The 72,089-nt window shown below is 46.7% G+C and overlaps 1 protein-coding gene and 1 long non-coding RNA gene across 2 annotated transcripts; both read right to left on the bottom strand.

Annotated features, from left to right (window-relative positions):
* Window positions 1–52,154: 52,154 nt before the first annotated feature.
* Window positions 52,155–53,482, bottom strand: LOC123161101 (uncharacterized). The gene is made up of 2 exons (XR_006480543.1): window positions 53,183–53,482; window positions 52,155–52,227 (listed from the first exon to the last, which is right to left on the bottom strand). It is a non-coding gene; the product is annotated as an uncharacterized lncRNA (long non-coding RNA).
* Window positions 53,483–67,958: 14,476 nt separating this feature from the next.
* Window positions 67,959–71,133, bottom strand: LOC123157585 (uncharacterized). The gene is made up of 5 exons (XM_044575860.1): window positions 70,111–71,133; window positions 69,106–69,163; window positions 68,911–68,994; window positions 68,688–68,829; window positions 67,959–68,559 (listed from the first exon to the last, which is right to left on the bottom strand). Exons 1-5 carry the CDS (start codon window positions 70,664–70,666, stop codon window positions 68,164–68,166), a joined length of 1,236 nt encoding a protein of 411 aa, XP_044431795.1. The 5' UTR covers window positions 70,667–71,133; the 3' UTR covers window positions 67,959–68,163.
* Window positions 71,134–72,089: the final 956 nt, after the last annotated feature.

Raw genomic sequence — 72,089 nt, 5'->3', positions numbered from 1 at the left:
TTAATCACCTCCATGCCGGAGGGAAGGCGGCCGCAGATCCATTGCCACAGGAAGATCCTAATCTTCAACGGGAGTCGGATATCCCAGATTGCCTTGAGAGGCTCAGGACTCGGAGATATCGCGATATCTTCGTAGATGGATTTAGTGAAAAAAATGTCTGAGGGCGCCGCCACAAGGTGCGATCATTCTCGTGCTCAAAAGCAGGTTCGTGCAACGCAATGCAGTCGAGTAGGTCATGCCATGCGCCAGCCTCCAATGGGCCGAACGGCCATCGAAACGCAAGGTACCCTAAGTCAATAAGGGCCACCTCAACAGAGATCCTAGTTTCGACCGCGACGGCAAATAGGTTTGGGAATCGTGCCGCGAAGGGGATCCAGGGCCGCTTCTTCTGGGCAGGTGAGGGCGATAAGCAGAATGATCTGCGTGTTCCTGCCGTAGTAATGTTTTTATTCTTGTTTCTGTGTTTTGTTCATAGGGGAATCATATATGTATGTGCATCTCCCTCCAGGGGTAACTAATCGGCTGCAGCACACGCCGGAAAAGGCCAGGATTTTCCTGGTAAAAAAGTTCAGCTGCAACCCATAAAAGCTGGCATTCAGTGTCGTTGAAAGCCCTTATATGATGCAGTTCACACGGTTTATCACAACTATTCCCCAATGTGCCTTCAAGTGTGACTCCCGGCTTCATTAGTCGATACCTGAGCTTTTTAGATTACAAATATGTACCTCTTTTTTCTGACATATTTTTGTGTTTTGCCTGCTTTAGAGGTGATTGACATGGTCGTTGTAGTCTCGGATGTGGTTCTTGTCTAGTCATATCATCAGGAGCAGCTCTCTAACACCTGGACGGTTCTTGTGATTGATTTGTGGTGTGTTTTGGCCTATCTTTATTATGCTATCTGGTTTCTTCTTCTCTTGATAGAGTTATGTGATATGTTCTGGCTTGCAGGGGCTAAAGATTGTCCTTTAGGCAGTGGCGGCGCCAACATCCAGACGTTGTGATGTCACGTGATCTATGTAGTCAATTTTCTTAACCTTTTTATCAGCAGTGGTGTAGGCTTACATGAGGTTCTCCCATTTGCTAAATTCATGTGTAGTCACTAGACTACACAGCTAGAGTGAATTGCAAAAATCATCGACATTGAAGCCTAGGGCAGCAGAAACCACACTTCTATGGAATTCTAAGGTGTGTCCCTAGCCATGAATGTTGATTGTTTTTGAAGAAAAAAAAATAGCCTCAGAATTATGTAGAAGTGTGGTTTCTATAACCCTAGCCTTCAATGTCGATGGTTTTTTTACAATTTTGTGCATTCCCGTGTTTTGAGGTTTGCTCCAATATTGCTAGCTCAAGCTTATGCAAACACTAGTTGGCCACGTACAGGCCATGATACATGTGCTCGTTCATCATAGCTTCGTCGTCATGTGGGCGTTGAGTCAATACCAAGTATGGCGGCAGTACAAGAGCTAACCAAACTTATAAACAGTACTTGCAGAAGGAAGAGCTGCTCAGCTAGCTAGCCTGCCTAGCCAGATTGGTGCGTAGGATGCATATTGCATGCACTTCACCAAATTAAGTGGATGCAGTACATTGGATGACCGGTCATGCACGCATGCATCCTTGTCGCACTCCTGTGTCACAAGTCTCTCGTAACGGAAATGATCAATGTAAGGCTGGCTGGCTGGCCCGCATGTATATACAAGACAATGTGTGGATTCCTGTGAACAAGTTAAATAATGCTCTTTTTCAAAAAAGAAAAAGAAAAATAATTCTCTGATGCACAATTGGCATCTTTCTTGGGTATGACGGATCGATGCCGAGATTGACAGCAGCCACCCCGCGGGATGCTGCAACAGATCTGTCTGCTTCGAATCCGTGCACCTCTTGGCGCTCCTCGACGGCACAAGGTTAGGAAGACATCCTGCTTGACGGCCCTGTTCTGGTCGGCCAACAATATGAGATGTGACTGTAGTTTGGTTTGCTCCAATCTCCCACGCTCAAGTTCAGTTGGAAACTTGTTAGCCTTGGGCCATATCACACAAGCTAGTTCGTGCCAACTTCATCTTCACGGGCCGGCTAACTAGGTTGGTTCTCTCCTGTAGATGGTTAATACAATCTTTACCTAATAATAAAGAGATTTGGGTTTCCGTCGTACGTCGTCGAGCGTGATTTTGCATAAAAGTCCCTCGGTTTACATGAAATTAACCCGTCTTCGTCATAAGTCAGCCCGAACCGGTACGGGAGAGAAAAGAAAAAAAAATCAGCCCAGCGACCCGCACACCCGGCCTCCTCGATCCCATCTCGAGCTCCAGTCCGCCGCCACCTCCCGCGTCGCCCCGCCTCACCGCGCGCCGCGCGCCGCCCGCCGCCGCCGCCTCCTCCTCCAGCCCGCCGCCACGTCCTGCCCCGCCCCGCCTCAACGTCGGCCACCCGCCCCCGACGCCCCCGCGGGCCGCACGCCCCCGACGCCACCGTGGGCCACCTGCCCCCAACACCGCCGCGCGCCGGCCGCCGCACTCGCTAAGGACCTAGAAGCCCGCCGCCCCGCTCGGTGCACCCACTTCGCTCGAGGTTGGGCGAGCGCGGAAGCAGAGTTTGGGACGGCCGATCGGAATCCATCGACCGGTTCTCTCTTTCTCTCCTCTCTCTTGGATTCCTGGATGTGGTGGGTCAATCTTGGCTTCGTGGTGGCTGCGGAAGTTGCGCCGTGAGAGCAGGTGGGCTTGCTCCTGGTAATCTCAGTTTTGTTAATAGCAAGTGGGCAATTTAGTGTTCATTGGCAACAAAAATAAGTGAATAATATTATGCCATACTTCTCCAAGATTGGAACATACCATCTTTGCTGATCGATTTTATTACTAACTAGCAGATTCCTGCTGGTGCTTGGGACGTTTTCGGCTGGGATTGATTTACCAGCTACGTCCAAGCAGGCCACTGGATTGATTTCACGAGGCTTATTAGCTATGCCCCAATCCAAGCTAGCTGACTTACTAGCTACGTCCCAAGCAGGCCAATCCAATATGTTGATCGATTTGATTGTTCCTGCTGCAAAGTAATATATCTGGAGGTCAGGAGGTGCGTCGTTCACACTAGATCGTACCCAGAGTTCTACAATTAGGTATAATTACAACTAGGAAGCTACCCTTCCTTGATAACTATTTTAGTATCTGTTTTTATTTATACTAATATAAAGGCAGGTTACAATTGTGTGCAGGTAGAAAATTTATCATATTAGTGTCCATCTGAAGAATCACATCATGATAGGAACAAGGACTATGGATGACATGTTGATAGGAATCTGAGATGATATAAAATAGTACTCATCCAACTGCTAACTGAATATTCTGGAAATTAGCTCATAGTGACACATATATTATTACTAGAGCAGTACTGTCCTAGACTTGCATATTCAGAATTAATGCATCTCATGCAGTAGTGCCATTTTGTCGACACACCATATGATATATGAATAAAACCATAAAAGTGTATATGAAACTGTATAATCTGGCACTTGGTTTCATGCCTCCAGCAATGTGATGTCCTTTTTATGTTATCATGGCATACATAGATAATTAAATGATGATTCTTTTATAATGTCTCCATCTCTTGAGCTAAGCACATGTTGTTAACATCACAGAACGACATGGAGCTACAGACATGCACTAGGAGCACATGTTGACTTGCAGCTGTGTCTGCAATCTCCCAAACAAATGAGTAGCACCGTGTAGTTGTAGGCTTGCAATAGGTTGGCGGGTAAATGGTCATAGAGAGAATACAACAGGCATGTTGACTGCTCACTGCTGCGAGTATTCCATTCAAGTCGACAACTACATTTGCAAGAGGTGTGTTGTTTACTTGGAGAAATTTTTCAGAAAATCATCAGTTTATTTAGCATTAGTTAAATCAGTTTGTCGAGCTGAGCTTTTGATCTTGGTGGTAGTGAGAATTCTGATGGTAGAAGAATTCTGCTATTGAGATGGTTCTTCTATTTTTTTTTCTGTACTCCTACTATTCTAATGCAACATTACTTTTTAGTGCTAAAGTACAAGCTTACATCCTTCTACCTTTTTCCCTTGAAAAGCCAGGTAGAAGTTTTGTTTAAACACTTACATATAGAAGACTAAGAATTTCTTTTTGTTCTTCTTGCTGTTGGCTGGTAGCTTTTAGTAGCAATTTGGATAATTCTGTGCATAATATTATGTAAGGTCAGGGATTCTGCTGTGGGTGGATCATGGCCCCCAGAACAATGCACAGTATACAGTAGCCTGAGCAAGTTGTGGGTCATGCCTTCATATGGTTGTTAAATTGCTGCTCTTTTTCTATATGGATTAATGCGAAGCACCTCAAATTTCTCTTTGAACAATATATGTCTCTTTTTATTTGATTTGAGTTCCTCGCAATAGTTGTTTTTGATGATATTGTAGTTTTATGCCACCGTATGATCGATGAATTCGAGGTTTGAGGCCCGTCCGGGGGCTGGACCAGAAGCTTCAGACGATGGAGTTGAGTGACCCACTCATCGATCCCAGATGTGCTCAAGTGAAGCCAGGGATCTGATCCATCCATCTCAGAGCGGATGAATCAACAGAGGATCCATCCTGTCAAACAAGTGAATTTAGGCTTGATTAATTAGGAGGAGCATACAAGTGTCTTGTGCACATGTAGTTTAGGTGTGTACAGGTTCAGGTAGTCAATTGTTAAGCATGGTAGGATTCGCAAGCTGGTCAGTAGGTGGCGTCATGGTATGATCTAGCAAGACGGCGGAGGAGGTGGCCGGTGGTGACTGGGGAGGATACTAAGGGAGATGGAGAGGTTGAGGGAAATTTATGGGTCTGAACTGGAGCAAAGGGAGATATAGGATGGGTGAGAAAGATGGAGATGTTGATAGATAACACCTGTAGGAAAGAGATGTTGATAGTTTACTTTTCTTCATCTCCAACGCAACTATCAACTGATGTGTTGACTGTATCATCACAGTTCTCATGTAAGCAAAGGACCTTGCTTCTTCCGAAATTAGATTTTGAAATATTTCACTTCTATTGTTTCTTCAGGCATACTGCATTTGATCATGGTTCTCATGTGATCGGCTACCTGCAGATCTACATAATAGGGCGATGATGTGCAATATAGGAGACTTGACCATTCAATGATTTTTTTGCGTTTGGTTTTGCTGCATCGTTCTGAGGGTGCTTTCAGGTACCACCAGCAGTGCTTACACTTTAGTTAGTTCAATGTGTTCATTACCTCATACCACCAGCAGTGCCAGTTTTGCTTACTTCCATTAATAGCCATGTAGGGATTAATCCTGCCCTGTTATATCATGTCCAGTTACATATTTATGCCTTCTCTTTGGAGTAAGATTAATTAGTTATTGTATTATGAGACTAGAGACATGTTATTGGTAATTTGAGCATTTGATTAGTATGTGGAATGCATATTTGTTTTAATTAAATATACGTCAATTTTTATACCCGTTGCAACGCACGGGCATTTGTGCTAGTATATATAAACAGGAAACCATAGAGATATATATGGCAGGTGGAAGTGATTGTTGGCTTGATAGCCTTCCTAGCCAGTTGTTTGCATAAGTAAGGTATATGGTTAGCATGCATTTTACCTGAATTAACCTAGTGCAGCACATTTGGGGACAGTCATGTTGAAATGTGAGATGGGCCTAGAGCTCATATGACAATTTGAGATTTAATCTCTAAGGGCCCATGGAGGATGGCATGATAAGGTGGTGGGAAGTTTAGTCCCACCATGCTAGTGGAAGGAGAGTTGGAGTGGTTTATAAGGGATTCTCTCCCTCATGCTATTGGAGCTTGAGAAGAAAAGAAGCCCTCGCGCACTCCTCCTCCTCCGCTCGCCTCCTCCTCCTCTCGCCTCGTCGCAACGCGACGCGGGTTGCGGGATTGAGCCGAGCTCACTCCTATGCGCTTCTTTTTGCCGGTCAGGAACGGAGAGTCTTTGACAGGTAGGGCCACGATCTGAGACGGTGGATCATGGGCTACCGACTTGGACATGGGTCCAGCCCACGTCTCTCCACGCGCGGCCGCACATATATATGTTGGGCGCTGCCAACCCTAGCCGAAGCGCAAAACAGAACGCATCTCCGCCTCCGCCTGCACGCCCATGTTGTTCCTTTGCTGCTGTTGCCGCCGGTGACTCCATCCCATCCGCCGCGTACACGGTCCACGGGAGAGCAGGTCTCCGAAACCCCGTCTCTCTGGTTCCTGTACGGGAGAGAGACAAATAGGTTTTTGGGAAGCGACTACGCGACTGCTCGCGTCCGATCCACTACTTTCTCTATGTCCGCGTCGTCTCCGTCATCACCATGTCCAGCGACGCCGAACGTACTGCCGCCGAGAAGACCGACGCCGACAAGAAGGCCGCCGAGGACGCTGCTGCTGCTGCCACCGCCGCGGCGGCTTCTGCATGGCCTACTGGAGGGTATAACGCATTTATCCCTCTCCTGATAATTTCTGTATTAGCAGTGCTACCTTCATGTGTAGATTTGTCTACTATTTGCGTAGTACGTACTTGTTTAGATCAGTACCAGTATGTTGTTAGTTCTGTCAATACCATGCTAGTTATCTACTTATGGATTAAATTAGTCAGAAAATTGTCTATTTACTTAGCAATCCAAAAATCTAATATGTGTAGGAATTTTTCGGCCAGTGGCTTTGCCGCAGCACTGAAACCGGATAAGTTTACTGGTACATATTTTATGCGTTGGCAGACAAATACCACTTTATGGCTCACGGCTATGAACGTGTTCTGGGTCACCGGTGTGTCCACGGGAACGATTGCTCCTGAACAGGAGAAGGCGTTCAGGGAGGCAACCACTGTGTTTCTCGGAGCAGTTCTGAGCATGATTGGAGATAAACTGGTCGACGCATATTTACATGTGCATGTCGCCAAGGACTTGTGGGAGGCGCTCGAATCTAAGTTTGGGGCCGCCGATGCAGGGAGCAAGATGTATATAATAGAGCAGTTCAACGATTACAAGATGGTTGAGAACCGTCCTGTACTAGAGCTGGCTCATGAGATAATATGCATTGTTAAGGAGCTTGAGCTTCTAAAGTGCGAGTTACCTGGCAAGTTTGTCGCGGGTTGCATAATCGCTAAGCTCCCCAATTCCTGGAGGAACTTTGCCACCACTCTGAAACATCAGAGGTGTGAATTCTCTGTGGAGGATGTCATTGGCTATCTGAGTGTTGAGCAAAATTCAAGGGCAAAGGACTCGCACGGAGAAGGGGCCAAAGGGACTTCTGTTGCCAACATGGTGAACCAGAGGTACTTCAACTCCCACAAGTTCAAGGGACAGAACGGTGTCCAACAGAATACCGACTTCAAGAAGAAGGGTAAGAAGACCTTCAAGAAGAACAAGAAGGATGAGGGCTGCTTTACTTGTGGTTCGGCTGAACATTGGGCCAACAAGTGTCCAAACAAGTTTAAGAAGTCAGGACAGGACTCCAAGTCTGTCAACATGATTGTGGGTAACAATGAGAATGGTGCATCTGGGTACGGTAATTTATTTACTATTTTTTCAGTGTTTCAGCCTACCGATTGGTGGGTTGATACAGGTGCAGGTGTTCATGTGTGTGATGACATTTCATTGTTCTCTTCTTACCATATCACAGGCCACGGGTCCGTATTGATGGGGAATGTCGCGAGTGCTTCTGTTCATGGTGTTGGCACAGTCGATCTGAAGTTTACTTCGGGAAGGATCGTGCAGCTGAAGAACGTGCAGCATGTCCCCGCCATCAAGAAGAACCTCGTTAGTGGCTCCCTTCTTTGTAGAGAAGGGTTTAAGTTGGTATTCGAGTCTAATAAATTAGTTGTTACTAAGTATGGACTATTTGTTGGAAAAGGTTATGAGAGCGGAGGGATGTTCCGCCTTTCCCTCTCAGATTTCTGTAATAAAGTCGTGAACCATATTCATTCGACTGTTAATGAATCTGAGGTTTGGCATTCACGTCTTTATCACATAAGTTTCAGTGTTATGACGCGGCTAGCTAAGTTGGATTTAATCTCAAGTTTCACTTTAGCCAAATGTTCTAAGTGCCTGTCATGTGTGCAAGCTAAGCAACCTCGCCAGCCTCACAAGGCTGCGGAGGAGAGACACTTGGCACCATTAGAACTCATACATTCTGATCTTTGTAGATGAATGGTGTATTGGCTAAAGGTGGAAAGAAATACTTCATGACATTGATAGATGATTCCACTAAATATTGCTATGTTTATCTGTTAAATACTAAAGATGAGGCTCTACACTACTTTAAAATCTATAAGGCAGACGTTGAGAATCAACTTGAAAAGAAAATTAAACGAGTCCGGTCAGATCATGGTGGAGAGTACTTCTCGAGTGAGTTTGATTTCTTCTATGCGGAACACGACATTATTCATGAGAGGACGCCTCCCTATTCTCCCCAATCAAACGAGGTAGCCGAGCGGAAAAACCATACTCTAACTGATCTGATTAATGCCATGTTAGATACATCGGGTTTATCCAAGGCATGGTGGGGGAGGCTATATTGACGGCATGTCATGTCCGGAATAAAGTTCCGATAAAGGATAATGATATCACTCCCTATGAGAAATGGGCAAAGAGAAGGACAACACTCTCGTACTTGTGCACTTGGGGCTGTTTGGCGAAAGTCAACGTGCCGATCCCCAAAAAGCGTAAGCTTGGACCCAAGACTGTGGACTGCGTTAATTTGGTCTACGCTAAGAACAGCGTTGGCTATAGATTTCTAGTAGTGAGATCTGAGGTACTTGACCAGAAGGTCAGTACAATTATGGAGTCTAAGGATGCTACATTCTTTGAGGATATTTTTCCTATGAGAGATATGCAAAGCACTTCTAGACAGGAATTTGAGGAGACTCCTGAGCCTGCCATTCCTATGGAATATTATGAACGAACAAATGATGAAAATCCTGAAGAGGATGATGAGGAAACCCTTGGTAGGGGCAAGAGACAAAGGACTGCAAAGACCTTTGGTGATGATTTCTTCGTGTACCTCGTGGATGATACTCCTACTTCTATTTCAGAAGCGTATGCCTCTCTAGAAGCTGACTACTTGAAGGATGCGGTCCGTAGCGAGATGGATTCCATCATGGCTAACGGGACATGGGAGATCACTGAGTGTCCCTATGGTTGCATACCATTGGGATGTAAGTGGGTGTTCAAGAAAAATCTTAGGCCCGATGATACGATTGAAAAGTACAAGGCTAGGCTTGTGGCCAAGGGCTATGACCAGAAAGAAGAGAAAGATTTCTTCGATACTTATTCACTTGTGGCTAGACTGACCACCATTCGAGTATTACTCTCGTTGGAGGCCTTGCATGGTCTTCTCGTCCATCAAATGGATGTTAAGATGGCTTTTCTGAATGGAGAACTAAATGAGGAAATCTACATGCAACAGCCAGATGGCTTTGTGATAGATGGTCAGGAAAGGAGGTGTGTAAGTTGCTGAAATGTTTATATGGCCTGAAGCAAGCACCTAAGCAATGTCATGATAAGTTCAATACAACTCTGACATTTGTTGGTTTCGTTGTTAATGAGGCTGACAAATGTGTATACTATCGCCATGGTGGGGCCGAAGGAGTTATATTGTGCTTGTATGTTGATGACATACTGATATTCGGAACAAACCTCAAATTCATTGAGGAGGTCAAATCGTTTCTATCTCAGAACTTTGAGATGAAAGACCTTTGTGTGGCTGATGTTATCTTGAACATCAAGCTACTGAGAGATAATGAGGGTGGGATCACACTTCTGCAATCTCACTATGTTGAGAAGGTGTTGATTGTTTTGGATATTCGGACTGCACACCATCTCAAACACCATATGATCCTAGCGTGTTGATTCGAAAGTACAAAGGCATGGCTAAAGATCAATTGAGATACTCTCAAATCATTGGTTCACTGATGTACCTAGCGAGCGCAACGAGGCCTGACATCGCGTTTGCTGTGAGCAAACTGAGCCGGTTTGTTTCCAAACCAGGTGATGTACATTGGCATGCTGTTGAAAGAGTTATGCGATATCTGAAAGGTACTATGAACTATGGACTTCACTATACCGGAGACCCATCGGTACTTGAAGGGTATAGTGATGCGAATTGTATCTCTGATTCTTATGAGATGAAGGCCACAACTGGGTATATGCTTACTCTTGGAGGTGGCGCTGTTTCCTGGAACTCTTGCAAGCAAACGATCTTAACGAGATCGACAATGGAAGCAGAATTAACAGCATTAGACACTTCTGGTGTTGAAGCAGGATGGCTTCAAGATCTTTTGAGGGACTTGCCATTGGTTGATAAACCGGTTCCGGCTATCCTTATGAACTGTGATAATCATACTGTCATCACCAAGGTGAAGAGTTCAAAGGACAACATGAAGTCCAACAAACACATAAGAATGAGATTAAAGGCTGACCGAAAATTAAGAAACTCCGGAGTGGTAGCATTGGACTATGTCCATACGGCTAAGAATCTGGCAGATCCCTTTACAAAAGGGCTATCGCGTGTTGTGATAGATAGTGCATCGAGGGAGATGGGTATGAGACCCACATGAGTTGCCATGGTGGTAACCCAACCTATGTGATCGGAGATCCCGTGAAGTAGGTCCTGAGAAAACAAGCCAGTGGTGAACTGAGGAGAGTAACTTTACTAACCCACTCCGTTGGAGATACAATACTCTCGGAAACTGTATGGAAGGATGACTACTGTCTTAATGTGTTCCAAGGCTTATATGTATAAGAAAGATGCTATCCTACAGAGCGATCTTTGGAGGAACACACGTATGTGAGCCCGACTGCTAGTCACAGTCTATGAGATTGGGGTGATCTCTAGTAAGCTCATGAATAGGCCAGGAGTGTGACTTATATGCTCCACCCGAGGGGTCAGCCTTCGGCAGCACAGTACTAGTAAGACATGTGGTGAAACTTCTTTACGCCAAACTGACAATTCAAGGCATAGTCCATGAGGGAAGCTTAGCTACCAAACTTCTTTACGCCAATACATGAGGAAGTTTAATTATTAAATAATTCCATGAGGGAAGCTTAGCTACCAAAGCCAAGCACCTATGCATTGTGGAGACTAGTTGCTAAGATTTTAAATGCACTTAGCACCTCATCTAAGCACCCATGCATTGGAGGAGTCCTAATTGATATACAATAAGGTGGCATGAATTCCGTTCGGAATTTATATATAAAGAGCGCGCGCGCGCACACACACACACACACATATATATATATAAGCATGAGCAGCTAGGAACAGAAGGTGGATGGAGCATGATAAAGTCATGTGTGCATCACAAAGGTGGCATGACATCCGTCTGGAATTTATATAGTAACCCTCCGTCCATGCAACATTGAAGGGTAACTCACAGACACACACACATATAAGCATGAGCAGCTAGGAACCCAATTAGGTGGATAGAGCATGATAAAGTCCAAACTGCATGTGTACATCACAGAACTGTTCACTGCTAAAACCAGCATGATCAGTCACCATGGAGTTAGTCGTCATAACTTTTTAGCATGTTTATCGCCCTTAACCCTTTCTACTTCTTCTTTGCTACCATCCAATCCATGTTCCAACTTCCAACACAAGAGAAAAGGCACCCAATAAGCATGCCTAGACATATGCACAAAGAATGAGAGAACAAAATAATTGATCTGGTTCTACACTAGCCTAAACAATTGAAATATTTAGCATGAATATTGTATCTTATGTGGTACAGTCTCTACAATAGTTGTGATGAGCCGGTATAAATCGAATGGAGAAACTTACTATGGTTGGAAGTTCGTGTAGTTCCATATAAGATACCCACATGCAAGAGCAACGACTAGTCTGTTCTCTTGCTGTGCAAAGCAGTTAGACCCATGGAGCACGGAGATTGGTTCCTTTTATGGTACATCAAACCATTCTAGGTTGTTTATTTGTGTGATTGAAAGGCCGCGGCTATGCTACACCAGAATTGGTGTAGTATATTAAGGCGTCAGTGGTATTTTGGGTAGTTCATTTACTTAGACTAAATTTAAGTTTGTCGGTAGAGTTTTTCCCATACGGAAGTGTCCATCCTTATTGGCACAATTTGTTTGATGCCAAAAGTTGACATGCTAAATTTTGGCAACTTCCAAATATTGGCTAGAGATTGGTTGCTTTTGCCAAAGATTGGCAATGCCAAATGTTAGTAGCAGACCAATTATGCTTTAATATCCTGGTTGGCTACGAAATAGTTTTTCAGGAAGCTCCTCCACTCCGGTTTACAAAGATGCCAACCTTGGTGATGCTGGGCTGCAGGGTGAGCTCGTCCTGCGGTTATCCTTTCCTGCCGGCATTGTCATTGGAACCACTCCTAACCGACGTCCCTATAGATGTCGGTGAGGTCCAGTGCATCCCTCAGTCATGCCCTGGAACAGCCGCCCGTCAACATAAGGGAAGGCCTTCTACAAAGGCGTAGGCCAAAGCCACGTTGAGCAAGTCTTAGGGCAGGTCGATGAAGACGGCTTTGAGCCGCCGTGTACGCAGCGTTTGATCGACCACATCGTCTGTTCTCCAACACCAGGCTACAGAGACCTCCTCATGTCCTGTTGCATGCATCCATCGTCAGCAGATGCGACGGACCTGCATGTACCTTCAAAACGCATGCATGTCCAGATAATTAATGTACTTACACAGTGGGTTTCAATGCGGCCTGAGGGCGTCTCCGACCTCTAAAACAAACACACTATTCGTCCGCGGACAACATTCGGACGTGTCCGCAAACACGATATGAGAGTCAAACATTCAACTATTTACTTCATATGTCAACCTTATCGCTACAGCTTTTTGTTAAACAGCAACAACCTTCCGCCCTAGCAACGGTCAGATTCTACAAGGATATAAAAGGACTTGCAATTTTTTTTTGAAACAACATGCATGCAAAATCACCTTCCGCCAAACAAATCAACATGCATTGCATGCATTCAAAATCACTTTCCACCAAAGCAAAGCATAACCACCTTCCTCCAAGTCAAATGCCAGCTCGAAGGAGAGGAGATGAGACGTGGTGGCATTTGATGGGCCACAGGGGTGTCCGGACACCCGAAAAAGTCCCGCAGGTTTGTTTTCGGTTTGCGCAATTTTGGACAAGTGGACGCGTTCACGGACATATGCAGGTCCACCTTGGATGACAAGATGTGTTCGTACGGCTTGGTCCAGAAGTTTGCCGGCGGTTTGAGGGTTCACATTGGAGATGCTTTGAGATCATCTAATATTGAACAGGGACTCCCGTTTTGATTGCAGGTCATGAACTTCAAGCAACCACCTTGCTTTATGCCATACGATTATGATAATCATCTCTGCTCACATTAAGCTTCATCGCCATCAAACTCCCATGCGATGAACAGGCTCTTGTACATTGCGAGCCTCACCAACACCTTGCCTATAGGTTCATGACACCTTGTGACTAGTCGGTCATAGAAGAAAACACAGCGGCACACTGTGCACTGGTTGTATCGAACTGGGAGAACCCTGCTCACTAACATGTTGGTTTCCTTCAATCTCTCACACCTAAACGTTGCAAATATACTAGTGCTAATGAATAGCACCATTCTGAGAAATTAAGCACGGAGATTGATTTGCTAGATAGCTAATTGACATACGATCAGGTGGCCAATGCAATCCATCCGGAATATATATAGTACCCCTCCGTCCCTGCAACAATGAATGGTAAGTCAGTACACACGTATAAGCATGAGCGGATAGGAACTCAAGGTGCATAGAGCATGATAAAGCCTCAACTGCATTTGTACATCACAAAAGTATTCTGTGTATAAACAAGCTTTGCAAAGTTAACTAGAAGCTTTCAACCCATTCTGGTTGATGCTGACGACACATGACCTGCGAGTACTCTGTTTATCTGATGTGTTTAAATCATGATGGGATGTCTGGTTTGATAGAGATGGTCCCTCCCCTCAAGGCATGCAACGCGTGAAAGCATGCACATCTAGCTCGAGGAGCCCAGCATGCCCGGTATTTTTCATCATTTATTTTTCCATATTTTCTCGATTTTGTTTCTTATATGCAGTTCGTCGACTGAAATCAAAAGGGATGTATATCTAGAGGCTTTCGTCCAGGCAACAATCAATGGGAAACTCACATATAAGCATGAGCGCACAGGAACGTGAGGCGCATATATAGAGCATGACAAATTTTAAATTGCATGAATAGAAAGATCACGAGAGATTAGCCATCATAACAAACTTTGCAGAGCATGTGTACATATATTACATCTTCTTTTCTTTCATCCGGTTCATGTTTCAATCCGAGCAAAAAGACATTGAAGAAGCATGGGTAGACATAGGCACCGATAATACTAGACACACAGCAACAAACGGCGAACTATGGACAGCAGTGCGTGCCCTCCTATAATCCCCCCCTCCCCAACCCGAATTTCATTGGTGGGCCCGCCTTACTTCACAAAATCTCAGCCAATCATTTTTAACCAGCCCGTAATCCCCAAACTCCCCGTGTGTCTAACATTACTCCATATGCACAATGCAAGAGAGAACAAAATAATTGATCCCGTTCTACCTTAGTCTAAAAAACTGGCATATCTCACATGAATATTGTATGATGTGGTCCGCAAATTCAATGTGGCAGGTCACTGCGCCTGGCAACGTCGACTAGAACCTATGGAAGGAGAGGCACCAGCGAATAGTCAAAGGGAAGAGGGCCCCACCTAAGACGGTACGCTAGCGAGAGGCGGGATAAAACAAATTGGGGAGGCAGGAACCTAGTGTTTATTCTTTTTTTTAGTAGCTGTGTTTTTTAGGACTTTTGTATCTGCACTTATTAAATTGTAACTTGTTCTTCACTCCACTTTAATGAAAAAGCAGAGCCTCTATTATTGGAGCATCTCCAACAGGCACGCCAAAAGACGCACGTGCGGTAAACTGATTTTTTAGCGCGCGGCCCGTTTTCGCGCGCTTCAGTGGTGGCGGTAAACTAGCGCACGCGGAAGAAAGCGGCAGCTCGCGCGGTAGATTTGGCGCCCCGCTTCGCGCGCACCTATAAAATGTGGCGCTCTCCACGCGCTCCACCACACTGCCACGCGCCCTTTCCCTCGCCACCTCGCCGCTCCGAAGCTTTCTTGCCGCTTCCAGCGCCCCGCCACCACCGCGCCACCATGCCGCCGCGCCGCCAGGGATCTTCGGCCTACCGCGGCGTCCGCGAGCGCCCCAACGTCCGGTACTCCACCGAGATCCGGTCCGGCGACGTCCGGCTCGGCCTCGGCTCATTTCGGACCGCGCACGAGGCAGCCCGCGCATACGACGCGGTGGCGTGGCGCTTGGAGAGGCCCCCGTCACAAATGAACTTCCGGGACCTCTACACGTGCGAGCAGGCGCAGCGCGTCGCCCCTCTGCCTCGTCTGATCACGGATCAGGACCGTCCGGACCACGTTCGGCTGCAGCGCTGCCTCCTCGTCGTCGAGAAGGACGAGCGAGCCATGGCGGAGTGGCGCCGTGCCACCCGGAGGACATCGTCGCCGAGAACGCCTTCTGGGCGGAGAGGACGGCAAGGCGCCGCGCGGAGCGTGCCGACAAGCGTCGGCGCAAGGCACTGGCCATATCGCAGTGCGATATTGTCGAGGCAGGCGGGACGTCGATCTTCTCCCCTAACGATGATCGTTGGGATGACATGTGGCTCGATACCTCGGACAACAGCACTGATGATGATGATGATGATGATGATGATGATGATGATGATGATGACGGCTGGGAGTAGGTTTTAGTTGCACCGTAGTTTTTCTATCTAGTTGCACCGTAGTTCTATCTATCTGTGCTTCAGGAACTATGTAAAATAGTTTTGTATCCTTTTTTATCTATGCTATGAATTATGTATCTTTTTTATCTATGAACAAAATTATCGGAAAAAATGTTTGTGCGAGAGCGCGCCTTCTGGAGCTACGCGCGCGCGCTGCAGTTTAGCGCGGTTACTGAAGCCAACGCTGCGCGTCGCGCCAAACTTGGCGATGGGCGCGCCGTAAACCAGATTTTAGCGTGCCGCGCGTTCGGCGCCTGTTGGAGATGCTCTTACTTGTCTATATTTTATGATACACAGTGTAAGCGAGAAAAAAGATGTGACGATCGGAATGCAAAATTTGTTGTGGTTGGAAGTTTTTGTTTTTCGCAGATACGCAAAACGTGTGTATCTTTTCATTGATAAAACAAACAGAACACAAACGCATGCAGGTGTAAACATGGTACCCGGAGCAGAGAGATAAGGGATGCTCGGCCCAAAATTTGTTGTGGTTGGAAGTTGTTGTAGTTACATATAAGATATGTTCATATGTACATGCAGGAGGGAAAACTAGTTAGCTCTCTTGCATGTCAACCAGGTAAGCTGATGGGGTATATATGTATGGTTACTAGAAAGTAAACAAGGACGAACCAGATTTGGAAAGGGTTGGACACGAGGCTGTCCAGTAATGGGCCTGGGGCTCTAACCAAACCACAGACATACGAGCTCAGGAACTACGTCAAATACTCAGGGCTCCTTTGATTCAAAGGAATTTTATAGGATTTCTGGAGGATTAAAATCCTTAGGATTTTTTCCTATGTTGGTCCTTCAATTTATAGGATTGGATTTCATAGGAATATTTTTTATGAAATCTTTTGTACTACATTTCATAGGAAATCTACATCCACTTCAACCTATTTTTATAATTCTTTTATTTTTCCTCTGGCATCAAACATTCATTGCTAATCTTATAAGATTCAAATGGACATGCCACTCCAACCCTATATTTTTCCTATTCCTACGTTTTTAAACCAAAGAGGCCCTCAGATAGTTGAGCAAACATTGTACTAGTATATTTGGGGGCTGGGTCAGGGCATGTCTGCTACTTGTTCTGGCTGTCACGTCATGTATATACATTGCACCGGTCTCTTGGAAGCAAACTGGGGCCGGCTCACTTACCTGCATCATGTACGTACCAACACGCATGCATGTCCACATAATGTATTTACACAGTGATTTCACCAATCTAACAAAGTAATATGATCATAAAATCTTTGGAACTACACGTGCAAAAACATAAATGGGCTGGCACTCCAAATCGACTGAGTCCAACAGCCTTAGCTAAACACACTCTAGACATGGTGGTTGTACAAACATCAACTTTCTTCAGCGCTGCCACACGTTTTTATGTCCAAGCTAAAGAATCGCATGGCTATGACGTGTCACAGCAGGTGCTTGTCATTCGCAGCCACCTCTTGTTCTGTCCCATAAGGATCGGGTTGGAGTACTCCTGTCGATCGACACTGATGCACCAGTGACTTAGTTCGCCTAATACTAAACGGGGACGCCCGTCCTGATCGCTGTTCTGGTTATAGGGCGTCGACTTCATAGAGAGGCCACATTGCTTTATGCCTTACCACGTCAATAATCAGATCTACTCAGAAGAAGCACCGCGTCCATCGAACTGCCACGCGATGAACGGGCTTTTGTATCAGGAGCCTTTCCAACACCTTGCTCCTATAGGATGAAGTCTCATCGTCACTACACCGTCATAGAAGAAAACACAGCGGCACAACATGCGTTTGTAGTGCAAGAAGCCTGCCACCTAACATGTTGGTTTCCTCCAATCTCTCACCTAAACGATACCAATATACAAGCACTAATGAATGGCACCATTATGAGAAATTACGCACAATGATTGATTTGCTAGCTAGCTAGCTAGGTAACTGACATACAATCAGGTGCCAATGAAACAGTCTAGAATATATATAGTGACCCTCCATCCCTGCAACAATGAATCATAACTCATACTCGCACGTATAAGCATGAGTAGACTGGAACACAAGGTGTATAAAGCATGATAAAACCGAAACTGCATGTGTACATCACAAAAGTGTTCTCTGCAGAATCGCTGGTCTGTTTCAACCCATGTTCCTACAAATAAAGTATTTCTACTGTATGGAGGGGTTGGCATTAAACCTTAATGCATTACGTAAAAGGGTTTCTACTATTCACAGGAAGAAGAGATGGTTAATTTGCATGGTATATATGCAAGCCGCTGTTTGTTTTGGTTGCCATGTAATGCATGCATTGCATACGTTTCTACTCTCGTAAAGAAACTCAGCCAGGTTAGCTGGCCTGCATGTACGTACGCATGCATGTGCATGTATATACACAGTGGGTTTCATCAAACTAACAAGATAACATGATCATCAACCTTTGGAACTATATATGATTGGCCTGCAAAAAGATAAATGTTCGCAAAGCCAACGTTGATCGAAGAAACAGAGAACTTGAAGAGATGATCACGCAGCTTGCAAACTTTGAAAAGAGACGCACGACCACCAAAACACAAGAGAAGAATAGTACCTACAGATTCCTCTGTGAGCTTAATCTTTGATCTAGTGAATTCCGCCACCAGAAAGAATTCCCGCTGTCCTTGCTCCGCTGTGAAGTTGATCGGTAGATTCATGGAGGAGCGGATGCGATCCTCGAAGGCATGCCCCTGGTCAAAGCGAAGGTCTGGCAGAGACATGGTTGGACTAGAGAGGGTGAGACCAGAAGCTATGGTGGCCGTCGTAACTGGAGCGGCGAACAACGAGAGGCTAGATGGTGGCCGTCGTGGCCGGAGTGGCCAGCGACGGGAGGGCTAGGCGGAGGCCGCCGTGGCCGGAGTGGCCAGCGGCGGGGCTAGGAGCGGGGAGTGGGCGTGGAATGGTCGACGAATCGTGATTTTTACCGTAGAACTTTTTGTTCTACGGTGTTGGGTCAAAAAAAAGATAAATGTGCTTGCACGACCAAATTGTCTCCTGCGGCCTCAGTCAAACACTACACATGATACTTTGTACAAATATTGCTTGATGTAAAGGCTACCTCTAGTGATACGTGCCAAAAAAGAATTTGCCCTAGCTAAACAAATGCACACATCAGCTGTATATGTCAGGTGACTGTCAATCGGCATCTCCTTTTTTGGTGTCCTGCGAAGATCAGGTTGGAGTCCTCCTACCTGCACCGCTGCCCTGCTTCTGTCTGTCTTCGTAAGACGGAACGAGAGCTCCTTACCCGATTGTTGGGCACCTACTTGAGCGGCAACCTTGCTTACGACGTACGCAGAACTGCTCACAACAACCTCCACAACCATCAAACTCCCAGGCAATGGACTGGCTATTGTATTGGGGGCCTCGCCAACAACTTGCACCCTATAGGTCCATGTCACCTAATGGATGCTGCATCGTAGAAGGAATTACAGCCACACATCCTGCGTTGGTTGTGCCACGGTGGGAGAAGCCCTCTCACTAGCACGTTGGTTTCCTCCAATATCTCACCTAAACATTGCAAATATACTAGCACTAACGAATAGCATCATTCTGAGCAGGGGCGAAGCCAGGATTTTGGTATGGGGGGGCCAAGTCTAGTTCACAAAAGTTCATAACTTTCTTTCTACACCGTAAAAATAGAGGGGGTACTACATGCTACAAAACATGGATACAGTTGTATGAGTTTAAATTTACCTCTACAATTGTCAATAATAAGATGCCAAAACTTAATAATTTCACTGGAAGAGAACTTACTTGTTAATTTGTTTTGACGGATATGATCGTGCAATGCCGAAGTAAGTCTCTCGTTTGGTGCTTAAAAGTTAGAGGGGGCACTTCCCACCTGATATGGTCCATCAGATATATAAAAATGCCGAGCTTTATCTTGCTTGTCCGGTGGCAGCTCCCAATTTGACATGTTTTTCCTTGTTCTGTAACATTTACCATGTCCTTCGTATGCTGATCGTGAGTGTCAATTGGACCGAGGTTTGTAACTTGCACATCAGCCTCATTAACAATTTTAGTAGGTTGAGAACTTAAAAAATGAATCAATCTTCACAGCGTTTGGTGGCGCTTTTCTCTTCATAGCTGCCGAATTGCAATCTCGCAATTAGCTATATTGGACAAGTTGGACAAAGGAAAGTTTTGCATCAGAAATAAGAATTCATACAAGACCGGTCTGAACTCCCACCCCCACCCCCGCGTCGCCCGTGTCTGACGACACGGGGGAAACCCTCGCCGCCGGGAGCCCCCCTTCAACTCCGCCACGCCCGCATCGCCGCCGCCGGAGGGCCGGCCGGCGAAGCCGCGCCGCGCCCGGGGATGGCGGCGGCGGGGCGATTCCGTTCCTGCCCTGACCCGTCCCTGCATCGCGCCGCCCCTCCGCCACAGTCTCCCTGCAACGCCGCCGCCGAAGGGCCGGCCGTGCCGTCCGCGTCGCGCCTGAGGATGGCTGCGGTGGAGCGTCCCCCTCCCCCCGGCGCTCGCGCTGGAGGCCTTCCCACCCCACGGCCCAGATCGGATCTGGCGTGTCGCGGCCACTCCCCCGGTCCAACTGCTGCACACATCCTGCTGGTCCTGCTCGTCGGCGCGGCCGTGTCCGTGCTGATCCTCCCCCAGTCCGCGTCTTGCCCCCCGTGGTGCAGCCCCTCTTCTTGTTGCCGTTCGTCGGGGCGGGCGTGACCCTTGGGGGAGGTGGCCGGAGCTCGGTCCTGCCTAGGTGCAGACCACCTTCGTCCCCGACGATGTCTCCTCCGAGCTACTGTGATGACCTCTGTGTGTGTGGTGACGGTGGCCCTCTGGCAGCATGTTAGAAGCTTCGTGGTGGATTTTGTCGACACCGCTCCGGTCCCGGCCTCCATGGACCTGCGTTCTCCAGTGTTCTTGGTCCGCCGGCGTCCTTTACCGGTGTGGGCCCCGATGCACCGGCAGCTGCGCCTCTTCCAGCTTCGGTTCACTGGCGTTCTGGTGGCTCCGCCTCCGGCGGTACGGATCTGCATTCCCTTCCGGTTCCGGATTGCCGGCGGCGCTGGCCGCCATCCTTCCATCTGGATAGGCTCTTTACCCTACTGCCTCTCCGACCTCGTCCACCTACATGCCATGACGGTTTCAAAGCTTGTGTTTTTCATCGGCGACATGTGCAGCCCCACCCCCATCTGAGGTAGCGGTCAACAAGCAGGTTGTCTCCGGCATCTTTGGATCCTGATCTGGCGGCTTTGGGATTGCTCGGACTAGGCCAGGTGAAATCCATGCTCGGCTTGTCGATGCTAGCAGCGGCGACACCCGCGGGTGTCGTTTCCCTTCCTGGAGGCGCTGTCATGGCCTTTTCCATGCACCCCTTCGAGTATCGGGGGAAACCCTAGGTCCGGTTCTCCGGATCGGATGGCGACGACGTCTCGACATCGTTCCCCTTCTTGAAGGCGCTATCTTGCTAGCTCGTGGTGTCCCGGTGTTGGAATTGAAGATGTTCGACGTCCTTCTGAGTTGGTCTGCTCCTCTAGTTTTAGGTTTGGTGGGTTTAGTTGTGTCATTCCCCCTGTTCGGGCTAAGCACCCAGTCTCTCTATGCTCCATACACCATGTTTATGCCTTCATGCGTTCATGGCATGTGTTGTACCCTCTAATGTACTCTTTCTTCTTTCTTCTATCAATGAAATGATATGCAAGCTTTGCGTATTCGCGAAAATAATAATTCATACAAGATAATTTGCATCACGATCACGATAATTTTTAGGACATATACAAGATAGGAATTCTTCATAGAATCGTAGCATCACAAATTGTATAACCAAAACAAGTAAATGCAAAAAAAATATTGATGTATAAGAGCATCTCCAGCCGTTCGGCCCTCCAGGGCACCGAAAAAGAGCGTGTTGGGGGTGCATCGGCGATATATCGACGCTGGGGGCGGTTCGGCACCCAGCCGTCGCCCCCAGGCGCCGAATTCAGCCCAGCTATTGGCCCAAATATGTCCAAAAACGACCCGATAACTGCGTGAATTGGCCCATATTCGACGCGGTTCGACGGGTTTTCGGCGTGAATTTTCGCAAACAAATAGGAATCAATAAGCTCCTCACATAGTTCGGCGTGTTTTCGGCTTGTTTCATCACACAAATCAAATAGTTCACTACAAATTATATCGTTTAACAAATAAAAAAACTCAAGTTTCATTTCCATTCCCGGCCTCACCCTTGAGCCTCCATAGGTGCTCCACCATATTGTGTTGCAGTTCTTGATGCACCTGTGGGTCTGGGATCTCTTGACGCATATTGAGGTAGTCAGTCCAGTTTGCCGGTAGTTGATGATCAACTTGGGCAAGAGGACCCTGTCTGTGGTACGGTTCAGTGTCAAACACTGGCTCTTCCTGCTCGCTCTCAATGATCATGTTGTGCAAGATGACATAGCAAGTCATGATCTCCCACATTTGATCTTTCGACCAGGTCTGAGCAGGGAAACCGGACAACAGCAAATTGAGATTGGAGCACACCAAATGCCCGCTCGACATCCTTCCTGCAAGCCTCCTGAATCTTCGCAAACCAGGCGTTCTTGCCTCCTGGCACAGGGTTTGAGATGGTCTTCACAAATGTCGACCATCTCAGATATATGCCATCAGCTAGATAGTACCCCTTGTTGTACTATTGTCCATTGACCTCGAAGTTCGCGGAAGGAGAATGACCTTCAACAAGCTTGGCAAAGACTGGGGAGCACTGCAGGACGTTGATGTCATTGTGAGTTCCTGGCATCCCAAAGAAAGAATGCCAAATCCAGAGTTCCTGTGTGGCCGCTGCCTCAAGCACCACACTGCAACCGCCTTTGGCGCCTTTGTACAACCCCTGCCAAGCAAATGGACAGTTCTTCCATTTTCAATGCATGTAGTCGATGCTTCCAAGCATCCCTGGAAATCCTCTTGCTTCATTCTGTGCTAGGATCCGAGCAGTGTCTTCCGCATTGGATATTCGCAAGTACTATGGTCCAAACACTGCCACCACTGCCCTGTAGAACTTGTAGAAACACTCAATGGTGGTGGACTCGGCCATGCGCCCATAGTCGTCGAGTGAATCACTGGGAGCTCCGTATGCAAGCATCCTCATAGCTGTCATGCACTTCTTGATCGAGGTGAATCCAAGTGTGCCGGTGCAATCCTTCTTGGACTTGAAGTAGTTGTCGAACTCCCGGATGGAATTCACAATCCGGAGGAAAAGCTTTCGGCTCATCCGATAACGACGCCAAAATGTTTTCTCACTATGCAATGGAGCGTCGGCAAAGTAGTCCGAGTAGAGCATGCAATAGCCTTCCAGACGATGTCGGTTCTTTGCTTTCACCCGCCCAAGCGCCGAGCCACCTCGTAGCGGCTTCTCACTGCTCGCGAGCAGGCCAGTGAGGGCGGCGAGCACCATGAGATGCTCCTGCTCCTGGACGTCGACTTCGGGTTCCTCATCCAGCAACGTCGCGAGCACCACCTCATCTTCGGAGTCCATCGCCAGGCCGGGCAATTCACCGAACACCTTGTGGGCAAGGTGGGCGCAAGCCCGCCGGCGTACAGGCCCTGCGTGGCTGGAGCGCCGGAAAAGGTGCCCGGGGCGGCGGCGAAGAGGCTACCTTGGCGACGCTCCTTCTTTTTCTAGGCTGGACACGGTCTACCTAGCTGTGGCGGGCAATGGTTGGTGCCGGGATCGGCAGGGTGGCGGCCGAGTGCGGGGGGCAGGAGGGCGGATCTGGGCGGGTGGATTGACTTTTCGCCTGTCAATATGGCCCCAGGAACACTTTTTCCTTGCGCCAGAGCCCCCGAGTGCCCCCGAGTGCGCCGGGTTCGGCCTGCGAGCGCCGGGCGCAAAAACGGCCCGAGCCAGTGGAATTCGGCGTCCTGGGGGCGCGACTGGACCGTTTGTTTGGCGTCGGCGCAAATAAATCGCCTGGGGAGGCCTTCCTGGGGCGCGGCTGGAGATGCTCTAAGTTCAACAATGATACAAGATGAGGATTGAGATTAGTAGATGGTGTGAATTACTGATGTGTTAAACCTTGGATTCTTGGCTACTTTCCACTGGTTGAATACAAAAGATTTGACAAGTGAAAAAGGCTTCGTCGCGCTGTTGTCGTATGAATAGGATCGGCCGAGAGCGAGCAGAGGCGGTCGGGCGTGCGAGGGCATGGAATGGCGGCTAGTAATTTCGCATACTAATCCACACTAGTAAAATGCCCGTGCGTTGCTAAGGGCTACATTGCTACTAAATGAACCAATCAAATAATTAAGGTCGTCTTCAAAGTTGAAACTTATTTCTTTCTCATATGTCCAGATGTGTCCGGACATCAAACACCTGCCCAATGGGACTCCTTAAAATTTAATTGTGTGACAGTCAAGACTCTCCTAAATCCAGTCCATATATGATTGAGAAATGTAGTTATCCGGACTATCCATCTTGTTATCTTGAACATGAGGTCCAACACAAAAATGTACCACCATGTTGCCTTCACCACGCTGTCCAACAAAAAACCCTACCCCATGGCGCACCCTTTCCTTTTTCTGCAGGACATTTCTCGCTGAAGCCCTCTCCTTTAAAATCATATGAGGCCCACATCACATTCGTCATAGTGCCATCTCTCCTTCACACTATACTTCTCTACGGACCGCTAAGGATGAGTTCCCCACCAACCAACCCGCTCTCTGCTCTAATCCCCGTGTTCGTGCTGATCCGCCACCGCCATCAAGGAGGAGAAGACGCGCACTGCTCATGACGCCCCTGAGCCAAGAAGGCACAACCGTTGTTTCCTGACAATTTCCACGTTGTAACATACAGTTGAATGTCATGCATTACCACGATACGCCAGCGAGTACATTATTAACTCTTGAAAAAACAATCGATGCATTTACCCTTCTATCCAAACCAAAAATTCTATTACTCGATGAAAAAAATGAACAGCTCACTCATGCAATTTTCTGTGAAGCCATTTCTAATGAAATGCAATTGGCCACATTTTCTAAAGTAGAAAAATTATCCCGGTCATATAGCGTTAGACCAACCCCAACCCCCATCCCGCTCACTCTCAACCCTCAATGCAATTACAATATCCATTAACTTGTGTTCTAAGTGGGCCAGTGCACGCTAACAGCAAGGGAAAAGGGCAACAACCACCTTCAGATGTTATTCGCTATAGGCCTATAGCAAATTTTCTAGACAACAAAGATAATGCTATATCAACATGCATTTAATAAAAAAATGAATTAAAAATCACAATGAAAAAGTATTTGACGACTTAAAGCAAACAAATACTAATCTTTGTTGTTTTCTTTTCCATTTCAGTAAGAAACAAAATGAGTACATGAGTCATCCCCATGAAATGCATCAACAAAGCAGGCAGGAGCAACAAAAATAAAGCAAACTTCTTAGAAATACATGGATGAAAGGGAGTAGCACAAGGTAGACCAGTATATGAAAGAACTTGAATTAAAAAAAGTAGCACCTGTTGTGTGCTTCAAGAATGAATAAATTTCTTCTATGAATGTTGCAGCTCTTATGTACCCCTAATGAGATACAGTATAATTATCCCTATGATTCTCCAAACAGATTACAAAATCTTTGGAATTCTTGAACAAGCCCCAACAAACAAATCATCAAAAAATAGACCTACAACGATATAAAAGGGAGCAGACATTAACTTAACAGTTCAATATATACCATATATGAAGGAGACAATAATCCTAGACGCACGGACCCTTACGAGAGTTTTAGAAAATCTCCTTCTAACTAATCTTTCTCCCCCTGATTTTCAGCTGGGGTTGGCCCCATCCTTCCCTGATCTTAAATCCTATTGGTCCATAGTAGATAGTCCGTTGAACCCGTAAAAGAACTTCCCGTAGATGTAGCATTACTCTGGAGGAGAAATATGGACTATCCGACTGTTATCACCAACACATGGTCTCAACACAAAAAACCCCACCACACGACGCACTCTCTTTTTTCTGCCGGACCCTCCCGTTACTACTCGTTTTCCTGCCATAGCGAGATATTTCTTTTTTTGTTGGAACCCTTTCCTTTAAAAACATGTCTAACATGTAACGTTAGGATCGTCGTGCATGTCATGTGACCTTTTTTATGGTAGATAACTTTTCTTCTTCCTACTATCTCTGCCATTGAAGCCCCCTTCTCCAATAAAAAATAATACATTTTTAATAGAAGGATAAACATATTGCATCATAAAGGAAATGCAATTAGTGCATGTCATGTGACCTTGTCGTCTTTTATGGTAGATAACTTTTCTTCTACTCACTATCTCTGCCTTGGAACCCCCCTTCTCTAATAAAAAATAATAAATTTTTCGTAGCAGGATAAACGTGTTGCGCCATGAAGCAAGTGCAATCGGTACATGCACACCGATATGTTCTCTGTAGCAAAAATTTAATGGATTTTTTTTTGCAAAATCCATCATATCTCCACATCTCGACTCAATTTTTTCAGATTCGTCTCGACCAATATTACAACCACCACCGTGGCATCTGGTCCTTCTTGAATCCTTGTCGATAGCTACCGTCTTGTCCTCCTCAAATCCTTGTTGCTAGCAATCTTGGTATTGCACGGTCGTAACGGTCGCTGCTAAGAATTGTGACACACACAGCAGGTCTTGTGGTGATGTGTCTGATACAACTGCAGGGTGTCCATTTGTGTTTGTGCTTCTGTTAGGCAAGTCTGGTCAGTATGCATGTAAGTGTAGTCAATTTCATAGCTGAACTATCATGTATAGCAAAGAACAGTGTAGTAATAAAGATAAGAGGGTAGTAAATATGCAGGTATGGCCAAAAAAAATTATGACATCAATAATTAAACTTTTGTTTTTCATGTAATTATATTTTTATACCAAACGTCAATAATTTCTCATTACCAAACGTCAATAATTTCTCACCGTCCAAGAGTGTCAGCTCCTTACTGACATGTAGTACTTTACATGTATTAAAATTTAAAAGGGATAGGAGTTTCTTTGCTTCACATAGTGAGGGAGTCCTGGATTAGGGGGTGTCCGGGTGGCCGGACTATGACCTTCGGCCAGACTCCCGGACTATGAAGATACAAGATTGAAGACTCCGTCCCGTGTCCGGATGGGACTTTCCTTGGCGTGCAAGGCAATCTTGGCGATACGATATGAAGATCTCCTCCCATTGTAACCGACTCTGTGTAACCCTAGCCCTCTCCGGTGTCTATATAAACCGGAGAGTTTTAGTCCATAGGACGGATAACAATCATACCATAGGCTAGCTTCTAGGGTTTAGCCTCTCTGATCTCGTGGTAGATCAACTCTTGTAATACCCATACCATCAATATTAATCAAGCAGGAGTAGGGTTTTGCCTCCACCAAGAGGGCCCGAACCTGGGTAAGAACATCGTGTCCCTTGTCTCCCGTTACCATCCGCCTAGACGCACAGTTCGGGACCCCCTACCCGAGATCCGCCGGTTTTGACACCGACATTGGTGCTTTCATTGAGAGTTCCTCTGTGTTGTCGCCGTTAGGCCCGATGGCTTCTTCGATCATCAACCACGACGCGGTCCAGGGTGAGACTTTTCTCCACGGACAGATCTTCATATTCGGCGGCTTCGCACTGCGGGCCAACTCGCTTGGCCATCTGGAGCAGATCGAAAGCTACGCCCCTGGCCATCAGGTCAGGTTTGGAAGCTTAAACTACACGGCCGACATTCGCGGGGACTTGATCTTCGACGAATTCGAGCCACGGCTGAGCGTGCCGCACTGTCTCGATGGGGCATGATCTAGCTCTACGCCGGACAGCGCCCAGAGTGCGCTCAGGTATTTGCTCTGACCATTAGCTCGGAGACGACTGCGCTAGTCGGGGACGGACGGTTGGAACGTCGCCCCGGGAGCCACAATCTCTACGCGATAGAGTCGAATACCAGCCTAGTCCTTTGCAAGGCCCGTGACTCCGAGGTGCCGGACTCCGTTCTGGACTCCCGAATATTCTGCGCCCCTGCCGATCGAACCCGATTGGGCTCCGATCATGGAGTTCACCGCGGCGGACATCTTTCAGCACTCGCCCCTTGGCGATATCCTGGATTCACTAAAGTCTCTCTCTTTGTCAGGAGAGCCCCTGGCCGACTATGGTCAGCAGGGTTGGGATACGGACGACGAGGAAATTCGAAACCCACCCACCACCCACTTGTAGCCACTGTTGATGATCTAACCGACATGCTCGACTACGACTCCGAAGACATCGACGGTATGGACGCCGATGGAGGAGACGACCAAGAACCAGCACCTATAGGGCACTGGAAAGCCACCTCATCATACGATGTATACATGGTGTACACACCTAAGAGAAATGATAACGAGGATCAAAAGGGCGCAACCAGGGATTGCTCCCTCGACAAACAATCAAAGCGGCGACGTAAGCGCCATGCCAAGCCCCACTCGACAAAGACCCAGCCATAGAGCAGGGGAATCAATGAAAGACGAACATGCCATCGAGCAACCGTCCAAACAGGGCGGACAATCCGAACAACCAATCTCCGGGAAGGATAATAGTCCGGACGACCTCACGCCGGACGAATCGCTGGAACATCAGAACCTCCACCAAAGGCTCGTTGCCACTGCACGTAGCCTGAAAAAGCAGAAGCGGAGGCTCAAAACAGCGGAAGATGCACTCAGAACCAGATGGGGGAAAAGTACTCAATACCGCACACAAGTACGGCAACAGTCGTCACACAAAAAGCTATCCAAAGCGGAAACTACTACCGGAATTTGATGAAGAGGCCATAAAGCCCCCACAGTCAAAAAACAAGGAAGCCACCAGGTCGGATAGACGACCCAACGATAGATCTAAGTGACAAAGGGCGCCGCACTCAATTCAACGCGCAATCCGCCTAAGGATTTGCATCAAAAAACTGACCCGACCAGATCCATCTATGGGCCAAGAAAGCAAGCTCAGGCGAGCAATGCAATGCAAAAATATCCGAACATCGCGGCACACCCTACATACAGGGGCGCCGCACATCCCCTATGTTTTACCGATGAGGTGCTGGATCATGAATTTCTAGCGGGATTCAAGCCCGTGAACATAGAAGCATACGACGGAACAACAGACCTTGGAGTCTGGATCGAGGATTATATCCTCCACATACACATGGCCAGAGGAGATGACCTCCACGCCATCAAATACTTAACCCTTAAGCTCAAAGGGCCAGCCCGGCACTGGCTTAAAAGCCTTCCCGAAAACACCACGGGAAGTTGGGACGCGCTCGAGGAGGCTTTCCGGGCAAATTTTCAAGGGACCTATGTCCGACCTCCGGACGCAGATGATCTGAGTCATATAACTCAGCAACCCGGAGAGTCAGCCCGGAAACTCTGGAACAGATTTCTCACTAAGAAGAATCAGATAGTCGACTGTCCGGACGCTGGGGCCCTAGCAGCTTTCAAGCATAGCGTCCGAGACGAATGCCTCGCCAGACACCTCGGCCAAGAAAAGCCAAGAACAATGGCCGCATTAACAAGTCTCATGACCCGCTTTTGCGCAGGAGAGGATAGCTGGTTGGCAAGAAGCAGCACCAGCGACCCGAGTACATCCGAACCCAGAGATGGAAACGGGAAACCGCGCCGTAACAAAGAACAACGCCGAATCAAGGATAATAGCCAATGAGCACGGCAGTCAACGCCGGATTCAAAAGCTCTCGGCAAAATCAGAAAAAGCCGCCTCCCAAAGATGACAGGGACGAGCTGTCTAACCTCAACAAAATCCTGGACAAAATATGTCAAATCCACAGTACCCCCGGGAGACCTGCAAACCATACCCACAGAGATTGTTGGGTCTTCAAGCAGTCCGGCAAACTCAACGCCGAACACAAGGGGCTCGACACACCAAGCAAGGATGACGACGCACCACACAAGCAGAACACCGGAGAACAAAAGAAGTTCCCACAGGAAGCCAAAACAGTAAATTCACTTCATGATAACAAAAGGGCAAAACAGAACGGCGCCTACGAAGACACGTGCCATGCGGCCAGCCCCAGAGGGGCACCGCCACTGGATGTTACAATCAATCACCTTTGGTTATCACGGACTACTCCAGAGGGAGCCCGGAACGCAGGCTGGACTGCCTTGGTCTTGAATCCGGTTATTGACGGACTACAATTTACACGAGTCCTCATGGATGGCGGCAGTGACTTAAACCTGTTATATCAGGACACAATCCGCAAAGCTCGGGGCAAACCCAGCTCTAATCTGCCGTGGCAAAACTTCCTTTCAAGGAGTACGCCGGGCCCGATACCCAGAGTATGGGTTCCCTTTGTTAGAAGTTAAGTTCGGCTCACCCGACAACTTCCGAAGCGAAAAGCTAACCTTCCACATCGCCCCATTCGTAAGTCGCTATCAAGCGCTACTGGGACGCGAAGCTTTTGCCCACTTTAACACAATACCGCATTATGCATCCCTTACACTTAAAATGCCTGGCCCATGAGGCATCATCTCATTACAGGGAATATCAACTGACCACCAAAGTACGTGTCATGGGTGCGGCTGCCTAGACAGCCACACGCTAATTCCAGCCCTACTATCCCGGACACGGCTCGACGAGTCCGCATCAACTACATGGGCTTAATAGCCGCATAACCCTGTACAAGGGACTCCGCGTATTCACGCTAGGAGACAATACGGCTCACTTCTTGCTCCAACTATATTTTGTTTATTCTAATATAGATTTCTCGCACGTTTATTTTTTACTAAAGTTCCTCTCTTTCGCAGACGAACACGTGCTACGCCCGTCCAGGATACGGCACAACAGAGACACAGGCGCAGACGTGCAATAGGGACCCGTTCAAAGGATCCTTTTCACATTAAGACCCTGCGTAAACCTTTCTTACTATCTCTTGTTGACAACATCCCCCGGTTTTCGTCATAACCGAGGAGGAGGCTGGCGTCTTGGCATGTGGCCACGCCAGAATTTTGCGCGTACCTGGACACCAAGGGCTTTTTTTACCAAGGGCTCTGTTTTGGCCCGTCTTCATAAAGACCGAATACCTTAGGGAGTGTTCGGCGTCGCGAGTTAGGCCTTATATGCATCAGCTCCGAATCATGTCTTTGGTCAAATGTTGGGTTTGCCCGGCTCCTGTGTTTTGCTGCCTTATGTTCCGTTATATCGGCTAACGTGGCACCAGGAGAACTACTGCGATTGTGCCCCGGTTCGGCTAGGCGAGCACCTCAGTAGAGAAAGCCGAAAACTGACTGTCATGATATAGCGAGAGACTGGTCAACCACTCGATGACCCTTGGAATCTCTAGGTTTCCTCCGCATTAACGAAGGACCGCTTCCTGGTCAGGCACACACGCGCCCCGGATTCGGGAGAGTGCGGTGCCTCTAGGGGCTATTGAGTAGCCCCAATGTCAAACTCCTATGGCTAAGTGAAAGTGATAAAGCATTATAGTCCGGTTGCCTCGTTCGCCGCGCTATCACCTCCTGTGTAGGACCAAGACGTTGGATTAAGTGTGAAAAGGCGCATTTTTCGCGAACACCCCCGCATGATATGCGTGGGGGCTGAAGCCAACTTCTGCCATCTTTCAGGTTATATACACATATACATTAACGGCCGCACAGGAGGGGTTATAATTCTTGCAAGCACAAGTATAAAAAGCTTTTATATTCTATCAAAATATTTCTTTTACAATAACACATGCTATTCGAACACAACATCCTTTGAGCACTGCGCTTCTATTAAACGAGCGCCCGGAAGAACCTCCTCAAAGTAGTGCCTGGCAGGAACACGGCCTTCGTCCGAATCCTGGGATGCGACAACACTGGCCTGCATATCCGCCCAGTATGTCTTGAAACGGGCAAGAGCCATTTGTGCACCCTCTATACACGCCGACCTCTTCATTGCATCGACATGCGGCACAGAACCAAGGAACTGCTGCACCAATCCAAAATAACTCTTCGGCTCTGGCTCCCCCAGCCACAAACGACTCGCAACATACTTCATGGAGAGTCCGGATAACCTGTTCAGCTCCGCAAACGCGGCCAAACGGTCGGGTACCGAAAATGGGCGCTCTGGCTTGTGGAATTGCGACCAAAACAGTTCTTCAAAATTATGGTTGCCTCGACCTCGGAAGTGTTCGGTCGCGTCCACCGCACTCGCTGCCACATCCAGATAAGCGTTTTCCGCACTCCACTGCCGTTCTAACGAAGCATACCTAGGATCCCCGAACTTCATCCGCAACATATAGGGCTTTCCAGCCGTGATATCTCCGGCCTGACGCAGCTCCTCCTTCATAGCTCTCATCGCAGAGCGAGTATCCTTGGCCTCGACAGTGATCTTCTCAAGGTCCTTCTGAGCCACCCTTTCTTCTTGTTCGAGAAATTTACAGCGGTCGGCAGCATCTATCAATTTTACAGCCATCTCGGCTATTGCCTTCTTACTCTGGCAGTGAGCAGCCTGTTCGGCTTTCAGCTCTTCAGCCACCTTAACGGCAGCCGCATCACTTTTTCATGCTTGCTCCTTGGCTCGGGCAAGTTCCGCCCGAAGGTTCTCCACGGAAACAACACTATCTACAATAAGCATATATATTGTAAGAAATGAGCATCGAACTCCTCTTATCAGATCTCTGTGGAGCATACCTTGTGCCTTGTCTAGCCGCTTATTTACAAGCGTGATGTTGGCATCTGCCACGTCCAGTTGCCGCTTTAACTCGGCAGACCCATCAGTCCGGCTAGCCACCGAACGCCTCGCCACCTTCATAAAAAGGTAACATTTTATACCTGGGGTTTTGATCCTCTGTGCACCATCACTCTTGACGACACACAGAGTCTCAGGGGCTACTATTTATACAGGGCGCATCTATGCGGCTCTACCAATAGGTACACCTTTTTACGTACCTCAAAGCCTGTCAGTAAACTCCTGGCGGCCTCGTACAATCCGCCTTCCACGGATGCAATCCTTCCCATCACCGTGTTCATCAACATACGGTGTTCTTCTGAGACGGATGCACACCCGAGTAGATCCCTCAGCCTCTCCGACCGTGCACCAGAGGGCACCGGACAAGCCCTACGACCTTTTTCAGGATCCGGACTTGGAGAAACCCACCGGGACGACACCTCAGGGTCGCCTGCCTCGTAAGTCGATGCAGCTAGAGGAGGCGTTTCTCTCTCTATCATCTCTGGACGGAGATCCCCTGAAGACGAGTTCTGCTGAGAAGGGTTGAGATCCGAACTGCAAGGTAATATTTCGGTTATCTTCCTCGGAAATAAAACAGGGATGCCACTAATTTTTGAGCCCCTCTCTTTACTTACGGCTCGGAGGAAAGCTGATCCCTTTGAAGGCGCAATGCGGCCGGGGCAGTCTTCGGCGCCGGATCCTCTGACAAAGATTTCTTCCCCCGTTTCGAGGTCATCTCCTCCGGGCCTTCAGAGGCACTCCTTTTCTTTCCCAGGTTGGGGGAATAATCGATTCCTCCCTTCTTGACACTCTCCTTCGTGGAGGCGGTAGCTCCTTGGTTCCCCTCTTCGCCCTCTGCTGAAAGCATAATCTGCAGCATCCTGGTTAACATGGGATTCGGGCTGGTCTCGGGCAGGGGGGCTGGACACCTGATAAGCTTTGCCTTCGCTATCCACTCCTGTTCAAAGGATAGCTCTGTTAAAGGGCCACTTTATGATGAAAATGCGGATGGTGTGTCCAAATATGGGGCTACTTACCTTAACATCCTGGCGATTGCAGCTCAGACCTGCATCCTCGGATAAGTCCGGACACCTTGCTTGTGGTCCAAAGAACAATTTGTACATCTCCATGGGCGTTGCGACCATAAAATGTTGGAGGACTCGCGGTCCCTCCGGATTAAATTCCCACAGGCGGAGAGGGCGACGTTTGCAGGGCAGCGTGCGGCAAATCAGCATAACTTGCGCCACTACGGTCAGGTTAATATCTCTTTCTAGGAGATCTAGAATGCGGTCCTGCAGTAGGGGCACGTCTTTGGACGGCCCCCAGATAAGCCCTTCATTGACCCATGACGCTGGCCGTGGTGGGGGACCCGAGTGAAAAGCAGGAGGCGCCACCCATGTGGTGCCCCTGGGGGCTGTGATATAAAACCAGTCCCGTTGCCACAAGCCGAACTCTTCTTGGAAAGTGCCCTCGGGCCATGGAGCACCGGCTATCTTGTTTATGATAGCTCCTCCGCACTTGGCGTGCTGCCCCTCGATCATCTTCGGCTCTACTTTGAAGGTTTTAAGCCACAATCTGAAGCGAGGGGTGATATGGAGGAAGGCTTCGCACACTAGGATAAACGATGAAATTTGGAGGATGGACTCCGGAGCTAGGTCGTGAAATTCCAGCCTGTAATAGAACATCAGCCCCCTCACAAAGGGATCAATCGGGAAACCTAACCCCCGAAGGAAGTGATATGTGAACACCACGCTCTCACCGGGCTGAGGAGAAGGAATGGCTTGCCCTTGAGCAGGCAGCCTATGGGAGATTTCGCCGGTTAGATACCTGGCATCTCTCAGCTTTCGCACGTCTTCTTCCGTAACGGAGGAAGGCACCCACCGGCCTTGAAGGTTGGAGCCGGACATCGTCGGAGGTCCGAAGCGCCTAAAACTAGAAACCTTGAGTGTTTAACTTGAGGCGAGGGGCGGATTCGATTGGATTGAAAGAAGAGGGAATCGAGCCTTGGTCTCTTTATAAAGGAGTTGAATACCAAGAGCCCTCCCCGTAACCATTTGGGACTTTCTTTCAATTAGAGAGTCATACCAAAAGGCGCGGTTGGGTTACCCACGCCCGTATTGATGAGAATCCCGGAATAAGGGGACACGATCTCTGCTTCGACAAGACGTGCCAAGGAAACCGCCTCGCTAAACGCGCTGAGGTAGAACGGTAAAATGAATAAAGGCTTGGCCGTGGCATGATGTCACGCCGCGGAATACATCAGCAGATTAGATTTGTGTAAATATTATTCTCTCTATGGTGGCATGTGGAACTTATTTTTGCAGAGCCGTACACTATCCTTGTGTTCAAAGATCTTCTATGAAGTATTCGAAGGAGGAACCCGCCTTGCAAGGCCGAAGACAATTTGCGCGCCGGACTCGTCGTCATTGAAGCCTGGTTCAGGGGCTACTGAGGGAGTCCTGGATTAGGGGGTGTCCGGATGGCCGGACTATGACCTTCGGCCGAACTCCCGGACTATGAAGATACAAGATTGAAGACTCTGTCCCGTGTCTGGATGGGACTTTCCTTGGCGTGGAAGGCAAGCTTGGCGATACGATATGAAGATCTCCTCCCATTTTAACCGACTCTATGTAACCCTAGCCCTCTCCGGTGTCTATATAAACCGGAGAGTTTTAGTCCGTAGGACGGACAACAATCATACAGTAGGCTAGCTTCTAGGGTTTAGCCTCTCTGATCACGTGGTAGATCAACTCTTGTAATACCCATACCATCAATATTAATCAAGCAGGAGTAGGGTTTTACCTCCACCGAGAGGGCCCGAACCTGGGTAAAAACACCGTGTCCCTTATCTCCTGTTACCATCCACCTAGACGCACAGTTCGGGACCCCCTACCCGAGATCCGCCGGTTTTGACACCGACACATAGCCTGTGTAGAAACGTAATGACTAAAATACTAATAAATCTAATGGTTCCAATAAATAGAAATTCAGGGATAGGAGTTTCTACAGCTTGGACGAATGGTGGTACCATCCATATAATTCATCTGAGCAGTACCTAGTGACTTGTTTCACAATCAACACTACTAGGAAAAGGCCTACTAATGGCGCACCTAATTTGGCCATTAATGGCGCATTAGTGGTGCGCCATTAGTGCCACGCCATTAGTATATTTTACTAATGGCGCACCACTGGTGCGCCATTAGTATCTGGTATACTAATAGCGCACCACCGGATGCGCCATTAGTATATACAACAGTGCGCCATTAGTATGCCTCCCAGGGGGCCATGTATACCCAGGTGCTTTGGCACACTAATGGCGCACAACAACAAGATGCTCCATTAGTAACTTCGGCATACTAATTGCGCATTGTTTAATGATGCGCCATTAGTATCCTTTGGCATACTAATGGCGCACTGTGATGTGATGCGCCATTAGTATGAATATTAGGTTTTTTTTATTTTTTATTTTCTGTTTTTTGCACAGGTTACAAAATGTATAATTGGACAAAATATAGACAGCACACATCAACAACAGATTCATCGAATACAATAGAAGATTAGTCTCTGAATACAATTCATCATATTAGTCTCTGAATACAATTCATCATATTAGTCTCCGAATTGAAAAGACCGAACAAAGATAGAACATTATATTACAAGTCTCGAGACCGCGAGTAGCGAGTTTGTCTTCACATTACAAGTCGATATCGATCATCTAAACTACCATCACATAGAAGAGAGCTGCGGTCATCACGATGAGCATCATCACGATGAAACTCGTCTTCATCCGGTTCCTCCAACGCTCCCTCCCCTCTCCCGCTAGATAGCGGGCGTATCTAGATTCGGCCTCGGCCCTAGTGGTGTACCCTTTGTAACTGTTACCGCTGAATCGGTGAACCTGTCTCCGACACTCCTCCCAGTCGTCGTAGACTCCGGGAACCTTACCCTTGTACACGACATACGACGGCATCGCTATGCACTAGCCAAACGAAACGTTAGTACCAATTCACAGACAATACATAAGCAATATATAAGTATGCAACAGAACGATCGGAAGAGAAAAGCAAGACATTAATAGCATCGATTACATCTAAGTTGAACGACTCTCGAAACCAAAGAGACATACTACAAGTTCATTAAAGTTTAATTACAACATGAGCCAATCGATGTTTCAGAACTAGACACAGCATCACTGCTTTCGACTCGACTCAAGGGACCGGAGCGTGGATGAAGCCGCCGTCTATCGTGGGAGTCATGAAAGAACGGGCGTTGTCAGCCTGCATTTGTAGCATTGTGTCGATGTCACTGTTGGACGGTTGATTTCTGAGGTAGAACTGCCCCGAGGTACGAAGGACATCTTGATGGATGATTTCCGCAAACTCCGACTGGATGCGAAAGAATTCTTGTCTGATGTCCGCGTCCTGGATTGCCGACACGCTCGCGGCCCAATCTTTGAGTTTACTCGGTAGCAGAAGTTGATGATGGTCCCGTACGATCGCCCGCATGTGATGGATGGCATAGTAGGCACCCTTCTGACCGCCAGGCGGCTGCTTGACGCAGCAGAACATCGTATTGTGGGAGAACACGTGCTTGCCGTACTTACGAATAGGCCTGGTGAAGGTGCCTCCAGATTTGGCGTAGCCGGGGAGAACATCATCAAGAACCTTCTTGACATTTGTGTAGTCTACGTTCGACTGACGGTCCGGGTCGAAATACGTGGCCATGGAATATTTGGGGCTTAGGAGGATGAGCGTGCAATGTGTGTCACTGCAGAAAACACGGAATGTTAAAAGAAAAACGATCGAAATCTAAGAATTCATATGTTACGGGCCGGTTGAGGGGAGGACTTACTCAGGAAAGTAAGGCACGAGGAAGTTATCCTTATCTTGGTTTGCCAGAATGACGCCTTCGAGGTAAGAACTCGCGACTTGCCGGTCCCCAGCGCTGCCCAAGATCTTGGCACGCATGTAGAAGGGGTCGACTATCACGATGTCCGGGGTCTTGTCGCGAATGATCCGCATCTCCATACTCAGCGAAAATAGCCGAACGAAGGTGTAGTGCAGCGGATGAAGGTTCATCATAGCGTGGATGTCATCAAACCGCAGGACGATCGTACGCCCGATGGAGTTATCCACAAAGCCCTTGCCCTCTGGCACCTTGGCCGCGAAAACCGGGTATGCCACATCCTTCTCTCTGAGACGCCGCTTCTCCAAAGAAAGAACACTGTCATGCAGACTCCGCATAGCACCGGTTGCAGCATTGAGCATATTTGTCGGTAGCATCGCCCTACCCGCCACATGCACCCTCCTCGAGATATCCTCAGGTGAAGGTGGCCCGTCCTGAGCACGGATCATACTCGGTGCCGGCTGGCTCGCACCCTTGTTAGTCTTTCTTTTGCGTGCCTTCTTCTTCTCCTGTAATGGGACCGAGTTCTGCTCACAGACCGCCTTCTTGAGTGTGTTTGGGCTGATAATATTTCGCACCTCGCCTATCTGAGGCTCGGTGAAGTCGGCAGCTGGAGGCGTCTCCTGAGAGCTGAACGGCAGACGACGCCTGTTGCAACTTGGCTTCTCCGCGGTACCAGCTAGATCGCGCACGTCTTTTGTTGGGTTGGGTTCTTGAGAAGGAGGCCCCATGAAGTCGCCATCGTACCCATGTTCGGCAAAGTACTGATCGACGTTGCCAAATGTATCGTCGTCGTCGTTCTGATCCTGTGCCATATGCATGTTTGGATCCAGTGGCATAGGGATGTCCGGCACCGTTGCGGCGGTCTTGCCATGGGGCCGACTTGGCGCCGGCACGACTGGCGGTGTTGTCTTTGGGGTGGTGTCCCCCGCCCCCAAACGAATCTGGCTCTTCGGCCAAAGCAGGGGCCAGCTCAGGCAGGCGCTGAGGGTCATCACGTCATCATCGTCGGCCCCGACGGGTCGAATCGGAGGTAACAACTCGTCGCAGCCTGGCAGCACCCGAACCAGTTCAACCCTAAACAAGTTGGGTGGCATCTGGGTACCGTGGAACAAGGGGTTGCCCGGTTGAACGATTTTGCCCTTGGCGACATCGACCAACTCGTTGTTCACGAAGTGCAGGAGAGTGCACGGAACGTCGGCGGCGCCCTGCGAAAACATGTAGGGCGTCAGGGATGCCCAGTCAAAGGCAAGGAGATGAAGTCCTCGACCGAGAGAGGCTTAATTAGTTACCGTGATGATGGCGTCGAGCTCGGCTAATGTCGAGGCACCGCCAACGGCGGGCGTGCAGTTGACGGAGGGGCCGCTTGCTGCAGAGGTGCCGGCCGGCGTACACCCGGGTGCATTAAGCTCCCGTGCCGGCGTCGGAGACACCAATGCCGCCTCCGCCGGAGACACCAATGGCCCCGCCATCGCATTCTGCGAGTTGCTGGCCGTGAAGCTAGGAATCGGGGGCGGCCCCTGTTGGCCGCCCGCAATCCACGCACTCAACCCCTGGATCAAGGTAGGCACAATGGCGGTGATCGTCGCTCCGAGTTGTTGTTGCACTTGCTCTTGGACAATCTCCGGAATCCGCGCCACCTGTGCCTTGAGTTCTTGAACCTCGCGCGCCTGGCTTTCCGAGCTGGTCTTTTTCTCCTTCCGCACACCAGCGGTATAGTATGACCCCCATTTTGTGGACAAGCCTTTGCCGGCCACACGACCAGCTGACGTCGGCTTACTGAGCTTATCCTTGTTCTTCATTACATTCAACGCCCTATTTAGAGTGGTGTCCCAAGGGTTGCTCTTAGTCGACCCTGCGCTACTGCTTTCAGTCGCCTGCGGAAGGAATGTGAACCATTTAGAAATTTGGCTTCATTAATTAGAATGCAACCATATGGAGCTAATTACGCGGGGGTGTATTCCTTACCAGAACAAGCTCAAGCGCCCTGGTCTTCGGATCCGTGGTAAGCTCCTTTGTTATCGGGTCCTCCTTGTACCGGGCCCTGACATAGTTCCTGGTCTGCTTGTCACCGCTGTATTTCTCGAAGCGGGGCGGTAGGCCTTGCTCGGCACGCTCCGCGTCCTCCTTGTCCCATATAGGCTCCGCCACTCTGTAACCGCCGGGACCGAGTTTGTGTTCCCCTAAGTTCAGCTCCCGCATTTCTTTCCCCCACTGACTTGATTGGGAGTTTGCGGTGCTCGAGCAATTGATCTTGAAGTCGTTGTAGTCATCTTCGGTGATCGAAGGATTTTTCTCCTTGATCTTCTCATAACTCTCACCTTTCTCGATCATTCTCTTCACATTGCTTTTCCAAGTAGACAGGGCCTTGCTCATCTTCGTGAGGGCAGCATTGTTCACTTTATTCCCTTTGAGGCTTGTGTTTTCAAAATCAGCGGGGAACTTGTATCGTTCGTGCAGCTTCGTGAAGAGGAGGTTGCGCAAATTCCCTCGGTCAGGATGCCTCAGGTTCTCGGTGTTGATCGAGACGGTGCTCCGGAGAATGCACCCGAGCTGAAGCGAGTACCCCTTGACTATTCGTTCGGGCGCCGTTGGATTCCCGTCGGAGTCCACTTCAGTAACTTCCTCCTTGAGGGTGCGGAGCACGGTCGGGCGCCGGTCCTTCCGTTGCCTCTTCGGTTGGCTGCCATCTGTGCGTGCGCCGCCATCATCAGTGGTGGCATCCTCGGCGGCACCATCAGTGGTGGCATCAGTGGGGTCATCCTCGGCGGTACCATCAGTGGTCTCAGGATCGATGGGGAAGGCGGCGTCCTCATACAAGTGAGGTTGTTCCTCCATCTCCTGGGACAGCTCCCAGAATGCCTTGCCGCCCGAACCCCCGGCCTCATCGTTGTTGGCCATGTTTCTCTCTAAATAGGAACAAAGTTTGGTCAAAAAGTTGGTTATTGTCAAGGAACAAGATCATGGTCTCATCATTTAGGGTTTGTCGACACCGAGGCATCCTAAAAGCTAAGCTTTTATCATTGAGGGTTTTTCGACGCCGAGGCACCCTAAAAGCCTAAGCTTTCATCATTAGTCACAAGTACCCCGGCCCATGCATTAGTCACAAGTACCCCATATGTCCTATTTTTAGCAAAGTCATGCTAAAATTCACGGAAAATTTCAGCATGACCTTTGCTGAAAATAGGACATATGGAGTACCCGAATTTGCTGGAACGGAAGTTAATCGACATTCCAGCAAACTCAAGGGCCTCTCGGGTGGACAAGGCAAAAAAGGCCTTCATCACAACATGGAAAATACATTGGCATGTGAAGAGGTGAAACAATATATGCATCTCCAAGCAGTATCATTCAACATTTTGGACAAACCACTACAAGCAATACTGGATCAGAATGTTTTTTATACATAACTGCTAAAACCCTAGGAGTTAACCGAGCCACCAACAGAATGTGGACTTAAAAAGAGAGAGTCACGGACAGTGACATGATACATTTTCATAAAATTAGCTAGTTTTACTTATGGTGCACAAAGGAACAAGTACTGCAGTGCACTTAGAAAAAATGAGCACCGCAAAACAAGAAGACTCGTTTCAGGTAAACAGAAGCTGTCGGCTCCATCAAGTGGAGGCAAAAACAAGTGTAATTGCAAATGAATGCAAACCACGTTAAGACTTAACTGCTAAGGCCTAGTTTGGCAACACGGTTTTTCCAAAACCATGGTAATTGAAAACCTCGGTATTCCAATGTGTGGGCAATGAATACTTTGGTTTCTAAAAACTGCAGTTTTTCTCAGTTTTAGCAAAACTATAGAGATGTTTGGCAAGTGCAGTTTTTCTTAGTTTCTTGGTTTTGACCACTCGTTGCATGGATAATCCTAGATACAGCTAGCTGAACCAAATTGAGCTATAACAAAGGAGTTATACAACGACGTGATCAGCTTGTGCTAATTAACGGCTGGTGCATGCGGCATGCCTATAGCCTTGTCATGCACGCGAACATCCTCTAGCTGCTAGGATATGTTGTTGAGTAATCTTGTATCTCTGGCCACATGGAATCGATCGGCTAGCTAACTTAGACTGCTGTGTATAACTTTGCTCAGTAACTTAGACTAGTTGAGTACTGTTGAAAAATGACAGGTTAAACTGACCTCAAAGTCTGCTGACAAAATCAATACCAACTGATTGATCGCGGCCGGCCAGTTTATAATCAACGGGAACTATAAGATTTAAAAGAAAACCAATTAAATAGGTAGTCGGTAAGTCGATCGGCATAAGCAACGGTTCACACGTCACCTATAGAGGACAGTAAAAGTACACTAATAAAACTCAGGAAAGAAGAAGTAAAAGTACCCTCAAAACAAGTATTAACAGACTAGTATATATATATGTTATGTTGGCATAGATACCGTCTGAATGCACCAACAAACCTCCCTTTTACTCCCTCCGTGTATCAAAATATAAGACGCTTATGATAGTGTCTTATATTTTGATGCAGACCAGACGGAGTATTATCCATGGCCTACTTAATTTAGCTCACTGCTGCCATGTGCCAATTACTTAACTTTCTGGTTTTAATCATGTTGGTGTTCCTTCAATCACCATCCCCCCATTCTGACATGCTTTCAACTTCACCATATACTAACTGCACTATTGCTGTTGGCCTGTTGCTGCTCTATCTTATCTATGCAATTTTAACCTTTGTTTGTATTCCCCATCCACATCGTTATCTGACTTGTGTGGCATTTGCACTGGACACACGCATCACTGTGAATTTGTAGTTTTCACTTTAAAGTTTTGGACCTTGGCCTTGATTCCTAGATAGGTGGTCACCGTCGATCCTAGCTCTTTCACCCTTTCTGTCATTTATTTATTTATTTCTACTTCATATCAAAGACTTGCTTCATTTTCAACTGTGTATATGTTGTAATCACATCTCTAGGCTACAGATACACCATCTGTATCATTTCATTTCACCTATCCATGAGTGGGGAACAAGTGTATGTTCAGGTTATAAACACCCTTTATCCAAAAAGATTGTTCCAAAACTGCCTACTGAATTAGCTCACACACTGCTGCCAATTAATCAACTCTCTGATTTTAATCATGTTTGTGTTCCTTCCATGACCCCAATCCTCGTTTCAACCCCACCAAACTAACTGCACTATTGCTATCTATTGCTGCTAATTCAGAACAAATTCAGTGACAGAGGAGGAGCATTCAGACGGTACCTTGGGTGGGCAGAGAACGAGCTCCGGGGAGGTTGTCGGGGAGGAGCTCCGGGAGGGAGAGGTCGAGGGCGGCGTCGCGGAGGTCGGAGAGGTCGCTGAAGGCGCTGTCGAATCTTACCTACAGCGCCCTGGATCTTGAGGAAGTACGGCGGGGTTGTTCGGCGACGGTCGACTCCACGCTGGCGGTTGGCGACGCGGCTCCTCGGCGGCGGTCGACTCGACTCCTTGGCTGCGGGCGGTGGAGGGGCTCCTTTGCTGCGGACGATGAGGTCGCTGAAGGCGCTGGCGGCGACGGCGCTGGTGTGCCCCAGCAGCGAGAGCGCGGCCGCGCGACGGGCCCACGCTGCGGCGCCCTCGTCTGACGGCGGAGGCGGAGGAGGTGGAGGCGGAGCGGCCTTGGGCTTGGGCTGGGCGGAGAGGCGCCGGAGGAGGAGCAGGGCGGGCGTCGAGGCGTCGAGGTGGCGTCAGGGCGGCGTCGAGGCGGAGGGGCAGCGGCGTCGGGAAAGGAGAGGGGAAGGGGATCGAGGGCGAGGGCGAGGGAGAGAGAGGGGATAGGTTTGGGCCGGGGAGGAAGTATGGATGGGGGCGGCACAATACTAATGGCGCACCACACCTCGGTGCGCCATAAGTACATCCATACTAATGGAGCACCTCGCCCTGGTGCGCCATTAGTATTTTTCTTTTGATTTCTGCTCGAGCCAACAGGTTATCTTCCACCTGACCTGATCCACATCAAGCTTCCTCTACTAGCTCGACTGGTCAGCAGCCAGTTCTCACACCAGGAGGTCCTGGGTTCGATTCCCAGGCTCCACAATTTTTTTTATGCATTTAAAATGCTGTTTGATACTTATTTGTGTTTAAATATGTTCAAACTTGTTTAAATCATAACAGTAATATTTTTTTATAAGACAGTAATATTTTTTTTAAAAATATCATCAAACAGTAATGCCGGTGGAGCGGGGGAGGGTGCGGGGGGTCGGCGGTGGCGGTTGAGTAGGGGAATCGAGGGTGCGGGGGTCGGCGGCCGGTGGACCGGGGGGTGGTCGGCGGCGAGGGGGACCGGATCTGGCGAGGTGGGATAGTGATCGAGATGGAGGGGGATCGAGATCGAGTGTCCATGAAATTTAAAAATATTCATGATAGTTCAAAAAGTGCCCATGAAATACAATCGAGAAATGAAGGCTACGATTTAAATACAATCGATCTTAGCTAGCTATCTGTTCACAATCTTCTTGCCCTTCTTTTTCGCAAATGGAGTTCTTCTGTGGAACGGACGTCCTTTAGGTAGGGTGGTCCTGCTTCTTCTTGTGGTGTATGCTGCTACTTCATCATCGTCGTCATGTTCGATCCTCGGGTCGCCGTACTTGTCGAAGTCTTGCTCATTGGCTACTCCATCCATTCCGATGATCTTCCTTTTGCCTCTCCTCACGACAACACGACTGGGCTTTGATGGGTCGGTAATGAAGAAGCATTGGTCAACTTGGGAAGCCAGTACCCATGGCTCATTTTTCGCGGTGACGTTTGCGCCCGCGGTCTTGGATTTGGCTTCGGGTATAACCATGGTGGTGAAATACCGGTCTTCTTTTAGGACGCTCTTCGCCCATCTGACACGGAACATCGGGACCTTCTCTCCAGCGTAGCTCAGCTCCCAGATCTCCTCGATCCTTCCGTAGTATCTGTCCTTGTCATTACGGTGTAGGATTCCATCGTTACCCCGGAGTTCTGATAACCATCGCTCTTCATGTCCTTGGCCTCGGTGTAGAATGTGTAGCCGTTGATATCGTACGCCTCATAGGTCATCAGGTTGTGCTCGGCGCCCTGTGACAAGGCGAATATGAGTTGTTCTTCCGCGGAAGAATCCTCATGTAAAGGGTACGACAGAAGCTTCTGCTTGAACCAACGCGTGAAACATGAGTTGTGCTCTTTGATTATATCTCCGTCCGTCCTCTATTGGCCTCGGTCATTGTACGTCTTCTTAATAAAGGTTTTGTGCTCTACCACCCAAGGATCGACCACGTCTATGTGTTGTAGCGCGACTAGGTTTGCTCTTTCAAAGTCGGCGAGTCGACCCTCTAAGTCGACATGCATTTCGCGGCGACCCTCACGGTGACCCCATCCAGCGAGCCTGCCGAGGTGCCTGTTGACGGGCAGACCAACGGGGTTCTCAATGCCTAGATAATTCGTGCAGTAGGAGATGCACTCTTCGGTCAGAAAGCCCCTGGCTATACTTCCCTCTGGACGTGACATGTTGCGAACGTATCCTTTGATGACACCATTCATCCTTTCGAACGGCATCATGCTGTGCAGGAACGTCGGCCCAAGTTGGATGATATCCTCCACTATATGGACCAGCAGATGCACCATAACGTCGAAGAATGCGGGCGGGAAGTACATCTCAAGCTCGCATAGTATCACCACGATCTCTTCCTGTAGCCTTCTGAGTTGCCTCACGCCAATCGACTTCCGAGAGATGACGTCGAAAAAGTTGCATAGGCCAAATAGCGTTTCACGGACGTGCGCGTCCATGATCCCACGGATTGCAACTGGAAGTATCTGCGTCATCAGCACGTGACAGTCGTGAGACTTCATCCCACTGAACTTCTGCTTCGCTGGGTCTAGGTATCTGCTTATCTTCCCCGCGTAACCGTAAGGAAGTTTTACTCCTAGGAGGCAGGTGAAAAACTGCTCGATCTCCTCCTGACTTAGAGTGAAGCACGCGGGAGGGTAGTCATTTCCGGTCTTCTTGGCCTTTTTGCCTTTGCGACGACTTACTGTGTCCTGCTTCGCCTCATCATCATCATCATCATCATCATCATTAGCGTGAAGCTCCTGCCTGATGCCCATTGATTTCAAGTCTGCCCTTGCTTTCGGCCCATCTTTGGTCCTCTCTGGCATGTTGAGCAGGGTACCAAGCAGACTCTCGCACACGTTCTTCGTGATATGCATGACATCAAGGCTGTGAGGCACACGGTGGATCTTCCAGTACGGCAAGTCCCAGAAAACAGACCTCGTTTTCCATACCTTCAGCAGCGGCTCTGGCGCCTTTCGCTTCTTTCCCGGCTCTGGCGCCTTTTGCTTCTTTCCCGGCAGTGGGCAGTCTTTCCAATTTTTCAACAGCTTGTCTATTTCCTCGCCGCTCCTCGTACACGGGCGTTTTCGGGGTTCGGTTTCACCATCGAACAGATCCTTGCGTTTCCTCCACGGGTCATCGTCGCGAAGCCACCTTCGATGTCCCATGAACACGGTTTTCGAAGACCCGGGATCTCTATCTAGCTGGCGATACGTTGTGTCATCCATGCACCTTACGCATCCAGAAAATCCGTGGACTACCTGCCCCGCGAGATATCCGTAACCGAGATAGTCGTGCACCGTCGTGAGCAGTGCGGCTCTCATAGGGAAATATTCTTTCTCTGCGGCGTCCCACGTATTGGCTGGCGTTTTCCACAGCGTGTCAAGCTCCTCTTTCAGCAGCCCCAGATACAGATTGATGTCGTTCCCTGGTTGTTTCGGCCCTTCAATTAGCATACTCATGTGAATGTACTTCCTCTTCATGCACAACCAGGGGGGAAGGTTGTACATCCACACAAACACAGGCCAGGTGCTATGTGTGCTTCTCTGGCTGCCAAACGGATTGACTCCATCGGTGCTCGCGCCCAGCACGATGTTCCTTGGATCGTTCCCAAATTCTGGGTCTTCGAAGTTCAACGCTTGCCACTGGCTCGCATCCTTAGGGTGACTCAGCATCTTGTCTTTTTTATCTATCTCCGGATCATTTGCGTCATCTTCTCGCTTCTTCTCCTCCCTATCCGCGTGCCAACGCAGGAGCTTTGCTACCTTAGGGTCCGCGAAATACCGCTGCAGACGAGGAGTGATCGGAAAGTACCACACCACTTTTCGAGGAGCTTTCTTCCTCTTCTTGTATCGAGTGACGCCGCACACCGGACATATGGTAGACTCCGCGTGCTCGTCCCGATAAATGATGCAATTGTTCATGCACACATGGTATTTCACGTGCGGTAAATCCAGAGGACACACGATTTTCTTCGCCTCCTCCAAACTGGTCGGGCACTTGTTCCCCTTGGGAAGACGTTCGTGCCAGAATGACATGTTCTCGTCGAAGCATGCGTCGGTCATTTTGTGTTTTACCTTCATCTCCAGAGCCATGAGCGTTACTTTCAGGCGGGTATCCTCGGGCCTGCATCCTTCATACAATGGAGTAACCGCGTCTAACTCAAGTTGATCCATCTTGGCTTTCTCTCGGGCGGCAGCTCTTGCGTTATCCGTCTGCTTGAGAAGCAGCTCTTGAATATGAGGGTCCTGCACCCAGCCCATCGATGGTCCAGCGTCGTCTGCTCCGCCGGCATCATCATCTTCATGATCATGCCCGTCGTCTGCTCCGGCATCTTCCTCATCATCATGTCCTGCATCTTCTACATGATGACTGTGTACAGCATCACCGTCGTGATCATCTCCTGGGGATTCTTCGTCTTCTCGCCCGCCCGAGCCGCGGTGGTTGTCTTGCTGCCCTTCCTCATTTCTTGCCCGGCCCCCATGGACGACTTCGTAGTCATCTTCATCACCTTGCCACCGATAGCCATCCATGAAACCACGCAAGAGCAGGTGGTCCCGCACCTGCCCGGAATCCGGGTCCGCAATAAGGCTCTTCAGCTTGCATCTTCGACACGGACATCTTATCTCCGTCTCGTTCTTTTGAAGCATCTCGGCCTTCGCGGACCTCAAAAACCTATTCACGATGCCTTCGGTCATCGTGCGGACCATGGTCGCCTGCGGGGTAGAGCAAAACGATATTTTAGAACCAAGAAAAAATTTGGCATGACTTTCCCTAAAAATAGGACCAAAAAGAATGCTTAATGCCAAAATTCTCGCCGAAACGGAAATGAATCAACATTCCGGCAAAATATTGGCAACTATCGCATTTCAAATACCGGTACACCTCCAAACACAAACACATATGCAACACCACAAACATATGCAACACCACGAACATACATAGATCTAGCTATGCCATAAAAAGTGCATGTGCACATTGTTGTAGGGAGAACAACATAAATATAGCTTCCCCCTTACTTACCTATCAAAACAAGGTAATTTAACCACTTAATTTGAATGAATCTATGGTGGAAATGAGGTGAAAAAGAGGAGGCACCCGAGACAAGGAGGAGGTGGAGAGAATGAAGTGGGGAGAAAGTGAGTGTGGGTAGGAGAGGCTGTCCAAAATATCTTGTTGCTGCCCACTTACTAATGGCGCACCAGCACTAAATGCGCCATTAGTAATCCAGATTACTAATGGCGCACCTTCTGGCGGTGCGTCATTAGTAGTTTTGCAAAAAAAACATACTAATGGCGCACTGTTCTACAGTGCGCCATTACTAGTTTAAACTAGTAATGGCGCACGGTTGAACAGTGCACCATTAGTAGTATTGCAAAAAAAGGAATAAAAAATATAATAAAAAAACAACATTAGTGGCGCACTTTCCGGCGGGTGCGCCATTACTAGTTACAACTAGTAATGGCGCACTGTGTATGAATGCGCCATTAGTATGTTTGGACAGGCGCACTAGTTCCAAAAAAAATTGATACTAATGGCGCACCTTGGGCCAGGTGCGCCATTAGTAGTTTCAACTCTAATGGCGTATCAGAAGGTGGTGCGCCATTAGTATATACTAATGGCGCACCCCTTGTCTGGTGCGCCATTAGTGTCAATCCCATCTATAGCCCTTTTTTCTAGTAGTGCAAGTAGTTCTGGAAGCCCCTTAAAGCATAGAAGTAACTCACCATACTCTTCCTACTCCCGGCGAAAATCAATCCTTGTTCCCTCCCCATGGAGCATGGAACATACACATCAGCAGTTCATGTTCACTCCTTAAATGGTCATTCAGAGAAGCATGTAGCCTGCTGCAAAAATATAGTAAATCATGTCCAAAGCAACAATCTCTAAGATACAACCATATCTAGTTCAAATGCAATAAAAAATTTAGTGCTTGTGTTTCCAAAAACAAATGCTAACATCTCTGACTATATTACTTTGAATCGAGATATCTGCTATGGAATTCATGAAATATATTTTGTAGATAATGGCTCATCCAAGTTAGGTACATGTATAGACATGAACAAAGCAATGTAAAGGCCATACTGTAATAATCACAAATCTTCAGCATATCACCTTGATAAAGTATTAGTATAAAACTATAAATACTCTAAAGGAACGTTGTTTACTCAATGGTAAGCAACTCAATTTCTATTAATAACTTAACTTGCAATATAACTTGTTCATATGCGATAAAACTTATCATGGAAATTAGCACAAGCTATGTAGTCTGTTGCTTGTGTGCTCTCCTATATAACTACTTGGTAAACGCACAAGCAACACATTTACCTACTCATCATGTGAAACTCTGCAGGAAGCTTCACAAATGCACTCACCTTTCTGAAAAGCATAGTAGACACCACGACCCTTTACAGCTACCTGCTCATCATGCAAAAATCTGAAGGAATCTCCCTGAGTGCATAGGATTTCTAAAAGCATAGTAGACACAACGGGATTCCCCCTTATTTTCTGGACCATGGTGTCTGTCATGCTCCCATTTAGGGTCATCCTTCTTAGAACCCCAAACCATTGTTTGCATTTCTCTGAACCGTTTCTCTGAAATATAACCATGAACACAAAAATTAGTCGGCAATCATGATGGTTCAGTGGAAATACTTAAGAAGGTTATTGGTAAACTATATGGCCTAGTGATGATATAAACACGGTGTTTAAGAAACATGACTGAAGCCACGTCACTTGTGTCATGATCCAGCCAATATTCACATTTTTAAATTGTAGATTGAAGCAACTGTGAACATACTGAGATACAAAGCATGAAGCTTCTAAATTCCGTACCTATACATCAATACAAAGCATGGGGAGTGCATGAAGCTTTTAAACTTCCGAACCTATATATCAATGCAAAGCATGGGGAGCAAACATATTCTTGTTTTTCTGTGATCTATGCTTCTGCCCGTTAACTCCTTCATCCTACTTGTTGCTTCCTTGAGCCTCTCGTTTCTATGGAATGTAAGTAGTGAGTTTAATTTAGAACAATCAGTATCTACAAAAAATATAATAAGGGAAATTTCAGTAGCTTTGGAGCAATTTAAGAACTAATTTAAATACATTGCAAATCTCAACTTTGATATATATCTTAATTTTCTTTGAAGAAATTGTGTACAGCTAGGTTATCATAGAAGGATATCACCTCATGCCGAGCTATGCTCCACATGGACATCAGGCAATCGCAGCACTGGCCACGGTCCTCCAGCCACATGAACCCATGGTACGGGCCTACTCCCATGCCAACCTTGCCAGCGATAGTCCACCAGAGAAATCCTCCCCGTGGGCTGAGCAGGTTCAGATTTACCTTTGGCATTAAAAACAATACACACAATATTAGTATAATGCAAATGCTTTATATACATACGCATAGGCTTCATTTCTGATCCAAATTATGGAATATGAGCACATGTAAAGCCCAGAGAAGTCCAGTACAGTACACTTCATGTGGAATTCAAGTTGTTAAATTAAATAACTACATGCACCAAGATAACAATATGTGTTTTTGTACATTAGTTCAGTTCAGAAAATCTAGGCAAGGTGTATGCTCACTCATTTCTCTTTCGTTCCATTCCTCTGTTCTTCCTTGGTGCAAAACATGAACTATTAACCACATGAATCTTTTTCCGCCTATCATTGGCCCTTTTAAAAGTTTTCTTGCCCTTATTCTTCCACTTGATCTGGTATTACTACAGATGTCTGGGCTTCCTATATTTCCCTTACCTTATGCATCCTACAACTTAATGGAGTGTGATTCAGTTTTTGGAATGCTCAAACGGAAATATCATTATCTAGTAAGTTATTTAGTAATTTAAATAAATCATGTAAGTTCACTTTTCTTATTTTCTTAGACTAAAGATGCTTGTGATATGTTACGAGTGGAATCTATGAGAGAAAAAAAGCAGTTGCGTTCTTGAAAAGAACTGATTTCATGCGCTCGAACGTTTCTTCGGGACTCAACTCCAAACCAAGGAAAGGCTCGAATCAGTTTTTAGAACATGGCTCTGCTGTTGTATAACTACCTATGAACTCACAAATCTAGAAGGCCATTCACCATATGTAATGAATACACAATGCTTTATTGATTGGTGACGAACAAGTACAAAAAACAGTAAGGGTGTGTTTGGTTTGTGCCCCAATTTGCCCTATCATATTTTTTGCATGACCAAAGTGAGGGCATGACCAAAAAATTGGCAAGCTGTTATTGTTTGGTTTATAGCCACTGAACCTTCCAAAATGTTGGCAGATATTACATTTGGTTTGACAACTTGAATTGATTTGTGTTTTTAGTTATAATGTTGAGCCAATAACAAATAAACAAAAAACTTTATTTTTGCAATATGGACACTTAATTAACTATAGCATGCAGAAAGAAATGAAATGGCTCATTCACAAAAACAATGAAAAGAAAGTTGGACGTAAGAGTACAGCTTTTATTTTTAGAAAAGAACACGTACAGGTACAACTTTTGTGCTCAACGAAACTTGCGGCTGCCTTTACGAAAAGAAAGACAATTTCATTTGCAAAAAAGGAAAAAGAGACAAACAACCGTAATTTAGTAGTACAGTTTCTTCTCCGGCTATTGGACTATGCTAAACAGAATTAGTTGCGTGATCTAAGTGATCACAACGACCCAAAGAAATACTCAGCCGATTAATCCGCCGCACCGATTGTTCGAACTATACGAGATTAAAAAAGCTAACACGAGAACCTCGTATCAGCCGGCGAGGGACGTGCTCGCCCATTTTTTGGTGACTGATTTCGGCGCCCTCGATGCGCCCACGAGTTGGCAGAAGTAACACTGAGCCTTCGGGGCGAGCCAGGGCGAGCCAATATTTTGGCGATGGTCCAAACAGGGTCCAAATCGCAGGGGCGTGCCAAAAAATTGATAGGGTCGGCGTTGGTGCTAATCCAAACGGCCCCTAAGCCTCATGTGGATAGAAAAGGATGACAGGCTTGCTATCGAGAATATACCGATTACAGAAAAAGGATGTCAGGCTTGCTTCTAGTTCTTGAGTTTTTGGTCAGATATCAGCTCATCAACCAAGATTCTTAAATGCAGCCTCAATAATCTCATTTCAGTTCCTTCTTTGTCAACTATTTCATCAATGCAGGCTCAATAACCGTCCAGATCTAAACCCGTTCTCAAAATACTCAGGATATTAGCTACCGATGAGCATTCACAAGCGAGATATCTAAAACATTTAATAAATCTCACGAGGTGAACACTTACTTGGAAATACTTTGGAACAGTGTTGTATTTACAGACCTCTTAAAATGCCAGTAGGGTCATTACATGCCGCAGATGTAGAACATATGCCGGGCATATTGTGATTAAGCCACCAAAGACTTAAAGTCTCGGGAATAAGTAGGTGGTCGCGTCCAACATTGTGATTGATCATTAAAATAGTATTCCAACTAAAAATATTCAATTCTTAGGTGGTCGCGTCCAACATTGTGATCTCCTTCTATTCATTTTGATGACAAGTATTTCCGGACGGAGGGCATTTCATCAAACACCTGAAAGGTATAGTTTAATTAGTATCAGTACGTAGTGATTCTTGCTACCATGAATTTGGATATATATATATATATATATATATATATATATATATATATATATATATATATAGAGAGAGAGAGAGAGAGAGAGAGAGAGAGAGAGGGATCATAGTATGCATCGTCCTTCGCTTATCTAGTGCGAGGAACTACAGATAGAAAGGAGGAATATGCTTGGCACTGTTGGATATAGAATGCATTGCATCATAACCAAATATGAACAAAGCGGCAATGGCTGTAAAAGCAATCACGTGATGAAAATTTGCAAATGGGAACATGGAACAAAAACAGCAAGAGTTTCCATCTCATGTACAGTACTAAAGGAACCCTGAAAATGGCTGTAAAAGCAATCACATGACCGATAACATACTCCCTGTCGTAAAGGAACCCTAACATATAAAGTTGTACTATTTCATCAGATACCTTATTAGCACAGTAGTACGTCTTTCCAGATGCCTAGACCCTGCGACCGATAACATACTCCCTGTCGTTGCAGAAGAATGGAAACTGCACAGGCAAGGCAAGCAGTGACGACAAAACTTATATAGTTTGTAATGCTTCCCAGAAATATTGCCAGGGATATCACGCAGATAGTGGCAATGCAGTATTGCGGCGGGCATTCTAGAATGAAACAAAGCGACCATTTTTTTTAATCCTAAGCTATAGTATAGTATCTTGTATGTCTAAACACTGAATTACTGAACCAAATTTCATTGCAATCAGTATCACAAATCTACATCTCTCATCAACAATCCAAAAACAGTACAATAATTGATATAATTTTGAAAAGTTCAGACACCGTTGCTCTTGAATTGTAAGGCTATGTCTGAATCAACTTTGAAAGACTACACACACAAAATTCTTCAGTTATGCAGTCGCTCAACTAAAAAACTAACTAAGAAGGCTTCATGCATACCTCGGGATCTCTTCTCCAGGCCTGGTACCGCATCGTCGGCAATGTGTGTTCCATCATGTGTAGGCCGGTCCGCCGTCCTTCTCTTCGACGACCCTCCCTGCATCAAGTCCATGTGCTCACTGAAATTGTTGCTCCGGCGCCACAGAAGCCGCCTTTGCTCTACACGATTTACAATCAAATCAGGCGACCACAACACGCACACACAGGCCGCACCCTCTGCCTGTAGCCACCGGCTCGCGTGCACCCTCAAGCACAAACCTGCATGCACCTCTGCCGACTGGCCTCTGACGCATACCCTCTGCAATACACTGAGTTTGAGGGGATGATTACATAATTCTGAAAAGGTTCAAGAATTGTATATCTTTTAAAAACATAAACAACATAATTCAGAATCTACTGGTTCAAAACTTACACATTCACAACTTTCCCCTTAGTAGTTTTTAAAATGCATAAAGAACATCATATTTCTCATGGGCAACCTGCTGGTTGCACAGATACTCCAGGAGAACCATAGCTGATTAGTTTCACTTCTTTCTAGATTTCCATCTTGCGCTAGTCCACCAAGTTCTCCACCAATATCCACGACAACCCCGTGGCACGGTAAGTGAAGGATACATCACAAATACTCTGAAAAAGGATGAAAAATAAACATAATTGTCAAATGAAGATATTATTATGTAAATGGAACAGCCGGAGAGGCTTACGTTCAAGCTGAAAGAGCCATGATCCCACAGGTCTTAATCCGTCTCTTCATGTAAATAACGATGGAATTGATACAGTACTTTAATATAGCATTTGACAAACAATAAGCAAGAAGAGGATTGATGCTTCATTCTCTAATACATGTCTTTAGTTCCTGCATACACACTGGACGGATTTAATTCAGATGAAGATAAGGAAAAGCGGGTGCACCCTTCCTATGCACATGGCATATCCATTAGAGAATTAGTGGCAGTGGTTAACCTAAAGAGTCTGGAATTAGATTACACAAAAAGAGAACAGGGAAATGTGTAGACATCATATCATACAGCTAGAATGCTAAACGTTGCTCCTAACTGAACTGAACTAAGATGGCAGCCAAATCTGAACTTGAACTCAACTAAATGGCAACTTGAGCTAATATAATTGGTCTAAAAAGATCATTTTAAAACTGTATCGGAGATAACCATGGAAATAATTTATAGAACATAAAAAAGAAAAACAACATTTAGCTTCTTGCAACCGTACAAGTGGCAGGAATATACAAACAGAATTATCTTTGGGTGCCCAAAACAACTTCACTTCAATTACTCACTATACAATTTGGTTCTGTAAAATGGTAGATCGGAAGTTTCTTTCTGTTTGATACAATAACTATGCATGAGGTGCTAGCTCCAGTAAAGTAGTATATGTTAGTTCTACCAGATTGCAATAATATCGGATAAGCCTCCAAATAGGTGCATGTTGACAAGAAAATATGACTGGTATACTTTTTTTTTGACGAAAAGACTGCATGATGCAGCATTTCATTGAAATTAGAGAAGAGTTTTACAGGGGTATAGCAACTAGCAAGTTACCCAGGATACAAAGCTAGTATCCAGCCACCGAATTACAGTCTGAACCCCATTACTAGCCTACCAACAGCACAAAAATTAATCTGGTTCCCTAGGTCTGTGGATCATTAGGGCCACCTTATGCTTGCCTGCCAACGTCCAATCAATGAGATCATTCTTGATTCGATCCAGCACCTGTTCTTCCGTCGAGCTCTTGTGGTCAAAAATTCGCGAGTTCCGCTCCTTCCACACTGACCACCACGTGAGCTGCACTAGCGAGCTCCATGCTGCCCTGTGTATCTTCGGCACCTGCTGCATTGATCTCGACCACCACTCCCGAATGTTCTCTGAGGCTGGTGACGGGGCAAGGGTCACTGGCAAGCTGCATTTTTGCATTATTTTCCCCCACAAGCTCACCGTGAAAGGGCAGCAAGCCAGAAGGTGCTCGGGTGTCTCACGCTGAGCGTTGCAGAGGCAACACGTCGGGTTGTGAGGCCAGTTTCGCTTCTCCAGGTTGTCCCCTGTCAAGATCTTCCCAAGCACCGCCATCCAAGAGAACACTTTGCATTTCAGTGGTGCCTCTGACTGCCATATCAGTTGCTTGTAGCTCGTCCGCACTGATCCCTCAAACTGGACTGTATAGGCAGAATGAGAGGAGAATTCGCCGTTTGCCGTCCACCGCCAAGAAATCGTGTCCTGCTGTTGGCCCAGCGTGACGTCCTGTAATAGCATCCACAAGGCGGTGAACTCTCTGACCGCCTGCGGCATGAGACCTCCCTTGAGATGACGTGTCCACCGATCGCCGATGAGTGCTTGAGCCACCGTTAGGCGCTTCCGTGTGCAGACGCCAAACAGAGCCGGGAAACGGTGGCAGAAGCTCATCCCTTGCATCCAAGGTTCAGTCCAGAAGCAAATGTGTTGCCCATCCCCGAGGTGGAAGTTAACTGAAGCCACGAACAATGCACGTACTCTGGCATCGGTTGGCAGTGGTAGTCCCAACCAGGCTCTGCTCGGGTCCGTCCATGAAAGCCACAACCACCTCATCCTCAGCGCTGTGCTCTGCGCACTCAGGTCTGTCATCCCCAGCCCTCCAAATTTGATTGGCCTGCAAATGATGCGCCAGCTAACCAAACACTTGCCCCCCACTGCAAATTCTTTTCCTTCCCAAAGGAAACCCCTTCTGAGTTTGTCGATTCTTTTCCGCAGCCACGCAGGCATCTCAATGACCATCATCTGAAACACCACCATAGCAGAGAGCACATGCTTTACCAACAGTATTCGGCCATCCATGGAGAAGTGAATTCTAATCCAACCCTTCAGCTTGCTGCATAGTTTGTCAAGCACTGGCTGGTAGTCCACCTTGCGAAGCTTCGAGTCGGACAACGGCATACCAAGGTAGGTGCACGGGAAAGGTTTGATCTCGCATCCAAGCGAATGTATAGCTGCCGGCAAGGTGATCCCACTACAACAAATGGGGGTGACTGAGCTCTTAGCAAAATTTGTCTTTAGCCCCGAAGCATTTCCAAAGGCCCTTAGTAGATCGGCGACCGCCAATATCTCATGAGCACAAGGGTTTATGAACAGCACTGCATCATCAGCGTACAATGATGCCCTGAACGGCAATCTCCGTGTGCCGATCTCCTTGAGTATCCTAGCGTTTGCGGCCGCATTGAACAGGGCTGCCAAGCAGTCCATGGCAATCACGAATAAGAGCGGCGATAGGGGGTCCCCTTGCCGCAGGCCCCTGCGGTGCATGATTTTGTCCGTGAGCTCTCCATTCACCATGACCCTAGACGAGGAGGATGACAGCAGGCCGGCAATCCAATCTCTGAACCTCCCACCAAACCCCTTTGCTTCAAGCACTTGCAATAGGAATTCCCAGGAGATCGTGTCAAAAGCTTTCTCGATGTCAAGCTTTACCATAAGTGCTGGAGTCTTGGCTTGCCTCAACGCCTTTGCCAAGCCACTAACATAAGCGTAATTGTCATGGATCGTTCGTCCCCGGATGAATGCATTTTGGCACGGACTCACAATCTCCTTCATTTTATCTCTCATCCGCATGGCCAGAATTTTCGTGAAGAGCTTCGCGAAGCTGGAAATTAGGCTGATTGGACGGAAGTCTTTTGGTGTCGTGGCGTCTTCACTCTTGGGCAACAGGATCAGAGTTGCATCGTTGAGTAAGTGTAGCTTGGAGAAGTTTAGTCTGTATAGGGTGTGTAGCGCCTTCATTATATCTTCCCTGATGATCTCCCAACAGTGCTTGTAAAATAGGCCGGTGAACCCGTCCGGTCCCGGCGCCTTGTTCCCATTCATCTCGTTCACGGCCGCACGAGCTTCCTCCATAGTGAACGGGACTTCCATCTCTGCTAGCTCCACCGGCTGAATCTCTAGCTCCTCAAAATTGAGGCAGGCCGTTCTCTCTCCATTTGTACCGATCAGAGCTTCGAAGAACGTGTGCATAGCTTCCAACTTGTCCGGCTGGTCCGTGCAAACTTTGTCATTGAATAGAATCTTGTGGATGTATTTCCGCCATCTTCTCGCCGATGCTTTGGAGTGGAAGAAGCGAGTGCTAGCATCCCCTTCCTTGATCCACTGAATGCGCGACCGCTGCCTCCAAATTGTCCTCTCCAATGCCGCAAGGCCTAACCGCTGCACCTTCAGGGTTGCCCTGAACTGTCTTTCTTCAGTTGTGAGATCTCTCCTTTCCATTGCCTTATCTAATCTGGCCACAATCTCACTTATAATCGCTGATTTGAGCGCTATGTTGTTCACCATCTTGCTCCCCCAGCTTTTCAACTCTCTGGCTGTACGCTTCATCTTTTCCGCAAGGCACGCAAGAGGCTCTTGAGTGGTCGTTGGGAGCTGCCAGACTCTAGCTACCAACTCACTGAACCCGTCCATCTGGACCCAAAAATTTTCAAAACGAAATTGTCTCGCCGGCCTGAAGGATGTGTTGCAGGTGAGAAGCAACGGGCAATGATCTGACATCTCGCTAGAGAGGGCTTGCAGCAGGCAGCCGGGGAACCTAGCATCCCAAGCGTCATTGTACAGTACCCGGTCTAGTTTCACCATAGTGGCCCTCTCTTGCTCGTTGCTCCAAGTGTACCTGCGGCCGTGCATGTATAAGTCTTTGAGTTGCAGCTCATTGATGAATCCCCTGAAGGCTGACAAACACCTGCGGTTGATGTTATTATTGTTTTTGTCCATTGCCTGCGCGATCATATTGAAGTCTCCTCCGAGGAAAATGACTGGTATACTAAGTATTCACTACGACATGCATGCTTTCTTAATGGAAATATTTGTTGATTTCCATATTCTGCAAATACGAAAGACTGATGCTTTCCCACCACGAATACATTTTTTACTATCCCACACTAAAGTATTGGAGTACTATGCAACCCCACACCAAAGTATTGGAGTAGTACTGACAACAACACACTAACAATAGCACCGTACCTACAGAGTCTCTCGAGGTCTTTCTTTAACTCAGGAGCGTACTTCAGCCCTGACATATCGAACCTGAACCTGAAAACAACGATTGTCGGTTTAATAGATAGTGCATATGCACAACCAAGTGATAGTTTAACTGGACATCAAAATCCCGTTGTCCAAAGGCGTAATGTAAACCCTGTCGGGCATGAAGATCATGGCACACACCATTCTAAGAAAACTAAGATATTTTATTTGTCGTGGATGTGGTGGTGAGAACACAAAACAGCAGGGGCACACCAAGCAGATGTGCACAGTAGCAGCAACCAGCAACATCCACACACGCACATTAGCAAGCAAGCATTGAGATCTGCCAAGGCCGTATGGGGCAAGATAAGCGATACATGCTTGACCATACGTGCACAGGAGTAGGGAATATGTCGAGGGCACGGCGGCGTACCTGTCTTTGGCCGCAAGTGGAGACGGAGGCTGGTAGTGGCTCCCCAAGAAGAAGACCTTCTTCCGCCACAATGCCATCACCGCACACGGGCGCCAGCATCCTCACGACGGCACCCATCCTCGACGACCCTCTTGCTCTTCCTTCCGCCATCATGGTGGTGGTGTCCGTGGAGGGCATCCGGTGGCGGGTAGCAGCAGGGAAGCGGCGGCGGGTGAGAACCCTAGCTGGATGAGAGGAAGAAATTGGGAGGGGCGTGGCCAGGGAAGGAACAAGATGGAGGCGATCTCGTACCTCGGCGGCGGCGGAGGTGATGGAGGGGATCGAGGGGAGCGGCCAACATGTAGAAAGACAGCGGTGTTCCTCCTCGATTTAAAGTACCTGAGCTCCTACTCGATGCAGGGCATGCCCGTGCGCCCCTCCTCGCTGCCCACAACGCGGCATCGCCCTGCCTTGCCCCTGGGTTCCTCGGCGGTGGCGTCAGCCCACAAGTCGAAGGCCTCGGATCTCGGCAGAGGCGGCAGATGGGAACGGAGAGGAACCAGATGGCGGCGAGGTCACATGTGGAAGGGATGGAACGGCGGGGGTGAAGGGATGGAGCGGCGGCGGCGCCGAACGAGTCGTACATGCGAGTGGTTCTCGCTCGAGCGGTGGGGGCGAGGGATGGAGCAGCGAGCCATCGATGGTTTTTTTCGTAGGTTAATTTTCGTAGGGTTTTTTTCGCCCTATTTCTATGGTGCGACGGGAGGACTGTCGTTGGATCAACTGATGTGGAGGGATCGCTGCGGTTTTTTTTGGTCGACGTGTGTATCTGCGATGTGGAAGGGAGGACGAAAATAAACCAGGAGAGGTGGGACGAAAATTAACGGACGGAGACTATCAACTGAGACATTAGGAATAGAGATATAGACTAATCGCATCAGAACGCAACTCCCATGCCAGGAGATCAGTGCCAATCGCCCATCCTGGCCGCTAGTGGGCTTCACATGGGCCTTTTCTCTTTTTCTAAAATTAGCATCGAGAGATGGGGTGGGGGTGCCCCCCCCCCCCCCCAACACACGCGTCTCCGCCACTGATTCTGAGAAATTAAGCACAAAGATTGATTTGCTAGCTTACAATCAGAATCAGGTGGCAAATAAAATTCATCTGAAATTTATATAGTAACCCTCGGTCCATGCAACAATGAATGGTAACTCATATACACACATATAAGCATGAGAAACTAGGAGCTCAATGTGCATAGAGCATGATAAAGTCTAAACTGCATGTGTACATCACAAAAGTGTTCTCTGCCAAAACCAGCATGATCAGTTCCAATGAGTTGGTCGTCATAACTTTTTAGCATGTGTATCGCACTCAACCCTTTCTACTTCTTCTTTGCTATCATCCAATTCATGTTCCAAATTCCACCCCAAGAGAAAATGTGCCAAGTAAGCATGCCTAGGCATATGCACAATGCATGAAAGAATGAAATAGTTGATCCCATTCTACATTGGCCTAACCAATTGAAGTATTGACATGAATATTGTATGATACACGGTACAATCTTGAAAAATAGAATGTGATCATCCGGTACAAATCGAAAGGAGAAATTTGTTGTGGCTGGAAGTTCATGTAGTTCCATATAAGATACACACATGCAAGAGGCACGACTAGTTCGCTCTCTTGCGTATCAAGCAGTTAGACCCATGGAGTACAAAGATTTCCTCGAGAAAAATATTGATTAAAATCTAAGAGATGGGACGAAACCAGAACAAGAACTCTCCAATTTGTCCATCTTTTGCATTAGACTGGATACGTGAGCTATTCAAACCCCATAGCAAAACCTCTCATAAAAAGCACCATTCAAGAAATTGGGTGCAGACTGAGATGAGCCGTTTGGAGCAAGGGACCATCATCAGGTGGGCCCTGACTACAGCCACAGCAGAAAAGGAGACGTCCATAGTAAAAACATGGCGATATGCTTGACACTGCTCGTAGCTCATTTTTACTGATTAATGTTGCTTAGTTGTAGTGTTGAACTTTGTTGGATTTGTTTAGTAGTTGTAGCTAGCAGCAAGTAATTGCATATCAAGAATGATAAAGTCATGCTTCTAGAAATCTAAGCTTTTGAAAACATCTGAATCGACATGCCAAATTATATAGTCGGTTACAAAATCTCCTGGCTACGACTACAACAATAATATGCGCGCGCGCACACACACAGTCCACAGGAATTAATTTTTTTACAAAATGCTGACGGTGCAGCTTTTCATTGCAATAGAAGGAGAGAACAAATACAAAAAGGGACGAGTAAACTGTTGTTGGAAAGGGCCTAACAACAGGAATTAATGTTATTATCAATGAAATATATCAACAAACAAGTTCCTCCAACGCCAAGCAACAATATTCGGCCTCGCTCGACTACTCAGCCTTCTTCAAAGTGCTCATCATTGAAACCGACATCTATAACCAAACACATAACCTCCATAAGTTCACCTCCGGAGAGGCAAGTTGGAGCAGGCCATGTAAGCTCAAGTTTGCAAATAAGGAGAGGAATAGTTGCTTTGCTCTGATGCACCCTCATGCCGTTGTGTGGGGTGGCACGGCACACCACCTCACTCGATACTCCACAAGTCACGGCTTGCGCTTGCATACCATAGAAATGGACGCCGGGGCATGTGGCATCTCAATCAACCCCAGCCGGACACATGAAAAATCTAAGTTCTGATGATCCACAACTTATTGTCGCTGCCGATGGGAAGCTCTTGTTCGTGCAAAGGCAAAGCAACCAAGAAGATATATGGACAAGGCATGAGGATGGTAGTCGTGCAATGTGGCTCCGCACTATAGTGGTGATGCTAGAATCACCTAGGAAAACTATGACGCACTTGAATATTTGGGGAGAGAAGGGAGGCATGTTGCTCATCAAGAACAATCATGGGGACCACCACAGGAACGTGTACATTCTGCATCTTGAGGCAGGGGTGATGGAGAAGTTGACGTACTTGGACGATATTACATAGGAAGGTTGTGCCCCTTGAGATGGATTGGCCAACATTCTTCTTCTCTCGTCTCGGTGCACGTAAATTTCCTCCAAGAAACCATCCACATAATTTTTTGTTATTCAACTATTAGTTGGTAAATTATTATGTATTTTTTGCACAGACTCCCATGACAAGGTGATTTTTCTCAAAATAAACGTCATTAATTGTGTTTTTGTTAAAATATGTGCATAATATTATCCGTACTAGTTGTGCAACGGTTGGACTTGAAATTAGCAGAGGGTTAGGTGTTTGAGTTAGACACGTATAAACGAGGCCCATTTATTTAGCTATATACACAAGGCGGTTGTACAAATATCACCTGCCTTTGGCAGTGCCACACGTTTTTATGTCCTGGCTAAAGGCTCGCAAGGCTACGTTGTGTCGCAACAGGTGCTTGTCAATCGCAGCCACCTCTAAATCAGATATGCTGATGGCAACCTCTATTTACATCAAACTCCCACGCGATGAATAGGCTGTTCTATCGAGAGCCTTGTTAACACCTTGCACCTATAGGCTGTTCTATCGAGGTGGCTGTTGTAGCGATCCGTACCAGTGTCTAAAATAAAAAAGAACGAGTAGAAGAGTTGCTAACCAGTCAACCTTTGAAATTTTTTAAAACAAAGTAACATTTGAAAATCCAACAATTGTTTGAACAACTGAAACAAACTTTGAAATTGCAAGAAAACTGAAAAACATGCCTTATTTTTACAAAAACAACTTCTGAAAATCCCGACAAAAATTGAATTTAGAGAACAAACTTGTTAGTGGGAACATCTTCAAAATTCTAAACAATTTTCGAAAGCACAAATATTTTCTCAAATCCCCAAACATTTTGGATTTCTGAGAAAACTTTGAAAGCGGGAACATTTTTAACTTTCTGAACAGTTTTCAGAGAATATTTTCTGAAATTCTCGTACATTTTTGGAAAAAAGGACCTGACAACGCGTATATTTTTGAGTTTTGAGAAATAAATTGAAAACAGGTCCAGTTTTTTACATTCTAAACAATTTTTCAAGAGAAAGAACATTTTTTGAAAATCTGGTACATTTTTCAAATTTATAAAGAAAAAGTGACAAAAAATACTTTTTAAGTTATGAACAACTTTTCCAAAACGTGAATTTTTTTCGATATTTCCAAATATTTTCAAAATCATGAACATTTTCTAAAAAGAAAAAATAAAAATAATAAAGAAAAAAGTAAGACAATGAAAAACAAAAAGGAAACTAGAAAAAGAAAATGAAAGAAGTAAAATGATGAGGAACAAGAATAAATATAATAAAATTGAAAAACATGTAAAAGAAAAATAAAAAACTGGATGGGGTAGTTCCTACACTATCTGCATAAATGGGCCAGCCCAACCTGGATGGGGTAGTTCCTACACTATCTACACTCCGCCGCTTCCCTTGCGAAAAAGTGGCAATTTTTCTTTTATATTTTTTCTTCTGTTTTACTTTTCTATTTTTTTTATTTTTTCTGAATTTTTTTATTAATTCATTTTCCTCTTGTTTAAATATTATTATTAATTTTAAACTTTAAAAAATTATTATACTATTTGGAATACCGAAATAATAGTTTTAAGTAACTGTTTTAAATTATGATTTGAAATTATTTTTCCTTCAAATATTTATGAAATTCTTTTTAAGAAAAAATAACCGGTTTTAATTTAATCCCTTTGTATTTGTTATTTATGTGAAAAACTTAAATATCAGTTTGGAGTACCTTTGTAAATTATAATTTTAAATACTTTTTCATTCAAACCTGGCATGGTTGTCTATCATGGGCATGCCCACCTGCTAGCAAAAGTTGGCATCTTTGCAGAATGTCCAAAAATAACACCATGTTGAACGTAGGGTGTTCCGGTAGGCGGGAAGGCTCCATTTGAGAACACGTTGTTTACCAACATCTGTCAAAGGACCCTAATTTTTTTGTTGGCTTGTATGATTAATTTAAGGCACCATGCAAAGTCGTTTTGGTGTTCAATTTTTTTTGCATTTTCTAGAGTTTTGTACGTCAGAAAAAGCCTATAACTGGCCGGACATGTCGCAACTTGCATACGGTGTCGGAAATCATTCAAAAATGACATGGATGCCTACCATGTGCATGCCCACCTGCTTGCCAAAATTTGGGTCATTTCAATAATGTTCAAAAATAGACCATGTTGAATGGAGGGTGTTCAAGTAGGCTAGAAGGCTATGTCTGATAGCACGTTGTTTCTTGACATCCTTGAAATGGCCCAATATGTTTTCATAGCCTTATCAGACCAATTCACAACACCATGCCAGGTTGTTTGGGTTTTCGACAAGTTTTCTATTTTCTGTAGATTTCTCGGTGAAAAAAGGTTGATAAATGGTCGGACGTGTCGCAACATGCATACTATGTCGGGAGTCATTCAAACCTACCATGGACATTCCCACCTGGTGAAAAAAATTGGGAACATTTCTAGGTAGTCCAAAAAGCACCATGTCCCACATAGGGCGTTTGGGTAGGTCAGAAGGCTCCGTTCGATAGCACATTTTTCCGACATCCATCAAATGGTTCAAAAAAAATTATAGCCTTATATGACCAATTCTAGGAACTATGCCAAGTTGTTTGGGTTTTTGATAAGTTTTGTATTTTTTGGAGTTTTTCCGGTCAAAAGAGGCCGATAAATGACCGGACGTGTCACAATACGGTATCGAAAGTCGTTCAAACCTGATGCCTACCATGGTCATGCCAACCTGCTGGAAAAAAATTCGGGTCATTTCAAGAATGTTCAATAAAACACCATGTTCAACATAGGGTGTCTACGTAGGCCACGAGGGTATGTCTGAGTACTCGTTATTTATCAACATTCTTGAGATGGCTCCTTTTTCCATTGGCTTGTATTACCAATTAAAGGCACCTTTCCGAGTTGTTTTAATTCTCGACAAATTTTTATTTTCTGAAGTTTTCTCGGTCAAAAAAGACTGATAAATGGTCGGATGTGTCGCGACTTGCATACGGTGGCGAGGCGAGCGGCGGAGGAGGAGCGCGGGGGGACCACTTCTCTTTTCAAGCTCTAATAACCTGTGGAAGAGAATCCCTTAATTATAAGGTGGTCCAACTCGTCTCCAATTAGCAATGTGGGACTAAACTTCCCACAACACCTAGTGACATATTACCCACATGGGCCTTTAGAGATTATCTGAAATTGTTAGATGGACCCTAGGTCCACCCTAATATTTCAACATATAAATTGTGGATAATTAGATATCCGCGTATTCTCCTCTCGATTTAATACAGTTAGCATCCTATTGTTTGCTTCCGAGGAGAAACATCCTATTGTAGGCATACTTTATTATTAAACACAAGTACCTTTGTTAGTAATTTGTTTGCCTTTTCCTTTGTCTAGGTGTACGTACACATCTACTTTCAAGCTAGGTAGAAAGAGTTTTTCTAGGAATAGGTAGAGAAGGTTATCCACGTGAAGCACTGAAAAACAGGAGTTCAAACTGTTTCTTTCTAATGCAAAAAAGGAATCCTCGTGATTGATTAAGTTACAGGAATCATAGATGACTTCAGCACAAACAATTCTGACCAGTCTCTACTTTATATTATAGGCTGCGTGCCTGCGTCTTTTATCTCATCCGTTAATATCCAAAATTTACAGTCGACTATGTGGATGAGCACAATGGCTCATTTGTCTTTTGTTTAGTGATATAATAGATTGAAGATAACTTTCTGGGACAATGTTGGGGTTGGAGGAAGCCCCTCCCACGCATGCCCTCACAGCGGAGAAAACCAGCGATCCGTCCGGCATTAGCTTCGCTTATCGTGGTGCAGGCTTGTTGGGTAGTACATCACAAGAGGTTCACACCCTCGCCAAGGAGGTCAACACTTCACGGAAGATTTATTTCGAGGACAGGACCATCTCAGAGAACCAACTGAGTCACTCGGTAGCGCTTGTGGCCATCACGCTTATATGTGTGTTAGTATTGACTGTTGCAGAGAAAAAGAGAGGGGTTGGTCAGCCCCAAGCTTATAGTTCAAGTTACATCAATTGCAGTCTCCCTTGGCGTTGTCTCATGAAAAACAATTCATAATCCTCCCACCTTTACTTGATCCAGATGGGTGCCCTGGTGATTGTGTTTGTGGATGAAGAAACGAGCGAGAGGTCAAAATCCTATTGCAGGGCGGCAACTTTAAAGAGCAACTACCTTGCTTTTACGACCTAGGACGTTGACAAGCAGACCTGCTCGCAACAAGCTTCGTGAACAGAAAACTCCATAGGGAAGAGGGTGAACCGACTGTTATAACGGGAGCCTCGCCAACACCATGTGCCTGTAGGTTCATGTTACCTTGCGCCTACTGCATCACAGAAGAAGACGTACCGGTGCATTGCATTGATTCTGTCGCAGTGGGAAAAGCCTACCCACTAACATGTTGGTTCTCTCCAATCTCTCACCTAAATGTTGTGATTATACTAGTACTAGTGAATGACACCATCTAGAGAAATCTCTCACCTAAAAGACTGATTTCTAGCTAACTAGCGGTAGTTGACACCTAATAGTTGATCTCATCTACATCACCGCATTGGTCTGAACAATTGAAAATATGTAAAATGAATAATGTATGATACAAGGTACAGGCTGGAAAAATGTGATGGTCCAGCACAAATGGAAGGGCACTTTTGTTGCAGTTTAAAGCTCTTGTAAGTTCTATATAAGATATGTAGGATAGCTCTCTGCATGCCCAGCGGTTAAGCCCATGGAGTATATGGAATGTTCAACTGTAGTTGTATAAAGGTTTCCATGAGAAAAATATCAATTCAAATTTGAGAGATGGGAGGAAACCAGAATATAAGAACCAAAGCTCCCCAATTTCTTCATCTTTTGTTTTAGGCGGGAAACATGAATTGCTAGGAAACCAGAGCCTTGAGAGTTAGAAGTGGATATGAGCTGTTTGAAACCGTGCCTTGGACTTACTTTACAGTTATTTTGACCCATGTCATAGTTTGCAATTAGAATAAATAAGTTATTCATTAGATCCTGTAATAACTTGTAGTTGTAAAATTTAAGTTAATTTCTTGCATGTAATCCCAAAGCAGGTTAATTTTCAGCAATAGGGCTGCTAGAAGTGGCAAAGAAAGATAACAGAGATATCAGTTGGCTTGAGAGCTAACAATCACCGGGTAGGCCGCGACCAAAGCCACAAAATGAAAGGAGACCATAGTAGAACACATCTACCGGTCAGAAATGCGCTGAGCGGAGAGGCCTGATGGAGTGTGGATGCTGGTGCTTGTAACTGTGTGGAGCTAAAATCCTTCTGATGTTGCATAGTTGCAGTGTGAAACTTTGTTGGATTTTGTTTAGTAGTTGTAGCTAGCAGTGAGCAATTGCATGTCAAGAATGATAAGATCATGCTTGTAGAGTGTTAAACGAATACGATTATTTTGAAAACTTCTAAATGGACGGATATGCCAAATTATATTCTGGGTTATGAAATCCCCTGAATACATAAAAAATGTGCCAAAAAAGAAGGCAGTCCACAAGACTGCGGCTCGTTTCTGACAAAAGTTTTGGTACAGACTTTCACCATCCTCCACCCTAGATAGAATGTTATTACCCGTTAAATAGATTGACAAACAAGCCCAAAATTTTTGTTACAAACTTTCAACACCCTCCACCACAGAAAAGAAACGTTGCAAAATTAGAAGGTACTTGAAACAAAAGACCAGTTTCTTACACCTTCTCCACACCGGAGCTCACGTGGTCTGTTACTAGAGCAAACAAGATCGAATCAGACCTGGAAAAGGGCTGGAGGCTGTCCACTGATGGGCCAAAGCTTTCAACCGATTTCTGGTTGTTGCTGACGAAAGGACCTGCATTTCCGTTTGTCTGGTGTTCTTGATCATGATGAGATGCCTGGTTTGGTGGAGATGATGGTCCATGCCACACGTTGCCTTACATATGCACGGCTCGAGTATCCAATATTTCTTATCCCCTTTTTATCCTATTCTACGATTTTCTTTGTTAGATACAATTCGTCGACTGGATATAACATAATCAAGCTATACCTCTGCATATTCATCCTGCAACTGCAACTCTGCGGTGAAGATGCATCCTGTGTTTTCTCATGTTTAAAACAGTTTACATGTCCTTGGCATGAAACCAGACAGACCGACCAAGTATAGTTGTTGCTGTCCTCACACAGAGGCAGCCTTCCTGCAGTTCAGCATATGCATAACTGCCTCTGATGTTAGGTCACTGGGCCTCACAGGCAATTTCAGGTCCATCCATCTGCTTGCTTCAATGCGCCCTCAAGCAAGCGCCACAGGGAACACAGGTAATGATGCACAATGCAACATGACAAGGTTTTCACAGCTTCTGCATCATCACAAAACATAATGGTCCTTCGCCCCGGTAGTAATATATACTTACAGACCGATCGAGTCGCATTACTGACACAAATGATCTATACACAATCCCTAGACTCATTTGAAGGGGCAACCTAGCACAAAATTTACAGAGGTAACACGACCACAATAGCCGGCTCACCACGCCGCTGCTCCTTGTAACGCTACGAAATGGTGAGCGTGTCGATCGCCATCGACGGGTCCGAGTTTACGGTCATCTCCTCCCCGTGGGCTTTTGTTCTCGGCTCCTCCAATTTTTGTTCTGCCTCTGTCTTCGCCCTGTCGGCGTCGCTCATGGCAAGGCTTGGAGACGGCTTGCATTCTTTGAAACGGAAGCAACTGACCAGGTGATCATTGGTTAGCCCTGCTGCCTGCATGAAGGAATATATGACCGTTGGGCCCACGCCTCGGAGTCCCCTTCGCACCATGTCCTTGCTCATCATGTCTGCCTTGGGACTCTTGACAGGGACTTGCCTTGGATATCGGATTTTGCTTACTACCGGTTTGTGGTTCAGAAAACCCCAGCAGTACTGACTGAAGGATCCAAATTCATCTGCAATCTGCATCAGCATTTTGTTTGAAAAAATTCTGCATCAGTATAAATAAGCCATGTAACAAACAAGTTCCCAGACAAAAGACATTGATCACAGGAGCATCAGTTAATGGTGATGCGGCAGCGATTCCGAACCTTAACTATCTGACGAGCGTTTTCGAGGACTGCTCGCAGCTTTTGCTCTGACAAAATGGACCTGGCAATGCTTCCTGGCGCTACCAGCTTCTTTTCGTTTATATTGGAGACAGCAATCAGATCGAAGTTCATGAAAATTTCCCTAGAATATATGGCATAAACATCAGGAAACAAACTATACATACAATTACTTTATTTATTTGTAACCTTAGAGAACCAATACCTGAAAATTTGTCTCTTCTTGAGAATTTCAGGCCATGATAGTTCTGCTAATGCACCAGATAATACAAGTAGCTCAAACAATCTCCTGTTGAACTCATGGTTATTATTACAGATACTGAACTGTATCATTTTATTCTAAGTTTGCACAATATAAATAATAAAGATGAAGGGATACACTAATTCACATTTTGCGTACCTGTCGTCGTGAACTGGAACCCCCCATTCCTCATCATGGAAAGTGACATAGTGAGGATCTGATCAGATAATGAATGGGCATCAGAAGTTTGACAGGTCAGCTTTCTTCATGAGAAATGATTCAGAGATTAAGAATACTTCATCCATAAGGCAAACGAAAAGCACTGGGCAACCATACTACCATATCATGTGACAGCACAATATCAAGAATTGTGACTGAAGCTACGGTTTTCTTGGGGTATAGTTGAAGCAAAGCATACTTATATCCATTCTTTTTGTTTTAATTTTTCTTGTTGGTAAAGCACCCTTTTCACGGGCCATTTTTACAGTCCCAACTGATGAGCGAACAACGATTATGGCAGATTTCTGTACAAGGATGATTAACAGAGTGCAGATTCTGCAGATCAGTAGAAATAAGTTCTTTGCAACAGCAAGTCAGCAACACACCATCATTATCTCTGTTGAAAACTTGGAATGGCTGTGCAGTCAGTCAAAAGTACAGTATGTTTAACAAAGTACATATACAGCTTTGTGTGAAACTGGAAGTGATGGTGGTAAAGTGATCAGATGCCAGTGCTTAAGGATCACTAACTCCCTTCAAGCAACTAAGAACAAAAAGGGGAAATCTGAAGGAGAAAATGCTCAGTTTATCCAATGCAAGCAGAACTATGGACTGCGTTCCTATGACCAGTGTCAAAAGCAATCAACAAGGAAGGCTAGTATATCAAGCTGTAACTTAGATACTCAAATTGTGATTTTCGTTCAGACGTCAGCATTAACTTTCTAAAACAGAGTTTTGCATATCTTTACAAAAAATTATGAATAAGTATCCTAGGTGAGCGACTAATCATGCTAAAATATGAAAGATGACAGAAATTGCAACACATGATTGGACACTGAAAATTCTAATGTTTATAGCCAACAATTCTGAACAAGCACAAATTGCAAGTGTACTGCATAAATGATTAAAAAACAAACTATCGGGATTCAGGAAGCAAGAACTCACCGGTGGTCCGAGTCACCCAGGCGCACCGGCTCTTCCCTTGGACGGCCTCCGGCGTCACCGGAGCGACAACCTCCAGCACATCGGCATGCTTCTCCACCACATTACAAGCAGCCTTCCCACGCTTGGACGCGGCCGGCCGGGACCAGCTCCTCTCCGTCCTCCCGCCGGAGGCCGGGCCGCGGAGCGACTCCACGGAGGCCTCCGAGGAGCAGGACGCGTTGAGGTTCACCGCCGGCGCATCCTGCGGCTTCCTCGGCGGGGTCCGCCTCGGCGAGGGCAAGGGAGATGAGCCCCCCTTCCTCGCGCAGCCGTCGCCGCCAGCGGTGGCGGCCGCCTCCTCCTTCTTCGGGCCATCCCCATCCCCCTTGGCCGCGGCAGCGGGGGGCGGAGGCTTCTCCGGCGTGGCCTCCGGCGCCTTCCGCAGCGGCTTGGGGGAAGGCTTCCGCGCAGACGCCGGGGCCTTGTTGCCCCCCGGCACCAGCACTGGCCTCGCGTCAGCCTCCGGCGCCGCGATGTTGAGGGACCTGACCCTGGGCGCCCCCGCCATGGCAGCCATTATCGCCCAGCCCGATATCCCGGCTCCAAATTTCAAACTTTTCGCCAATTTTTCTCCACCAAACCAGGGGACAGCAACGCGCAACGCAAGCGAGCACAATCTCTGCGCCGCCCCCCAAAACCTCTCCGGCCCCGAGACCAAGAACCTTTTTCTTGTTCTCCTTATTACTCTATCTAATCTTAAAAAATCAAAGCGAGCTCCGAGCCAAGAACTCTGATCCCGGGCATGGTCTGGCCCGGCATTGCGCGAACGTCGCGCGCGCGAGAAGCCCGGGCCACGGCGGCGGGCGGCGCACGGAGGAAAGGGCCGGCGGTGCCTAGCGGAGGGAGCGGGGGAGCCCGGCCGGAGAGGCCCTCGCTGTGGGTGGTGGTGGGGACGAGGGACGCGCGCAGGTCCTGCTTCTGCTTCTGTTCTGCTCCGAGGAGTGGAATCCAAGGGGAGGAGAGGGGAGTACGGGCGCCCAGGGGTTGGAATTGGAATGGTACGAGAGAGACACTATTTTTTTTGGCTATTATAAATTGGTATTGCACCCTAAGGCCCCACTATGGGTGTGTTTGGTAGCATGCTTGAACCTAGCCTAGTTGTTCTCCTCTCATACATGCTAAGTGTAGACATGCTGAGTCCATGCAGTTGCTGTTGTTTGGCAGCGATGTATGCGCTGAGACATGCTGAGCTGAGACTTTGTTTGGCAGCCCGCATGTGTTTAGACATGCTGAACAATTTCGAATTTCAAACAATTGTTTTCGAATGATGAACAAAACTCGAAAAATATGAACACAAATTTAAACATATTTTGATTTTTTTTAATTCTAAACATTTTTTTGGAAAATTAAAATAAATTTTGAAATTCTAAACTTTTTGAAAATTTGAACATATTTGAAATTCCGAGCTTTTTTGAAAATTTAAACAAATTTTGAAATTTTAAATATTTTATAAAAAAATTAAATAAAATTTGAATTACTGATATTTTTTCCAAAATTCAAACAATTTTTTATTTTATTTTGAAATTCTGAACATTGTTGATTTTTAAAAAAAAATTGGAATTCTGAACATTTATTGAAAATTCAAATAAAATTTGAAATTATGAACATTTTTTGAAAATTTAAACAATTTTGAAATCCTAAACTTTTTCAAAAATTTAAGACAATTTGAAATTCTAAACTTTTTAAAAAATTTAAACAAAATTTTAAATTCTAAACATTTTTGAAAATATAAACATATCTGGACGTGGTCTGATGGGTGGGGACGAGTGTCAGGGCCAGCATGGCTGCCTCCATGCACCCTGTCTGGGGTGCATGAGATGAGCATAGGTGAGGGCCCTTTTATGCATCAGATGAGCATAGCCCATGTGAGCTCATGCACCCTACCAAATAAGCAAAAGTGGGTCGGATTGGGAACTTTTGCCCTCATGCACCCTCCATGC

This window comes from Triticum aestivum, chromosome 7B (genome assembly GCF_018294505.1).
Source record: "Triticum aestivum cultivar Chinese Spring chromosome 7B, IWGSC CS RefSeq v2.1, whole genome shotgun sequence".
In the NCBI taxonomy this organism is placed as follows: Eukaryota; Viridiplantae; Streptophyta; class Magnoliopsida; order Poales; family Poaceae; genus Triticum; species Triticum aestivum.
The sequence above is the reverse complement of the archived record's forward strand: the minus strand, read 5'-3'. Positions and strand labels throughout refer to the sequence as shown.

Bases quoted from the DNA above. Each gene is read 5' to 3' on its own strand.
- LOC123157585 (XM_044575860.1), bottom strand. From the start codon at position 70,666: ATGGCTGCCATGGCGGGGGCGCCCAGGGTCAGGTCCCTCAACATCGCG. The intron at 69,164-70,110 runs GTGAGTTCTTGC...TTATCTGATCAG, and splicing joins CTGGGTGACTCGGACCACCG to ATCCTCACTATGTCACTTTC. The intron at 68,995-69,105 runs GTACGCAAAATG...TGAGTTCAACAG, and splicing joins GTTCCAGTTCACGACGACAG to GAGATTGTTTGAGCTACTTG.